We start from the raw sequence: 63746 nt of genomic DNA, 5'->3' as shown, positions 1-63746 counted from the left end.
TGCTGGGTACTTTATAGGTGTGAGGGGGGAAAACTATCCATGCTGGCAATTTCTGTAAAACAAAACAAAGCTGCACTTGAAAGAAGAGGTGTTAACATTCAGTTTTGTCTGTGAAGTGGGCATGGCTAACCTGTGGCCCTCCAGCGATTGTTGGACCCTAGTTCCCATCAACTCCAGCCAGCATGGCCAGTGGTCAGGGATGATGAAAACAGGGATCCAACAACATCCATAGATTCCCTACCTCTGTGGAAGTAAGTATATCCATTGGCTGGAAGGAGTGTGGGTGGGTATTTTGATGGTATGCCATGTGAATCATAGAATCATAGAGTTGGAAGAGACCACAAGGGCCATCGAGTCCAACCCCCTGCCAAGCAGGAAACACCATCAGAGCATTCCTGACATATGGTTGTCAAGCCTCTGCTTAAAGACCTCCAAAGAAGGAGACTCCATCACACTCCTTGGCAGCAAATTCCACTGTCGAACAGCTCTTACTGTCAGGAAGTTCTTCCTAATGTTTAGGTGGAATCTTCTTTCTTGTAGTTTGGATCCATTGCTCCGTGTCCGCTTCTCTGGAGCAGCAGAAAACAACCTTTCTCCCTCCTCTATGTGACATCCTTTTATATATTTGAACATGGCTATCATATCACCCCTTAACCTCCTCTTCTCCAGGCTAAACATGCCAGCTCCCTTAGCCATTCCTCATAAGGCATCGTTTCCAGGCCTTTGACCATTTTGGTTGCCCTCCTCTGGACGCGTTCCAGTTTGTCAGTGTCCTTCTTGAACTGTGGTGCCCAGAACTGGACACAGTACTCCAGGTGAGGTCTGACCAGAGCAGAATACAGTGGCACTATTACTTCCCTTGATCTAGATACTATACTCCTATTGATGCAGCCCAGAATTGCATTGGCTTTTTTAGCTGCCGCGTCACACTGTTGGCTCATGTCAAGTTAGTGGTCAACCAAGACTCCTAGATCCTTTTCACATGTACTGCTCTCAAGCCAGGTGTCACCCATCTTGTATTTGTGCCTCTCATTTTTTTTGCCCAAGTGCAATACTTTACATTTCTCCCTGTTAAAATTCATCTTGTTTGCTTTTGTCCAGTTCTCTAATCTGTCAAGGTCGTTTTGAAGTGTGATCCTGTCCTCTGGGGTGTTAGCCACCCCTCCCAGTTTGGTGTCATCTGCAAATTTGATCAGGATGCCCTTGAGTCCATCATCCAAGTCATTGATAAAGATGTTGAATAAGACCGGGCCCAAGACAGAACCCTGTGGCACCCCACTAGTCACTCTTCTCCAGGATGAAGAGGAACCATTGATGAGCACCCTTTGGGTTCGGTCAGTCAGCCAGTTACAAATCCACTGAGTGGTAGCATAGTCAAGACCACATTTTACCAGCTTCTTTACAAGAATATCATGGGGCACCTTGTCAAATGCCTTGCTGAAATCAAGGTAGCCTACATCCACTGCGCTCCCTTCATCTACCAGGCTTGTAATTCTGTCAAAAAACAAGATCAGGTTAGTCTGACATGACTTATTTTTCAGAAATCCATGCTGACTATTGGTGATCACAGCATTCCTTTCTAGGTGCTCACAGACTGTTTGCTTAATGATCTGCTCCAGAATCTTCCCTGGTATTGATGTCAGACTGACTGGGCGGTAATTATTTGCGTCCTCTCTTTCCCCCTTTTTTGAAAATAGGGACAACATTTGCCCTCCTCCAGTCTGCCGGGACTTCGCCTGTTCTCCAGGAATTCTCAAAGATGACTGTCAGTGGTTCTGAGATCACATCTGCCAGTTCTTTTAATACTCTTGGATGCAGTTCATCTGGCCCTGGAGACTTGAATACATCTAAACTAGCCAAGTATTCTTGTACTATCTCCTTAGTTATTCTGGGCTGTGTTTCCTCTGCTGAATCATTTGCTCCAAATTCTTCAGGTCGGGCATTGTTTTCTTTATCGGAGAAGACTGGGGCAAAGAAGGCATTGAGGAGTGCAGCCCTTTCTGTGTCCCCTGTTTGCATTTCACCATCTGCACCTCTGAGTGACCCCACTGTTTCTTTGTTCTTCCTTTTGCTACGAACATACCCATAAAAGCCTTTTTTGTTGCTTTTAACCTCTCTAGCATGTGATATTTTCAGATTTCATTGATCCTGTCATTTACTGATTATGCTAATTCTAAAAAATCCTACTCAAGACCTTGGAGAAGCAGGAGTAGAAAGTGCCAGTGAATACAGAAAAATACAAGGCAGAACTTCCAAGACATGGAATATCTCATTTTTGAAAGTGAAATGTCAGCACAGCTGCATAAAATGAGAAAAAAATCCACAGGAGACATATCAGGTCAAAAAAGCCATATAAAACATTAAAATGAGTCATATGTACTTGAACCATTGTTAATTTACTGGATGCAATAGTTGCTTCCAAAAAGAAAATCACAAGCTGATGTATATACGTCATCCTCACAGAGCTAAATGCCAAACTACTTGCATTTCCCCCATAGCAAATAGTGTCCCTGGGTGGTGGTGGTGGGTGCTCAATTCATTCAGGATTGGAAGTGGAGCAGGGGGGGGGGAATTAATCTTTAGCTGAGACCTTTGTCTCTCATGTTGCAGATGAGAGGCTCATATAAGAAGATGTGTTCCCTGAGACAGTGAGAACCCAAGGCACTTTGAGCTTTAAATAATAAGGTAAAGGTAAAGGTCCAGTCGCGGACGACTCTGGAGTTGTGTGCTCATCTCACTCTATAGGCCGAGGGAGCCAGTGTTTGTCTGCAGACAGCTTCCAGGTCATGTGGCCAGCATGACTAAGCTGCTTCTGGCGAACCAGAGCAACCCATGGAAACATCATTTACATTCCCAGTGGAGCGGTACCTATTTATCTACTTGCACTTGACTTGCTTTTGAACTGCTAGGTGGGCAGGAGCTGAGACCGAGCAACGGGAGCTCACCCCATTGTGGGGATTTGAATCACCGACCTTCTTTCTGATCGGCAAGCCCTAGGCTCTGTGGTTTAGACCACAGCGCCACCCACGTCCCTTTTAAATAATAACAACATATCAAATTTGGGCACCAAAACATATAACCAATCTATTTTGGAATAAACTGAACTAGTTTAGGTTTATGAGTCCAGTTCCAAGGCATGACTAGTTCAACCCCTCACTAATTTAGTCCTTAGGTGTTCTCTCAACTAGATATATTTTATTTTGCTTCGGGCAAAGCTTCTAAGAAGCAGAATTCTCAAGAATCCTCGAGAAAGCTGTTTTGCAAAGCACTGCTAATCAGTACCACAAGATGGTGCTGTGCGACACATTTTACAGCTGATAGGGACAAGCAGCGCATCCATAGTTTTATAAGCACATTGGGTCTAAAATGCTTTCGTGCTTCACAGCTCCCCCCATCCCGCCTCTCCAAATGTTGTGTTAACTTTGTATTCTTTTTTTATTTATGTAAGTGAATTCAGAAGTTAATATTTATCTAACAAGATTAAGATGCTGCCTGGTTATACTAAAAACCCAGAGCAGTTTGTAACTCTCCCAAGGCTACACTCTTCACTTTGTTACACAAATGTTTTTGCCAGGCTGGAATGCTTCCATGAACTCTTGCTTGTCTGAATGGAGAATAGAGAGGGGTGTGTGAGTGTATTTCAAAACTAGCCTAGTGTAGAAATGTGATGTTACATTTGCTGCTTCATACACTTTTGACCTTTCAAACCACAAGGAAGGATGGGGGAGGGGGTGTTTTGCAGTTCCTTGATAAAGACAAATCAGGTTTCATTTTCAGCTTCATTTTATTTATTTATGGCAGGCTTCCTCAAACTCAGCCCTCCAGGTGTTTTGAGACTACAATTCCCATCATCCCTGACCACTCGTCTTGCTAGCTAGGGATCATGGGAGTTGTAGGCCAAAAACATCTGGAGGGCCAAGTTTGAAGAAGCCTGATTTATGGCATTTAACAAGTCACTTTGTATAGGTCTAGTCAGAATGAAGTGCCAGGTAAGTGTAAATAGGGTTGCAACCTTAATCCCATATAGATAAGCCTAAAACTGGTGAATTGCTAAGAAATGCAACCAACTAGCAAACGTTGATTCACTACTAAGCAGATAATTAAAGGAATTATCTCCCCCCCTCGAGACAAGTTTCGCAAGTTTCTCTAAATCACACTTTCAATAAGTTTGCGGCCAATTTCTCTTCCTCCTTCGGTAGCCATGGCAGCCTTCCAAATCAGCAGCAAAAGGTTTCCTGTAAAAGAAAGGTTTTATTTATTTATGTGAGGATTTATGTTCCACTTTCCAGTTCAACAAATTGTTAAGTGTGAATTTCTGTTTAATTCTTACATGCTGGTATTTTGAGAGCTAATTTTATTGTGTGCTGTTATATTCTAATAGATTATTGAATATTACATTATTTTGTTTGTTTTAAAGTTATGTTTTTATTATGACTTTTTGTGTTGGATCAGATTGTTATAAGGTGCATGATCTTTGTTGTACATTTTGTTGTTTCTTCAGCTTGTAAACTGCATTGTGTATAGTCAGTGCTTTTTTTCTAAAAATGTTTAGGGGTACTCTCATTTTCCTACTCATATTGAAATACTGCCCCTCAATGAGGCCAAACTTAGATTCACAAAATGTATAGGGGTGTGCATACCCCTGCCCCCCCCAAAATGCACTGTGTATAGTTAAGATAGAAAGGTGGCATACAAATTAAAAGTTTAATGAAATGAAATGTTTATGCAGGCACTGAATGGCTTGAAGATACTGGTCCTGGACCATGCTGTTTGCTTGTTTGTTTGTTTGTTCATCCATAGCACTCAAGTATCTTCCCATCCTATTATATTTTGCTTTTGATCTGAGATGGAAGGCTTTGAGCTATCTATCAGGTAGGATTTTCAGGAACAGGACCTTGCAGATCAGAGTTCAAATCTCTCCTCGGCCATGACATTAACTAGGTTAGTCATCGTGTCTCAGCCTAATCTGCTTTACTCACTGAAGGAAAAGTGGATATGAGTGTAAAAATAAAATAAATATAAAAAGCAAAAAGTTGCTTTTTTCTCATTAATGCCACAAGATGGTGCCACGCAACGCCAATTTTATAGCTATCTGAACAGCTGTGTAGAGAAGTGGAGCAAAAGACCATTATAAAGCAGATAAAGCATGAAACCTCAGCTTGGTGAAATGCGTATTTCCCTCTGAAAATGAATCACCTCCTTTACAGGTTTCCCTTCTTCTGTGTCATTTATTTTTGGGAATACAATGAAGTTTATTTTTGGCTTCCAGTCCTGCCTGCCTTAATGGAGGCAGCCCCCACAACAGCGGGGGATTGTTGGCAAATGAAAAACAAGGATAACAGAGGATAAATCATCCTTGCAAATTCCCACCAGGGACAGGGGGAATGGACTTCACTCACAGTTCATCTCAGTACCTGGCTCTTGTTTGGGCATGGGAGGCAGGGAGGCGCTGAGTGCAAAAGCACCTCACCTGGTGAAAACCCTCCTACACCGCTATTAAGAAGCAGAGGTTCACTGTTTAACTAGATCTTTAATTGACTTTAAAGAACCGGTGTGTGATGGAAAAGGGTTGCAACAACATCTGCCAGACACTGAAGGCAGGAGGAAGAAACTGCACGCAGAAGAAAAACCGGAGGCAACCCTAGTATTTATGTTACATGAACATATACAACTGCGTGTATATGTGTGGTGCTGGGAAATAAATATTTTGATTCAACCTCAAAAATGGTAAGAGAAAGCTGGAGAGTCTTCATGGCTCATGAGGAGACCCTCCCTGGAGCCTGAAGAGGATGTTGGTGAAGGCAGAGACTGGAGGCGCAGCAAACTTTGTTTGGGCTGCTCAGCCTCCCTGCCTAACAGCTGATGTGTGGGGTAGTGCAGAAGCAGCTACCACTTTCCTCCAGCCTCCTACCGGCCCCAGAGCTTCAATTCTAGTTGTGCACTGTGTGGTTGTCCAAACACCTACCTGTTTTCTCATTGACTCTACTCAGAGCACCAAGTAGAAACAGCACTTTATTCTGCTCAGGTGTGAAGTCTGCAATGAAAGGGGCTTTCTCTCCTTCCAAAAGCATTCTTGGCGGTAAGCCAGTCTGCAAACGATTGGTGGTCTCCTGGTCTGTATGAAAATGTGTGGCTGCAATGAAATCAACAGTAGCCGCCCAGTCCTCCCCAAAATTGCTTTCAGGACCACTAAGGTATGGCAATCTGAAATATGAAGCAAGAAGAGGAAAGTGAGGTAATCAGTTTAAACTCCATTGTTGTTGTTGTTGTTGTTGTTGTTGTTGTTGTTGTTGTTGTTATACTGTATATTTTGGAAGCTGTTTGTACACTATGCAAGTGGACACTTCTTAAGATATTGTAACCAATTATCATAATGGTTCCTGAGATCAAGGAGTAGGCTTTTGTCCATGTTTGGATACAAGTGGGCATCATTTTGAATCAAGACGCAGGACTTTCAAAACTGCATTGATTTTAACCACTGATTTCAGAACAGCACTGTTGTTGTTTTAGCGTTCTGAGCAACGCCAGATATGAGGCTGCTGTTATTTGTTAATTTGCTGCTTCATAAAAAAAAATCTCAAACACCACAAAATACAAAAACAGCTAAAATCAATTAAAAACAAGGTAATGAAAAGAAAACCACAATACAGTGGTACCTTGGGTTAAGAACTTAATTCGTTCCGGAGGTCTGTTCTTAACCTGAAACTGTTCTTAACCTGAAGCACCACTTGAGCTAATGGGGCCTCCTGCTGCTGCTGCGCTGCCAGAGCACGATTTGTGTTCTCATCCTGAAGCAAAGTTATTAACTTGAAGCACTATTTCTGGGTCAGTGGAGTCTGTAACCTGAAGCGTATGTAACTTGAAGTGCATGTAACCCGAGGTACCACTGTATAGTAAACAAAATTCATTCAGTGCCAATTATTAATGCTAAAGAAAGGACAGATTGTAGCCCACCCCACTAAAATATTCATTCTGCTATCAACAGGTTAAATAGTTTCTAATGTGATCTAAGTAAGAATAGATTCTTGGATTTTGATTAATTAATTGCACATTACCAGGAGCTGCATCACTCTTTGACAACACATCGTCCTGTTGGAAGAACTTATTTATTTATTAAGAGACTTTTCTTCCCAAAGAGACACAGAATGCAAAAACGTTCAAGAATACATACACAATCAAACACAAATTAGAAACTTAGGGCAAATATACAGGATAAAATGTAGAACACAACAGCCAGCAGTCAGTCCTAGGTTGATGCACTCCTCAAGCTATATCCTGAATAAACAGAAATGTTTTAAATTGACCAGTGCTTTTCGTGATGATATTCACAGGTATGGAGTATTGGCACCTGTGGTTCCCCCCACTCCACCCATGGCAATTATTTTGTGCTGGCACCCACATCACCTATATCAAAATAAGATTACAGGTATCTTTCCTTCCTTCCAAAACAGCACTGCATATGACTGCTGGGAAACAAAGATTGTTTCTCACACCTGTAAGTGACCCGTGAGTGTACATCATAGGGAACCTGATAAAAACCTTTTGTACCTCTGGTAGTTTTCTCTTACCGGTTTTTAAACTTTCGCCTTCCATAAGCCAGGCTATGAACGTGAGCGTTCCACATGTAGTTCAGTGCTGCTTCTTGTGCTTCAGGCGCTTCAGAGCTCAGTGCAGTGGATGAGAGATACTAGAAGAGAAGATGCCATATACACATACGCACACACACACACACACACACACACTCCATTAGGATAATAAAATAATAATAATAAACTTATTATTTATTTATTTATACCATGCCCATCTGGCTGGGTTTCGCCAACCACTCTGGGCGACTCCCAGCAGAATACTAAAAACACAATAAAACATCAAACATTAAAAACTTCCCTAAACAGGGCTGCCCTCAGATGTCTTCTAAAAGTCAGGTATTTGCTTATTTCGTTGACATCTGATGGGAGGGTGTTTCACAGGGCAGGCGCCATTATCGAGAAGGCCCTCTTCCTGGTTCCCTGTAACCTCACTTCTTTTTTAAAAAATAATTTTTATTAAGTTTCATATTACCAAATTAAACACATCAAACCAATTAATCCAAATTATAACAATACAAATCATGTAATCCAAATTATTTTCCAAATTATAAATTTTTGTGGGGGGGTACCCATGCTTCTTGATCGGCAGGAGTCCAATCCTCGAATATTTGTTCTGCTTTCATATTAAGAATGATATTTCCAGTCCCTCTTCTCAATCCTTGTCGTTACTCATTTTCCTTTTCATTCACCTCCTAGTTGCTCCGCAAGTGGGTTGAAAAAAACAGTCTTATTTGTGTTTCTGTGTGGGCTTTGTACTGCTCTCTCGTAAATCACTCTGATACAATAGTCCAGGCATGTCCCCTCGAGCAAGCAATCGCCATTTTGTCGTTCCAATGAAATACAGTCTAAAAGCTCGCTCTTTAACTTTCCCGACCTGTTGCATCGTAAATTAGTCTTTTTCCTGGAGGGCTGCCCCTTCCAGTTCGCAATCTCAATGAAAATAATAAATCTTCGGCTCGCTCTCCCCAAGACCAAACCTCCTGCAACACAGGTCTCGTATCAAATTCTTACTGCGTCACAGAGAGAGCCCTTCTTCTTTCCAAATCCTTCACAGAGTAAAATATTTAAGTTCATATTAAGTTCATATTATTCCCACACAGTTCATTTTTAGTCCCATTTGCCAATTAATTGCTGTGACGGATCTTCTAAGAGGGAGGGTTATTAGTTAATCACATAGAGCAAAAGAAATAAAAAGTCATTTCCCCCCCCTTTCAGTTCCGTTGCATTCCATTCCACATACCATGTCTGTAGTACTTTGATGTAATCTTCTGTCTCAGTCTTCTTCATTTCAGTGGTAAAATTGTTAGCAGATAAAAACCTCCTGCCTCTCTTGAAGCATGTGCGTTATCTTTCACCAATTTTTTTCCTTTTAAGTAACGCAACTAGTTTCGCACCTGGAAGCAGCTTCGGAGGAGTTCCGAGGCCCGCCGAGGGTTGTGCACCCAGTGCCTCACCCCCTCCTTCTTCCGAACTCGGGGGTGATTTATGGCAACAGCGGGTGAAAATGAATCTCTCCCCCCTGGAGAGATGAGGGAGACTGATTTACTCCCCATAATCAGCCTCTAATTACCTCGTGCGAGCTGGATAGATGTTAATATCCGCCATCTTCCAAGGCGCCCCTAGCGGCCCCCCCTGTAACCTCACTTCTTGCAGTGAGAGAACCGCTAGAAGGCCTCGGTGCTGGACCTCAGTGTCCAGGCTGAATGATGGGGGTGGAGACGCTCCATCAGGTATACTGGGCCGAGGCTGTTTAGGGTTTAAAGGTCAGCACCAACACTTTGAATTGTGCTCGGAAATGTACTGGGAGCCAATGTAGGTCTTTCAGGACCGGTGTTAGATGGTCTTGGCAGCCGCTCCCAGTCACCAGTCTAGCTGCCGCATTCTGGATTAGTTGTAGTTTCTGAGTCACCTTCCAAAGTAGCCCCCAAAAAGTGAATGGGGGAGGGGATGGAACAGCATCTATTTTTTCATGCAGAAGGTCCCAGGTCAAATCCCTGGCATCACCAGATGGGGAGGGGATGCCCTGTGTTCAAAATCCTGGTGAACCACGGCCAGTCAATGGCAACAATACTGAGCTAGATGAAGGGTCTGACTATAAGGCGGGCTTCCTCAAACTCAGCCCTCCAGATATTTTGAGACTACAATTCCCATCGCCCCTGATCACTGGTCCTGCTAGCTAGGGATCATAGGAGTTGTAGGCCAAAAACATCTGGAGGGCCGAGTTTGAGGAAGCCTGCTATAAGGCATCTTCCTGCATCCTTAATTAAAAACTGATTGGTTTGTTCTGCTACAGATGTGTGTGAGCTTTCCCCTTATTCAGATTTCTTGGAAATGAAGTTTTTGTTTTTGTTTTTAAAAAGGGAAGTAACTGAAGATTGTAAATCTATCTCTCTTTTCCCAGCCCTTCCAAATTATAGCACTTGCATGACCATGTGGAGCTTTTGTTCATAAATACTGTATCATCCTTTACATTGCAATCTTATACCTGCCTCGCTGCCTTCAATAGGATTTACTCCCAGGTATAAGATTGTAGCCATAACTAGAATTCTCATTAGCTGAGCGGCTATTCTAAAATATCATGTCATTGATGGCAGTGCAATACCCACAGAATTGTGTCAGAAATGGATTGTCCCTGTTCCTTCAAAAATCTCCCAGAACATTTCATGTTCTTTTTCTTACTCACACTACAAATCATCCCAACATCTTGCAGTATTTTGCTGGTGGCATTAATTTAGACAGGTTCTGAAACATAATTATTTTCTTTAACCATTTAAAATGTCCTAAATTGTCTAATAAAGTAGGTGAGCAGAGATTATTTTGAAGTGGGAAAACAAGGAAACAATAACCTATTGTTGAAACTGAAAAACAGAAGGCGCTACTTGATTGCTATCTTTAAATATATGGTTCTGGTGCAAAAAAACCCACCCTACTATCCGTCTTGTCAGAAAAACAGCTACAGTACCTTGAAGAAATCTCTCCAGCCAGCCATGGCTTTTGGTGCCTGGGCATTGCATTCTGCAACACTGTGACAGAAGTCAGCTCTTTGGTCATCCGGTGGTAGTATTTCTACCTTGTCTGCCAAGTCTCCAAAAATGCCACTTTCCAGTGCTCCCAGAAAGGGTACAATTGCTAGGTAGTAATTCATACCTGCAGTAATGGACAGCAGCAATATTGGTTTAGCAGAACATCTGGTGATATGGGAAAACATTCAAATTATTGGAAGTTCTGGTAGATGGAAGGCACACTTCCATGCAGCATCAGGCAAAACTTACATCAATTACACGATTTAACAACTGGGTGAATGGCTTTTTAAAAAGTAAACTAGGCCACCTGAGCTTGCTATTTACATGACTGGGAGTCCCCCCCCCCCCCGAAATGCAATTAGCACGTCTCCCAATCTGGATTAGTAGCATAGCAGGCAGCAAAGACATAAAGCACATCTCCTCCCAGGACTGGCCTAGGGCATTTGGCTGCTTTAGACAAAGCAGAAAATGCCATCCCTCACTACCTCCTCTTCCACAGCGCCCCCTGCTGCTGCTACCTCTTCCTCTGCAGCCCCTCTTGCTAAAGTTGGCAGGGGAGTAAAAACGGGCAGTCGTGGTGGGGAGCAGCATGCTTTTCAGAGGCGGGATCTACCGTCTGTGGTGACTGTCTTACGTCACCTCATGGGCTTTGTCTACTCCTGTGCAAGGTTTTCAATCTGAATTGGGCCCTGACTTCTGCAGTATATTTAAAATAAGGAATTCATGCAGCCGCTACTTGTATGAATAGTCTCACATCTAGTTTGGCCTTGAGTCCCAATTTGTTCAATGGTCTAACTCCCAAATATGTGGTTCTGGGATTGCAGCCACAGGATTTCAGAGGCAGGAGGCCTCATTCACCCATGCAGTGCTTTTTTCTGGGGGGATGCAGGGGTACGCATACCCCTAAACATTTTGTGAATCTAAGTTTGGCCTCATTGAGGGGCAGTATTTCAATATGAGTAGGAAAATGAGAGTACCCCTAAACATTTTTTTTAGAAAAAAAAGCACTGGATAAATGTATGGGTAACACAGAGAGAATAAATACTAGAAGCAATAAAGGTCCAATCCATGCTCTGCACATTTAGGCCCTACAAATTACTGTGTGGGTAGGACTCTGGTATTATGAAAATCTTCATGGATGAAAATACCTACACGCCCACCAGCTGCGCTCTGATATGCACAGATTATCTCCATCTTTCTTGCCGCATCTTGTGATGTTGGTTGGATCTTCTAGTCTGCCTAGAAGAAAATCAATTACAGTATTACATTACATCTAATGATGTTTACATCCTATCACAAACATTTTAATGACTAGGTGAGTTGTGACGATTGCTATGAGGTAGGCAAAACCACCAGGCTGGAGCCAATTGGCCTGGTGGACAAATTCCTACCCGATCCCAAAAGATGGCAACCGCCACAACAAGGTTTTATATATGTCACCATTTCCCAGTTTGTTGCTCTCCAAGTATTCTTGAACAGCGACTCCATTCATCTCTAACCAGTGGCCATGTTGGCTGAGGCTGATGGGAGTTGGCCCAAAAGATATGGAAAGGCTTGCATAAGCCATTGTTACTGTAGCCAGCTGAAAATGAGGGCAGTGTAGAAGAGGGAAGTTCATCAGGTACAGCTTATCAACTGCAGCTGCTGAAATTCCCTGCTCAAGGCAACAGGAGTCATGTCCTCATTTCCACCCAGCCACCATATCGAAAGCCTACACAAAATCAATCATAATAACTTTTAACTTTTGCCACACCTAACAGTTCTCTGCAAATACACCTTACATTTCATATCTACTCAGAAATAAGTTTGGCTGAGTTCAGCCGGGTTTAGCCACAGGTAGGTGGTTATAAGATTGCAACTGTAGGCCCACTGTGAAATTTTTGAGATTTTTTGAGCAGGGTGTGTGTAATGACCATAGGAACATTTGCAAGGGAGATTCAACTGAGTTGGACAGGGTACCTCGGGTTACATACGCTTCAGGTTACAGGCTCCGCTAACCCAGAAATAGTCCCTCGGGTTAAGAACTTTGCTTCAGGATGAGAACAGAAATCGGCGGTGCGGCAGCAGCAGGAGGCCCCATTAGCTGAAGTGGTGCTTCAGGTTTAGAACAGTTTCAGGTTAAGAACAGACCTCCAGAATGAATTATGTACTTAACCCGAGGTACCACTGTACATGGAAAATACGAGAACAGGCAGTGTTTATTTCTAGTGACACTCAGTGATGCAGAGTACCCCACCCCCCTTTTTAAAGAGCCACATCACATACCCATCACTTTATGCAAGGACTTAGTGGAGCCTGCTACTGAATAAGCATGTGTAGCATTGTACTGTTAATACGGTGGTACCTCGAGTTAAGTACTTAATTTGTTTCAGAGGTCCGTACTTAACCTGAAACTGTTCTTAACCTGAAGCACCACTTTAGCTAATGGGGCCTCCTGCTACCGCCGTGCCCCCGGAGCACAATTTCTGTTCTCATCCTGAAGCAAAGTTCTTAACCTGAAGCACTATTTCTGGGTTAGCGGAGTCTGTAACTTGAAGCATATGTAACCTGAAGTGTATGTAACCTGTACATGTACTGTACATGTAAGGTGGAAATGGAAAGGAAGTATGTGCTACAGAAAAGATGTATTCCTTGCTTGGCTTCAGAACAAATTTTGTGGGGAAATTGTTAAGAAATGGGATGATAATAATGAGCAGGAAGTGGGCGGCAGTGCTGTGACTCTGAGATATGAGCAGCCTGCTTTGGTTATGCCTGTAGTTGGAGGATCTTTTTTCAACATTTTCTTTGGCTATCCTCAATAAAGTGAGGTGAGCTAAGCTAATTGGCCCTTTCGTCTGTATATATAGAAGGCACCCACTTCCCTATTGTGTCCATACGTACGATGTTTGAGCACTGGACCTCATTTTTTTACAAACAAAAAGCAGTGAGGCTAAGAAGAACGCCATTTTTGCATTGTAGAGCTTAGCAAAAAGCGCTGAAATACATTTTCAAAGTCACAAGCCTCAACCTATTTCTCCTGCCATTTGAAGCAAGAAGAGAGAGCACATTCCTAACAGTTTAGATTGTAAGGGAATTTGTTCATACCTGTAGAGTATTGCCAGCCATGCTGTAAGGCCAGTCCCCATAGGATATTTTTGTTCGAAATGTATTGCAAACCATGCTGCTGGGGCAATCTTCCTGGGACATTGTTGTCAGCATCATTTGGTCCAGGAGGAGTGAAAAAGTTAGATGTGGCTTTAAGCAGGATTTTGTATAGTCCTAATCTCTGCGGGTAGCTCCACGGGTTGATTAATATGTTGTTGCCATTTACTGGGTATTCATCTAAATTTCCAGGTGCAGAATGCCATAGCGGAGGAACAGCATCACTGTAGCTTTCTGGCTCTTCAGCTAATTTTTCTGTGAATTCTAGGCTGAGTGAAGAAGTAGCAAAAAGGAAGATGAAGAGATGCCAGAAAAATCTTCTCAGGAAAAGGCACCCCATGCTGGACAAAACCATTCTATTTCTTGGCTTCAGAATGCATGAAAGTTGTTTTAAAAAGGGAGGAGCAAGTTAGAATGTGAAACGTACACCCTATGTAAATCAGAAATAAGTCACTCCCCTGCCTCTCCTCTCTGCTTCCTCCTCCCCAATGTGCAGGACAAATATACATATTGCAGGGCATTACAATTTCATCTTGTTCACTTGGATATGTGCTCTGCTTAGCAAAAAAACAACTCCAGGAATGGTGGCAACCAGTTTAACCAGTCTGCTATTTAAGTGCAGATAATTGAAGTGCAGATGATTGTGGGAAGTGTATTCACACAACTCGGTTCTGGTTTCTTTTCTTTTTTTCTCTTTTAACAGACTCTTCTCATCTGTAACCCCCAGTTGCTGCCCCCTTATAGTAATTCACCCTGGGTGGGATCCTACCATGGTCCTTGTTCTACCAGCCCAACCAACCTCTGTAGCCAATCCAGAAGGCCTGAACAGAGAGAGATCTATCCAGACATCTTTGCCACTTCCTGACAGATGAACTCCATATGGACGAAACAAGTTCACATGCTCAAATCTGATCAGGGCTTAATTATTATTATTATTATTATTATTATTATTATTATTATTATTATTTCTACCCCGCCCATCTGATGAATTATCAAGCCACCCTGAGCAAGCACAAAAAGTTAACTTTTTGTGGCCACATCCACCTTCCAAGGGTTCTGAGCTCCCCTCCAATGGCAGTGCTGCAACCCCAATGACCAGGCAATGCACACCCTAGGGTGGCTACTGGTCCTTCTAAGAGGCAGTTATCATCCCTTTGTCCCATCAAACATGCATATGGAATCCCTTTATAACTAAAAAGAGGTTATAGTGGTATTATTTATATTCCTATATAACTAATAACAGAACATCCAAATTTATTTAGCACCTGCCCAGTCAACCTCTACCCCCTCTCCTTTGTGTAAATGTGTGGATTCAAAGTATTATGATAGGAAGGAGAATTTAAAAATGAAAAAAGTTTTCCCCTCAGATGTGATTTTTTAAAAAGGTTTGAAGCTGTATTCTTAAACATGCTTTAAAAACAGTTTGTTTTCAGCCCTCAGCCCAAGCCCGCCCACAACCTATGGTTTGTTTGGTGTTAGAGGTGGGTCTTAAGATCCTCAAAATAAAATCTGAACAAAATTGGTGAAGGAGCAAAGAGTTTATTGATTACAAAATGTTCTTGCAAGAGCTGGTGTCCAAAGTAGGCACACCCCAAATTGACAAAGCACAAGCTTATATTCCCTCCCTTGTCTCCCCATTAGCTGGGTACTACAAGGTTTACAGCCTATCATGACTGCCTAATTACCCAGCTAACATTCCCGCCCCTGTTTACATCTCCCATTACTCTGATTTCGACACCCACCCTTCTTGTTTATCCTATTCCCTATTTGATCTATGTTCCTATGTATTTACATACTGATGCAAGCAACATCCTGACCACTAGTTGTCCCAGTTACAGGTGTAAGCGAGTACTGTACCTGCTGAAGCCTATGAATAAACCATAATCCAGCCGCAAGCTGTCCTACTTATGAGCATCCTAACCACAAGCTGTTCTAACAATGTTGTTGTTGTTGTTTAGTCATTTAGTCGTGTCTGACTCTTCATGACCCCATGGACCAGAGCACCCCAGGCACTCCTGTCTTCCACTGCCTCCCGCAGTTTGGTCAGACTCATGCTGGTAGCTTCGAGAACACTGTCCAACCATCTCGTCCTCTGTCGTCCCCTTCTCCTTGTGCCCTCCATCTTTCCCAACATCAGGATCTTTTCCAGGGAGTCTTCTCTTCCCATGAAGTGCCGAAAGTATTGGAGCCTCAGCTTCAGGATCTGTCCTTCCAGGGAGCACTCAGGGCTGATTTCCTTCAGAATGGAGAGGTTTGATCTTCTTGCTGTCCATGGGACTCTCAAGAGTCTCCTCCAACACCATAATTCAAAAGCATCAATTCTTCGGCGATCAGCCGTCTAAGGTTGTCTAGCAATTGCAGGATTGTGGATTATGTGAAAAAGCAACATGATCATTTCTCACATTTGAGATTGCCTTTTTCTAGTTTTTTACTAAACTGTTAGCTTCATCAGTCATCACACATGTATAGAAGATGCTTGCTTAAATTAAAATTCCTGGCTTTTAATGCTGGTGACTGCTAGTTACTACACATGCATGTGTACTTCGGCCTAATTTATTTTCCTGACACGTTACTCAAAAGCCCTTTTTAAAATTCTTATTTTCTGAAAAACTAACCAACCTTGGCTCCTCTTTATTAACTGTGTGATTAAAGCAGTGTGGGGAAGTTATTTTGTTTACAAGGTCGTAAAGGAGAATTAAACAGAGACGAGGAAATAATCTCATTTTATACAGTTGCAACCTATTCTGTTTATGCCTTTAAAAATACAGGTGTGCCAACCTATTTTTGCTGTCAGAACTAGAGCTTCTCCAAGCAGTTTATGTGGACAAGACAAAGGAAAATATTTTTCATCGTCATTTTGCCCACAATGTTACCGAGGTAGCAAATAACTTCCCACAGAAAAATCATTCTACATAGGCCTTAGCAGTGAAGGCCTCAGACAAATTCTGTCTCTTCCAGCAGTAGAGATGATAGAGCAATGACCACTAAGAGAAATCATAAAGCTGCCATGCATTTTTAATATCCTAAAACCTATTACATAGTGGACAGAATATTATAATAGAGTAAAAGAGACCTAATGGAAGAAATTACCAATAAAGAAACATCACTAGGTAGAATTAGTGCATGGCTTAGTTCAAGGTGGATCAATGGATTTCATCGTGAGAGTAGGGTTTTAAATGAAATCTTCCTGCTCTCTGGAAAGACTGGCTTGGTGGCATCTGAGGAATTCTCACCCTATCGCCCTCAATGTTGTAAAATACAAAGCCCATTTAAGATAGCTTCCTTATGCAGGAGGGACTCTGTCCCACATTTTATCTTGTGAGTCGCCCTGCGATCTTTAGATGAAGGGCAGTATATAAATCTAATTAATAAAATAATAATAATTTAAACACACCAGATTTCAATCAGTTTTCAACCTAAGTAGGTCCATTAGGTGAAACTAAAACCTACAACACTGGTAGGAGACGTGGGCAGTGCTGTGGTCTAAACCACTGAGTCTCTTGGGCTTGCCAATCGGAAGGTCAGTGGTTCGAATCCCCGCAACGGAGTGAGCTCCCGTTGCTCTGTCCCAGCTTCTGCCAACCTAGCAGTTCAGAAGCAGACCAGTGCAAGTAGATAAAAAGGTACCACTCCGGCGGGAAGGTAAACGGCGTTTCCATGCACTCTGGTTTCTGTCACAGTGTCCCATTGCACCAGAAGCGGTTTAGTCTTGCTGGCCACATGACCTGGAAAGCTGTCTGCAGACAAACACCAGCTCCCTCGGCCTGAAAGTGAGATGAGTGCTGCAACCCCATAGTCACCTTTGACTGGACTTAACCATCCAGGGGTCCTTTACCTTTACCTTTGCCTTTAACTTACATCACTGGCAGTGGTGTTTCTTAATGTCATGTGTGAAAACAGTTCGAAATGAGAGATCTTAGTTCTAAATGATTTCTAGAGCTTTGGCTTTCTAAAATATTTTGAGGTGCATCCCCCTCCTCCGATTCATGTAGTTGACTGGGTACTGGGATTTTAGAGATTGGTGCTAGACCAATGCATCAAGATCTGGGATGGCTGAGAGTTCCTCTTCCTTAAATCGGTTATTGTTGCCAGTCTGATATACTGCAGTTATATAAAGTCCGTTTACATGGATCAGAAGTAGTGCCCAGAAGGAAAATACTAATTAGCTGATGAAATATTAATTCAGAGAGCATTTTGCAAGGTGAGTGCAACAAAATACTCAACTGATGTTTTGTTCCAGTGCTGTAAACACATTTGGGCAATTACTGTGACTACCTTTTGGCTTTTACACCAATACTGCTTTAAGGAGTTCGGGTGAAATGTATGGAAAAGGGATCCAATTTGCTATCCTCACAAGTACAATAGCTTCTCTTTTCTCTTTTTTTACACATGCACACACATTCTGGACTGCTTGGGAAGCAGTTTTTGTGTGAGTGAGTCTAGTTTCCATGGTTACCCTGGTAGCATGTCACTCCATCAACAAGCCCTAACGTCTTAAGGGGGGACGGGCTGCATGGCTTTCATTTTCTCCCTTATATTATGGAGGGAGGAGAGAGCAGCTGAGAAAAGGGAAGAGTATTCCCCCTTCCACCTTTTGTAGAAAGAGAGCTTCCTGCAATTACATGCTGCTATTCTTCAGTTTTACCTTCAGTTTGTTTATTTTTAAAGGAATGAACAGGGTACCCTCAAAAAGGCACAGAAGATTAATTCATTCCTGAATCTGTGATATGTTAATTTAATTTATTTCCATGCTTTGTTTTTACTGACAGTCTTTTTCAAGGTCGCTCTAAGCTATTGGCATGCAATTTTATTATGTGCTGTACAACATTTCCCTGATTTTCATTGCAAGCTGCTTCAAAACTGAAATGAAATTAGATAACAGCTTTTAAATCAATCAATTAATTGATACATTCCTCTGCTTCATACAGAATTATACTGATGGTCAACCCCATTTAATCATGGCCAGAATCAAGCATGAGAACAACTGCTTCACCCCCACCCTACAAACACCCTCACTAGTATTAATCTTGTCTGGAACATTTCCTGTGCAAGTCCCATTTGAATGAATGGGAAGACATATCTTGCTGAAGCTAAACCGGTCTGGGTCTGGTCAGTGCATTGATGGCTGACTGCCAGGAAGTCGCACAGATACCACCTTGAGCTCCATAATCAAAGAAAGACAGGATATAAAAGTAAGAAAATTAAAATTAACATGCTTAAATCTGTCAAGCATGAAACTCACCGAAACAGAAATAATTAGCCCATCTTTACCGATTCTGGGAATAATATACAAAGAGCCCAAATCTTTAGTGACTCATAAAGTGCAAAGTTAAGCACAGAAGCTTCTGAACCTTATATTTCTTGAGGTAAACTGAACACAGGTAGGGGAATTAGAATGCTGGAAGACATAAAAAAAATCATTCACAGATCACCCTTTGGAGTGGCATGCCAGCAAACAGTTCATTCCTGGCATTTAAAATTTAGCACATTACAGTATATAGCTGAAAAAGACAGTCCCATAACACAAGAAGGTACTGCAGGTGAAAAAGGAACGTTAGAAAATGGGACAGAATTAGTTTTGGCAAATTGCCTCCTTGAAAATATATCTCATAAACTAAAAGTATCTAAAGGACAGAACTCAAGTGACCTTTCTCTTTTTTGACCATGTGGCATGATTTTATTTCCTCTTTGAATATTGAAGCACAAGCATTGTCACCAGTATATGCAAACATCTGGCTCATCTAAGACTTTATAAGAACCTTTACTCTCAAAAATGCTGGAACTCACAGGTGGAAAATACTTTAATTGTTACATATCTTTGTTATTTCTAAAAGGAATCATTTTATGAGTCAATACTTTATTGCCTCGGTAGGTGCATTCTGTGACCCAGATTTGCAAATGATGAGACAGAAAGGTTGGGATGAAATCAGGCCAAATCTTTATTGACTGTGGCAGGTTGAGTATGGGTTGGCATGGCAGTGGGACCGGATCAGTTCATCATTCTACTCGCCACTCGCTGGTGGGGTTGGACAGTGCCAAACCTCTTCCAAGGGAGCTGCCTAGTGCTGAACCCTGTTGTGGTGCAAGCCAAGCTTCCAAGGCCTCACTGGGAGACTGGGATGAGGATTCCAGCCAAGATGGCATTATTATTTTTATATAATCTGATTTAGTTGATTTACCATAAGTATTTTCTACAAATCAAAGATTGGACCTACCAATTCATCATTTACTGCAGGGCCGAAACGAGGCTTTCTGTCACCTGGGGCAAAGACCCCATTTGTCACACACCCCATGCGTGTTTCTAGAGGCTTCACCCAGGGCTGAGACCCCAGCTAGCCCCTGTTAGCTATGGCCCTGTTAACAGCTCCATATATCAAGTACAGTGGTACCTCAGGTTACAGATGCTTCAGGTTACAGTCTCCACTAACACAGAAATAGTACCTCGGGTTAAGAACTTTGCTTCAGGATGAGAACAGAAATTGCGGGACGGTGGCAGCGGGAGGCCCCATTAGCTAAAGTAGTACCTCAGGTTAAGAACAGTTTCGGGTTAAGAACGGACCTCCAGAACGAATTAAGTTCTTAACCCGAGGTACCAGTGTACTCCAATAATTATTGGAAAACAGGCATAAACAAATTGTTAATCAAATGTGTAAGGTCAAAACCTCCATTCTTGCATGAACTGGCCCAAGGCTGGAGGTTCCATTCATACAAGTAAAAAGCGTAACACTATCCACGACTTAAACCCCTTAAACAAAATGCAAAAGCCCTTTCTCTTTTGTGTTCCTTTGTTCCATATGACCATCTACTACCCAAGCCAAAGATCACCCAAAGTGAAATTCCTCATCAGGTTGACAATCTTAACACCTACCAGTTTGATTCACCAGACAGAAGAAGAAGAAGAAGAAGAAGAAGAAGAAGAAGAGTTTGGATTTGATATCCCGCTTTATCACTACCCTAAGGAGTCTCAAAGCGGCTAACATTCTCCTTTCCCTTCCTCCCCCACAACAAACACTCTGTGAGGTGAGTGAGGCTGAGAGACTTCAGAGAAGTGTGACTAGCCCAAGGTCACCCAGCAGCTGCATGTGGAGGAGCGGAGACGCGAACCCGGTTCACCAGATTACAAGTCCTCCACTCTGAACCACTACACCACACTGACTCAGATTTTAGTCCTCTAATCCTAAACTATCAGGTACCTGCTTACATTTGTGTGAACTGGAGTTTACTGTCCACTGATGGCACTACACAAAAATAGACAAAACTTTATGCAGTGAAGTTTGGCCCAGCCACATTCAGCACTATTCTTCTTTCTTCTTTTCTTTTCTTTTCATTTCTTTTCTTTTCTTTTCTTTTCTTTTTTTTGAAGATGTATAAGGATTACACAATAGATAGAAGAAAATTGTGTTGTACAGAATATGCAGGATTTACTATTGGTAAATCAAGAGGCAAGAAACAGACAATCCATATTTTAGAGGATTTTATCAGCTTTAAAGAAAGAACTATCTCTGAACCATAACACGTGCATACATAGTTTTGAAACTACAAGAGAATTCAATGTAAATTTCCACCAAGTAATTAAAACCACGTTTGGTAAACGGTATTAGGCCTTTACTCGTGATAGTCACCCTTTTTAAGTTTTCACAAAAGAGAATCCAGAGTAAGTGAAGCCACAGGCAGCGGAGCAACATGGTTATAGTCTGTCTTTGTCTCCGATTCCTTGAGACTGACTGAAATGCAAGTCAAACAGCCACTGGAGCCAAAGAACAAAGGAGAGCCCAGTTGTCATTATGCTGATGCTGCTGCAACATCAAAAAGCGCCTGACATCACTGTGCACTCCGCACATCCGGACTTCAAAGAAGAATAAATATTTGATCAGAATCGACTGTTTCTCTGGACTGAATTGCGAAGGGAAACTTCCCATGTCTTTTGCCTCCTTCCTACTCGGAGAGCTGTAATCCAATTCTACCCCGTGCCGATAATACGAGGTGCAATGGAGCCCTGAGGCCTGCCCGGGCGTGGCTCTTCTCTTTTGATCTTTCCTCTCTCTCTCTCTCTCTCTCTCTCTCTCTCTCTCTCTCTCTCTCTCTCTCCCCTCCCTCCCTCCCTCCTTCCCTCCTCTCCCCACCCCCCACCCGCTCTCCCTTTCCGGGGCCCAATGAGGTCAGCTCATGAATATTGCTGCATTACCCCGAGCAGCTCTGGCTCCGCTTGGTACCTCGTGCATCCGTGGGCGTGTGCAGTTTAGCCAGCCTAAGAGGACACCAAGTGGGGGGTAAGTAACGCTGATGCCGGCGGGAGCCATTGTTCGCAAAGAAAAAGGGCAATCGCACAGCAGGGCAACTTAACAAAGACCTTGATCCTTTGTAGAGAGCGCGCGTGCAAACTCTCCGCCTGCTGAAACCTGGATAAAAGTTCAAAAAGAGCTTCGAAATCTCGACACACTGGAAATAGACCGTTGCTGGGGGGCGGCGGGGCGTGGAGATAAGTGAACAAATAGAGCCGCCTCTGAGCAGCTGGCTGTTTTCAAGGTAGTCTGTGCTAAATGGTGAAGTATGGAATTCCTTCTTTGTTTCTCTCTCTTCCTCTCCCCCCACCCCTTGCTTTAACATGGAAATCTGCAGAGGCGCAACATTCTGCCACCTCTCTGATAACCACGTGACGATGTCCCAGAGATCTAGGGTGGGGGGTGGGAGAGATTCTTGGTTTTGATTGTAACTTTATTTATTTTATTTTTAAAATGGGTTATGAAGTTTGTATAGAGAGGTTATCAACCGCTGCTGCAATTGAAGACTTGAAGGAGGTCAAAGGATGTCCTTGGTAAAAGTGATGACTCTGCTGCAATGCAACTTGGAGGTGGGAGGAGGTTGTTAATGTGAAGGACTGTAGGTGTTATATATATATATATATATATATATATATATATATATATCCCTATAGGTATATAGGTTATTGTGTAGTGTTTTGGCTTTTGCTTTGTTTTGAGAACCTGAAGTTTCATTCAGTAAAACCAATTTGAATTTCAGATTGAAGATGAAGTGTTTGAGAAACAGAGATTTCAAATAATTGCTAACATTTGGTAACCTGAAGACTTTAGGGTAATAGAATCTGGAGGTGACAATAGTAATAGATATATGTAAAACATTTACTAATTTAGGCTGCAATCCCATCTACACTTGGGAATTCTAGAATTCAAAAGGTGGTTATTTTATTTTATTCACACTAATAAAATGCGGGTGGTGGACTGATCTCCCATTTGATATATTGTAGTTGCCTGCATTATAATAAATTAATAATGTTTCACTTCTTTTAAGTACTTCATCTAAAATAAGAATCTGCAGCATTGGCACCTAAACAAATAATTAGATAGTGTTTTTCTGGCATATAACTTTATAGACTGCTAAAATCTGGCAACAGACCTTGTTTATTTCATCGTCTCATGTAAAACTTTCTTGGTCACCCTCTCTCTTCATGCACATATATATTATCCTCAGTTTGTCATAATTGTCATAAGGTGCTGAGATTAATATTGCATATTGAGGTTATACTTTTCTGGATTAAGAATAACTTTGAGATCTACCATTCTACTATATATTTTGCCCATTCTTTCCATTTAAAAATGTAGATTAGAAAAACAAAAGTGTCTGTATTTCAGCTAAAACACATCCTTTGTATAAAAATAGTCTTTAGCATTTGAATGGACAGAGCTGGAAGTCAGAAGGGAAGTTCAGCAATTCTAATAAAATTCCCTACACTTAGGGAACAAAAAAGAAATACAAAAGTGTTTGTTGGGTTGGATAGAGTGGCGGAGGAAGAAATTAAAGTGCTTTACTGAATAACTAGATTTGTTTTGCATGATTATAAGTATGTTTTAGTTGTAACTTGGAACATGTTTTCATTCTCACCTTGGAGATCCTGGTTTTGAGTTCCAAGTCCAGAGGTTCTCAATAATAATTATAGTATTATAATAATAATTATATCCCGCCCATCTGACTGGGTTGCCCCAGCCACTCTGGGCAGGTTCCAGCAAATTAAAGAACCACAGTAAAACATCAAACATTAGAAACTTCCCAATACAAAGCTGCCTTCAGATGTCTTCTAAAAGTCAAATAATGGTAGTTGTTTATTTCCTTGGTATCTGATGGAAGGGCGTTCCACAGGGTGGATGCAACTACTGTGAAGGCCCTATGCCTGGTTCCCTGTAACCTCGTTGGATCTCAGTGTTGAACAGCGGGCCGAACAATGGGAGGGGAGACACTCCTTCAGGTATACAGGGCTGAACTATTTCTTCTTTTGAAGAAGTCAAGAGTATATTTTGGATGGGTTGGCTCCCATGTACAGATTCAAACCTTGTGTGGCTTCAGCAGTAGTTCTGCATCTTATTGTTTCTGACTGTTCCCTTATTATTATTTACCATCAACGTACCTGGAGTAATACAGAAGCTACAAAGGAAGTGGCCTGCAATTTAAATTTGCAAGGAAGACAGTGAGGGAGGGGAGGAAGAGAGGGTTAGACAGGGATGAATGTGAACAAACATGCAGTGAAATCTGGTCCATGTCTTCTTCTTAGGCACGTGTGTATAGGATTGCAGCCATAGATACCCACATTTATTATTGGGGCTCAGGGTAAAGGGAATAGCAACTATAAAGTGAAATAATGGTGGGGTCTACAAGACCTGTTGTTCAGCATTGAATGGGCACACAAACTTGTGTCAGCCAATCAGAACAAGGCCAAAGCTCACCCAGTGAACGGCTTCCCCAGCTTGTTTGTATAGTTTGATAGTACACTAGTTACCTAGAACCTTTCATTACCCCTTTTGCAGAGTTGTGGGTTAACTAGCACAAAGAGCAGTAAAAGTAAGCATGGAATTTGGGATGGGAAAGGCTGGATGACCCATTTTAAAGCGGCTATATGGAACCAGCCCCACTGCTCTCTAGAAGTACTTAGGAGCAAGTGATTAAATGAACTAATTCTTTGAGGAATACTCCGGATGAGGTGATTTTGAGCGTTTGGAACCAGAAAATCAGCAGTAGAAAAGGCTCCCCTTCCCGGAATAGCAAATGTTTTTTCTGCAAAGCTGGAGTGCTCTCAAAGCAACCCCCCAGGTGGCGACTCTGCCTTGGAGGAGAGCGTGATACTTTTTGCGCCTGGGACTTTTCGCAAACCTCGTGGCGCCGCTTCCAACTCCGCCCTATTTCTTGGAGGCACACGGTTCCCATTGTGGCGAGCAGGCCGGCTTGGTGATGGGCTGCTGAGTCATTTACGAGCGCTCTGTGTGTGCCTCTTTCCCCAGCTCGAAGGGCAGCTAGGGAGGGACGATGACCCTTGCGGGGCCGGACCTTTCTGCGACGCCTGGGAGATAGCATCAGCCATGAGCCAGCCGCCTAGCGGAGGCGCTGCTGCTACCGCCTCTCCTCGCCTGCATCCAGAGGGGAGCAGCAGCCGAAACAAGCAGCAGCAGCAGCAGCAGCAGCAGCGGGCATCCTCTCCAGGCAGACCCAAGGATTCCCCCGTCCGCCAGCCCTCCCCGGCTGCTAGCTCACCCCGCTCCGCGACGGCTGCTGCAGTCGCTGCCTCCAAAGCAAGCTCCGCCCGGCAGCCGCCGCCGCCACCGCAGCAGCAGCCGCCGCCGCCCGGGCAGAAAGCGGGCCGGGCGAAGGGAGGCGGAGTGGGAGGGGACAAGACGTCCGCACAGCCTGCGCTAGCGAGGAGCGCGGCGCCGCTGGGAGCTGTCCAGGCCGGGGATGGTGCTGAAGTTCAAGCTGCCACGCCCCTGGTCCCGGCAGGAGGTTGCCCGAAGGCAGCGCCGAGGCCTGCGGCTGACAAGCGGGAGGCGCCTCCCAGAGACCCCGAGCTTGCCTCTCTCGGAGCTGGAGAGCAGCCGCAGACGCCGGCTGGAGAGGAGGGGGAGAGGGAGGGCCCCTTCGCGCTCTCACAGCCGCCACCCAAGAGCTGGAGCCGAGGCAAAGCGGGCAGGCCTCTACCGAAGGGCGGAGGGGACGCAGCCCCGGCTCCTCTGGCCTCTTGCGCGGCAGCAGCAAAGGGCGGCGGCTACTGGAAAGAAGGATGCCTGCAAAGTGAGCTCATCCAGTTCCACCTCAGGAAGGGGCTGGCAGCGGCCCAGATGCAAAGCAAAGGCAGCAGCCCGGGGAACGGCGAAAACGCGGCCGCCAAGCAGCCTCAGCCTGCCTCGTCGACCCCGTCGCCAATGGCGCTGGCTGGGGCGGAAGAGGGCAATGGGCGCAGCCGAGCCGCCGAAGGCGCCTTGAGCCTCAACCCTCAGCAGCAGCAGGAGCTGCAGGAAGAGATGGAGAAACTGCTGGAGGAGAATGAGACTCTCAAGGTGAGCAGAAAAGGGGGGGGGGGGAGTGTAGGCCAGCCCACAGTGGGGAATTCAACTGGAGAACCCCACTTGTAGAAGACAAAGCAATCAATCAATAGATGCTAAACCTTCTGGTTTCAAAATGGGGAGGAGACACAAAATGGGGAGGAGACATATTTTGACACAAATATGAGCAGCTGCTACATTCCACCCACTCCCATCAAAAAGGAAAATGTTTATATTCTGCTGCATTCCTGAGAGGGGAAGCTCTGGTTCTCCTCCTGTGCTACCCCTGATCAAACATTGGATAAATTCAGCTTTTTGGAATAGCAGTCAGAATATAGCAGTTTCCTAGCCAGACCCTACAAAGCATCTATGGCTGACATGCCAAACCATGAGCATCCATGTTCATTCTTCCCGTCTCATGTGTGAAGCAGTCCAAATTTTGCCATGTGCAAATGCATCTTCTTTACATGTCTTAAGGGAAATGTTTAAAGTAATTATTCTTTTCAGATCAGATGGCTCTTTCCTGCTACCATTTGTTTCACCTGTTAGGGAAGGGATTGCATGCTAGGTCTCCTTAAGATTACAGTTACACTTTACAGTTAGTAGATAAATATTCAGGAGTTACATACTATCATATCAGGAATGACTTTGTGGTGATAAGATGGGTAAGACCAACATGCCTCTTGCTTTGCCATTGTAGAGCTGATAAGTGCAAATAATGGGGAGATTATGGGTTGTAACCAATGTTAGTCATACTCAGAGTAAACCCATTGAAATGAATGGAATTGGCTATATTAGGGCCATTACTTTTTAGTAAGTCAACTGAGTATCTAGTGGTAGATACAGCTCTGTTTACTTCTGCCTACACTGGATAAGTACCATTTACTTATGATTTATTAATCATAAGTAATACATGTTGGCATATGAGAGCTATTATGGGGGCAGGCATAAGATAGCAATGGATACATCTGTCTAAAATATGCGTAGATTACCAGAAGGTGCTGTTTGTTATTGCTATTAATAATAGCACTAAAGGTTACTTTAATTTTTATTTATTTATTACTTTAATTTATGTGAACTAACCTTATATGGTGGATTTTTGTCTGTCCTGTCTGAATGGGTGTCAGAATGAGATAGACGAGCTAAGGACTGAGATGGATGAGATGAGGGACAGCTTCTTCGAAGAGGATGCCTGCCAACTGCAGGAAATGCGCCATGAATTGGAGAGGGCCAATAAAAATTGCAGGATCCTCCAGTATCGCCTTCGAAAAGCAGAGCGCAAGAGGCTCCGCTATGCACAAACTGGGGAGATTGATGGAGAACTTCTACGTAGCTTGGAGCAAGACCTAAAGGTACCATGGGGTCAGAAATTGGCAAATGGTGGAGGGAGCTGGTGAGGGGAAGAACACTTAGGCTGAGAAGTAGCTTTGTTGCATTGACAGTTGTTTCATTGACCTTTGTATAAAGCTACCCAAGGCTCCACAGAGGCCATTTGAATGGGCAAATGTGTCTTGAAGACAAAAGGGTCCAACCTTGTAGTTGATACACTACAATATATCTCACAAATATGTGATGCAAACCTTGATGATGCAATCAGATTTGATTTAAAGAAACTGCAACATAATATAATTACGTTAGAGGCCTAGATCTTTTCCTCCTACATTATGACTAGTTAGCCAAATTTGTATTCTCTTTCCATATTAAAATTTTCAGTGGTATGTTTTCTACCTTTTCTCATCCCTAGATTGAAAGACAGTCTGTATTCTAATTAACCGTATTTCATAGACAATTATGTTTCCCATAAGAACGAGTGAGTCATTCTCTCCTGCTGCTTTCTGGTAAATAGCAGGTTTCTGGGTTGTTTCCAGCCAATCATTTTTCCTTTGACTTGCTGTAACTAGGGGAAACTAAGATTAAAGCCACAATCTTATGTAGGCTTGTTTGGGGGAAAAGGCTATTGAAAGTGATCATTGCTTTTGAAAAGATATCAAACTGTAAATATAATAGCATGCTCAACAAAATGTTAAAAAGGCTAGTTGAATGTTAATAGATAGAGCTGTGTACCAACAGATGAAATTGAATCTTACAGATTTTTACTTTTAATGGTTGTTATACCAAGTCTACACCAAGATCTCTAATAGTTCCTTATCTGCTTGTTTTTACAATTTTAAAGCATCACATGTACTGTTTTGTAATATATTCAGTTTTTTGTCATATCTTCAGTTTTTTATCTTCATATCTGTTAACGTAACCTGATCTTTCAAGGTATGAAGATAAGATGTGAGTAAAATCCACGTAAATGTGTAAAGTGACAAAGCCTGTAAATTTGGAAAACAGATGAATTACAATTCTATGAAGAATCACTCATTGTTAGAAGTAAAAGGCTTCTTAAGTATTTTTCATTGAATTCACTTTTACAGTGGCATACAAAAGCCACACATCTTTAAAACAATTTGTGCCCTACTCAGACATACCAGTTAAATTTTTTTCTTGCCCAATTAAAATTTGTAACCTTGATTTCTAAAGCATTACTGGATTCATCAACCAAGGGGTACAGCCCCAGTTTTCATGTTAGTGTCAAGATTTTTCTACTGAGAAAATGTAACTAAGACTCCCAGGTTCAAATAAAGCTTTTGGTTGGGCTGTGTCTAGTCTTCTAATGGAGAGAGATGGTATTTGATGTGGGAGTTCCAGTCACTTCTTAGCCATGTAATAATCAGGAGTACATTGGACTGCATGAACTAAGCCCCAATTAGGCTCCTTGGTGGGGAGAGTAATTTATTCAACTTCTAATGGAATTGAACCTTGTGGTCCCTTCCAACTCTGCAATTCTATACTTCTATGTAACTAATAGAATTGGAAGAGAATCTAGAGGGAATGTGGTTGAACCCCAGACTCAATGCAGGATCTGCAGTGCAGGATGCAACTACAACAAACCTGACAGACAATTGCTCAGCCTCTGCTTAAATACTCAGGAGATCCCACCACCTGGTGATACAATTTGTTCCACTGTCATACAACTCTTACCATTAGAAATATTTAGTGGAAATATACCTCCTAACTGGTCAGAATGCTACTCTAGCTTCAGAATTATCTACACCAACTCAGTTTTTGTTGGCAGACTACTCATATAACATAGTTCTGCTATAAATTTCTGCTTATTTAAAGTTTTAAATACTGTTGCATTTAGGTTGCGAAGGATGTTTCAGTGAGACTTCACCATGAGCTGGAAAATGTGGAAGAAAAACGTACCACCACAGAAGATGAAAATGACAAGCTAAGACAGAAGCTAATCGAAGTAGAGATCGCTAAGCAGGCTCTGCAGAATGAATTTGACAAGATGAAAGAGGTCAGTACTCACCCCTTTCTTTGGGGAATTGGGGAATATGGCAAGTTTTTGCTCCACCCTGAATTTCGTAACTGTTTAAATAGCAGTCAGTGTGCTTAAAGGAAAGAGGCAACCTGCATACAGAGTACAGCTGCAGCCCAGTTTTGCTATCCTGCTTCTTTTGAATGTCCAATCTTTTCTAGTTCTTCATTTTGTGAGAGAGATGTCTGTCATGCAAGTGAACTCATTTCTGTTGGTTTAGTTGTTGAGCTACTGCATTTCATTCGAACTGCAATAAAATGTCCACAGTGTTTGAAACATGAAGAGGTTTCAAGCCGGTTTTGCATGTAGTTGCTGTTTTACTGAATAAGAAACCGCATGTTGCTTTCGCTGTGAGTCATGAAATCCAGCCTTTGAATAGCAGTTTGCCTCTTTAGATGTGGATCATACAGTAACGAATGACTGTAGTTGACTTGCTTCTGCCAGGATAAAACTCCTGAATATCTTTCTTGCATTATTTGCTTCAGCATTTGCTCTGACAATTCCCACATGGGATTCATATTTCACCAGAGATCTTTGGCTGTTATCTTTGTTATGGTGATTCAGTTATGTTTTGTGAAATTTAAGAGACAGGCTCAAACACTAAATTTCTCACCTGGAATAGTCAAGACATAAATGGGTGTTATGGGGAGGGGGAAAATTACTATCCTTGATGTATTTAAAAATCATGAATAGTATTGAGAATCCTGATTTGGGGGGATTTCAGTCTTCTCTTGATTGCTCATTAACTTGCCATTGAATCACAGTTGTTGGATTTTGATAATACCAACCAAATGGCAGAGTGTTTAGCTCTTTTTGCTTACCAGTTCATCTGCTTCAGTTAAGTTATTGGCACAAAACTGGTGAATAGTCAATGGATCTGTTTGCACCTCTCTTGATAGCAGTGTCAACAGGTAGCCTATGAGTGTTAACAGGTAAACAATGCTCGGACTACAACACACACAGAAAATTAAAATCAAAGTTTTACCTTGAGACTAGCAATACCCTGAGGGGGCGGGGGGGGGGGAGTAACTGAATTCTCGGTTTTTGTTTTTCTGTGACAGAATATGGAAAAAGTCATTTCCATAATATGTTTGGGTATGATGATGAAGTTGATGGCAGTAAGACCTACAGTTGACATGCCTTGCACACAGATGTTCCAAGTTTCTACCTCTGACATCTCCATATAGAGCTATGAAAACCCCCCTTTCTGAAATCTTGGGAGAGCCACTTCTCAGTAAAGACAATACTGAGCTAGATGAGCCAGCAGTCTGACTCTGAATAAAGCAGCTTCTTCATATATTCCTGTCATGTTTCAGTGAGAAACCAGCCATGGGCATCCTGGGTGGATTAGAAAGTGTGTGCAATGGATCTCAGCTTGGGTTTTGGAGAATGCTTAATATTGTAATACCGTTTTGGGGAACAAGGGATGTTGTTGCAGATAAGCTGCCCCCTTGGTGCTGGAGGAATCACCCTTGTTAACACCCTCATTCAGAACGACAGACCCCATGAGGTTCCATAATAAGAGGAAGAATATGACTTCATCTCTTGGGGTGTTATGCATTTGTTATACAGCTTTCTTACTCGTAGGTAACTTCATGGGACTTCCTTCTCAAGCATATGGGGGGTTAGAGGGAACATCTGAGTGGCATAACACCCAAGTAGTTGGTTTGACATTATTCTTTTCTCTTGTGATCAGGAGTGGAATAATTGTAAGGCTGGCCAACAGTGAGTTGTATCCAATGCTAGTCCCACTCAAGTAAAGGTAAAGGGACCCCTGGCCATTAGGTCCAGTCGCAGATGACTCTGGGGTTGTGGCGCCCATCTTGCTTTATTGGCCGAGGGAGCCGGTGTACAGCTTCCGGGTCATGTGGCCAGCATGACTAATCTGCTTCTGGCGTATCAGAGCAGCGTACAGAAACGCTGTTTACCTTCCTGCCGGAGCGGTACCTATTTATCTACTTGCACTTTGACGTGCTTCCAAACTGCTAGGTTGGCAGGAGCAGGGACCGAGCAACGGGAGCTCACCCCGTTGTGGGGATTTGAACCGCTGACCTTCTGATCGGCAAGCCCTAGGCTCTGTGGTTTAACTCACAGCACCACCTGTGTCCCTTAGTCCTACTCAAGTAGCCTCATTCAAATTAATGAACACCACAAACTTAGTCCCATTAGGTCTACCCTGAGTAAAACTTAGATGGATACAACCCATAATGATCAATTATTTAAGCGGGATCCAGAGATGTATGTTTTACCCTGTTTAAAATGTAGTATCCAAAATTCTATTTAATTGCTAAGAACTGCTCAAAATCATGAATAGTTTTCTGGTTTTTTCTGCTTGTATAGCTGCTAATGACATTGCAGGGTTTGTTTCTTTTAAAAAAAATCATTTCCATGGTATATGTGAGGGATGGGAGTCAGTGTGCAAAAGAATCCTGGCATCACAGATCCCTGCAAGACTTGCCAACATATTTCAGGGCCTTAGAAGAGAAGAAATACTTTTGTACATAGCTCAGCAATATATTGTATTCCTTGCACATGGAAGGGCCTAATTATATGTTTTATGGAAATGCACATAACAGGCTGTTTATGTGTTTTTAAGAAAAGCAGCATTGGGAGGGGTTTTGAAGTGAAAAGTGATGGTGGGGTGCTTAACTATTTCCCTGCTGGCTGCTGTGGCACTTCAAATTACCTCTCCTACCATTCTCTCTTTCCCATGTTCTATGCACATATTGTATTCTGTTTTATTATATATAAGATTTATAGCCTACCCCACATCATGTATGATCTTGGAGCAGGTTGCAACAAATAAGTATAAACAAATAAAATGAATACTTTTTATAGATTCTGGTTTTTTAAAATGTATTAGAGGCCTTCAATCTGGACATATTAATACCCAAAGGGCTGCAGGAGGTGGGGGAGTTTTCAGTTGTCACTGGAACTGAACAGATCAGGAGGCGACCAAAGTTGATGGGGCTAGAATTCCACATCTGCTAATGCAGAGAAGGCCCTGTCTGCAGAGTCATTGACTATTTTTCTTTCTCTGTCAATTGTGGTACCTTCAAAAGGTCCTCACCAACTGATCTCAAAGCCCAGCTGGATTGTTTGGAGAAATATAGGTACATATTCACCTAAACACCTCTAAACATGAGAGCAAAAGTGGAACACAAAGGGGTTGCATATACCTTCTCCTCTTCCTTCTTCTCCACAACAAACTGTGCTCTACCAAGCTGCTTTCCCCCGTTTTCCTTTCTTTCTGTTTCAGATATTTGCATATAATGTATCATTAGCCTGTTCAATCCCCAGCATCTTCATTTAAAGAATCTCAGATAATCAGATGAAACTGAAAAAAGATTATTTCAACAAGCAGGAACTTTTGAGCCTGCAGCATCTTCATGGCAGAGATACTCTGGGGCTGTGTTGAGATGATGAGTAGCCCTGATCACCTGTTCAGACAGATACACATAGGAAGGACAATACTGTGTTGCACCTAAGTATGGGTCAGTGTAAGAAAAAATACCCCCCCCCTTTCGGCCCTCCAAGTAGCAAGGCAATTTTTATGAGACTTCAACAAGTGCACAACAGGGAATAAATAAAAAGCTTGCAACAAAGGGACTTGCAAAGAAGATTAAAGTAAAAAAGGATATAATATCTCGTTGGTTTCACTTCCAGGGCTTGTTATCCTCAAGACTTGTTATCCCCAGTCTGCCTGCTTGTGAAACTTACACCTGGTTTTTCTAGGGGGTTGGCTTGAGTCTAGGCAGGTTGTGAGAGATCCCAGATGGTACCTTGTATTAAGCCATTTAACATAGAATCAAAGTCTCCAGAGGAAAACTCTTGTGTAACCAGTGAAGTGAGTATAGTGAACAATGTGAACTGTGCTGTTTTCTCATGGATGTGTTTTGAAAGACAATCTGTTTGACAGTGTTATCTGTGAGCCTGTGTCAGAGAAACATCAGTTCAGACTTGATCTTGCTGTGCAGGCTTGAATTCCTGAACTGCGATAGTAACCAGGGCTACATGCCCAAGAGGGGAGAGAGAGGAAGGCTGCTATAGAGACTGAGATGGGAAGAAAAGGTCATCATCATTCTCTGGCATTTCAGTGCTCTGCCTGCTTTTAGATTAAAATGTTGGGACTTAAACAGAGAAGGGAAATGAATTTTATTTCTAGGGACTTTGTCATGTTTATCCCTCCTTACTTTTTCCCCTTTTTTGATAATCCTGTTTTAGTAATATATATATTTATAATAAAAAGGCTAACACAAGGAAAATCACCCTTACTCTTTGCTAAAGCAGAGCTCTGTGTAGAGCCAGCACACTTTGATGTAAAAGCCTTCATGGCCTATGGGAGTTTGGAGGCTAGTAGCAATGCTCGATTTTATACCATATCCATGAACTACAAGCCCCTCCTTTGCAGGCTGAGCACTAGTTTTTGTGTCACAACCTAGCAAGAACATTTGGAAGGTCAATTTTCTTACTGATCATTATTATTTATGCAGCTACAATTTGTACAGCTGCAGCACCTGTAGCTGGGAAATTAATGGCATCTTTTTCCCAGAAGCAACATATTGCAGTTTAAAGCTTAGAAATGTTGAGATATCCCTAAAGCAAAAGTGCAGCCTTAGCAGGACACACATGGATCCTAACCAAGAAATAGGGACCAGCTGCACACCTGTTGCGCTATAAACTTACCATCTATGAAGTCCATTGACTTCACAAATCAAACTGAAATTTTCTCTGAGTTTATTAAGAGCTGAGGAGGTAATAATAATAATAATAATAATAATAATAATTTAACAATAATTTATTACTTATACCCCGCCCATCTTGTTGGGTCTCCCCAGCCACTCTGGGCGGCTTCCAACAGGAGATTAAAAATACATTAAAACATCAGTCATTAAAAACCTTCCCTAAACAGGGCTGCCTTCAGATGTCTTCTAAACATCAGATAGTTGTTTATTCCTTTGACATCTGGTGGGAGGGCATTCCACAGGGCGGGAGCCACTACCGAGAAGGCCCTCTGTCTGGTTCCCTGTAACCTCACTTCTCGCAGTGAGGGAACCGCCAGAAGGCCCTCAAAGCTGGACCTCAGTGTCCGGACTGAACAATGGGGGTGGACAACTTCCGGAGGTGGCGCCAACGGTAATGGCGGATTCCCTCTGATTCGGAGGGAACCCGCTCCACAGAAATAGGGTCGGATACCGCTTCGGCGCAGCGGGGACCCCTTAAATCACAGGCGGGTGAAGCCTGTGACCCTGGGACTTGGCGGGCACTGTCTGCGCCCCCCCAATCCGCGAAGGAACCCGGCAATGGGCTCCGGAACAGAGTGGGGAAGTGGCGCTGTGCTGTGAGTCGTCTGCTTCTTCTGTGGAGTGAAGCTGCATAGCTGTTGCCGGAGAGCGCTGCCTTTCTTCCTTGACAATTTGGCTTTGAAAACAACGATCCGTGAGTAGGATTACTGCGTAATTAAAGGAACTGTACAAAAATTGGAAGTAATTGGCCGAAGCGGAGAGGCATAAAAAGGAAGTCTGCCTCCAGCTCTTGTAGATAGAACAAAGCACTGAACTTGAAAGCGAAAGCTTTAAAAGACGCGCAAAAGGATTACAATCCGATCATCTAACCGGGATTCCCCCCCCCCCTCAATTTGGGGGAGGAGGGGGGGAAGCCTTGAACATTATTTCCCTAAGAAGAAGTGAGGAAGAGGAGATAAAAACCACCGCTCAAAACCCCTGGAACGGGTTCCCAGTGTCAGTAAAAAGCCTAAGAGAATGTACTGTCTTTGAACGTATTTTGACAGCTAGCTCTGCATCTGAAATACAATTTGGATACAATATTGCTGATAGGTATCTCCTGGTCTTAAAGTAACAGCCTAAGATAGATTGTTACCTTTCTGGTGAATTGGGGGACTAAAGGGAGAAGTAAATTACTTTAAGAACTTTATGACTGTTACAGTGTCCCCCTAGTGGAATTTGGAGGCGGAAATGACTGGCAGAATCCGTGACCAGGGAGAAGAGTTGGTGGAAGAAGATTGGAAGAAATTTAAAGATTATTTACAGAAATATTGCAAAATTAATGAATGCTAGAGTGATGTTGGATTGAAGTTAACTGGCTTCTAGCTGTACAGGCTTTAAAGTTATAAATATATCAAGATTAAGGATTAGGATTAAAAAGGTTAAAAGAATGGAAAAATTGGTTTTTAATAGGTAAAAACTTAAAGTTACAATATATTAAGATTAAGGATTGGGATTAAAAAGGAGGGAAAGAAATTGCTGGACTAACAAACTGAACTGGAATACAAAAGAGGGAGGTATGAGGAAGTCTGGGAAACAAGTAAATTTAAAAAAAAGTTATGAAAAGATGGAATTTTTTTTTATCTTTTTGTATTTTGTATTTTGTATTGTGTACTTTTTTTCTTTATTTTCAGATTTTTCTTTTTTATCAATGTGATTTTATTCTTTGTGAAACTTTAATAAATATTAATTAAAAAAACAAAACAATGGGGGTGGAGACGCTCCTTCAGGTATACTGGTCCGAGGCCGTTTAGGGCTTTAAAAGTCAGCGCCAACATTTTGAATTGTGCTCGGAAACGTACTGGGAGCCAATGTAGGTCTTTCAAGAAGGGTGTTATGTACCAAAGGTAAACTTTGGTAGACTCTCACTAATTTGTGAGTGAGTATGAGGGAAGATGCCATGCTTGGAAATTTGTTCTATTTTTTTGTTGGTTCTTCCAAATATATGAGAAGCCTACTATAGTTACACCTGGTAGGAGCATCAAACCTCTATCCTTTGGGAAACATTTACAGCTGATTCAAATGGTGCTGAAAAAGATCCAGGGTCTATGGTGGAATTAATGGCTGACCAAGTGTTTCTACAAGTACAGCTGTGCTTACCCACTGTTAATATGCACAAGCTGCAGATGTTTCACTGATCCCCTCATACGAAGCAGCTCTCTAGGAAATGTTGGCTGTATCTGCAATTGTGTGAGATCAGATATTACTTCTTCCATACAGCCTTAGCAAGCATGGCCAATGGATGATGGGAGCTGTAGTTCAGCAACATCTGGAGGGCCAGTGGTTCCCTGTACCAACCCTAGGTGGAACTATTTACTAACATCTGAACCACCCATTTAGATTTGAGAGTCTTTTTCCTCTTGTCTTGAATTATAATGAAATGCTAAATCCATGATAGTTGTCGTATAGAGAAGCCTGAGATATAATTTTAGTTGAAACTTGTCTCTAATGACTTCCCTGCTTTAGGTTTCAGATGGCTGGCCATAAAGCTTAGGAGGTATTCACTGAGCACATGCTGCCATTCTGCTTGCCTAGAATAAAGAGAGACTTAGGTTCATTTAAAGCCTGATTGATAGTGACTGTCCTGGAAGCTCAGTTACCAGAAAAATACCGTGCTAGAGGTTTGACTACACCTTTAATTTGAATAGATATCAGCAGTTTGCATCCTCGATAATATGACTCAGTGTAATAATTATAACCGTGTCAGTGCACCAGGGCCTCTTTTTGCACTGAAAATGTTAAGAGATGAGAATTCCTACCAGCTGGAAACTTGGACCTCTTGATAGTTTCATAGCGCTAAAGATCATGTCTTGAGAACATTTCCATTTGGAAGGAGCAGGGTGTGTAGGGGAGGATTTTAAAGAATACCTCATGCAGATTAATCTTATGCCTTTTAACATGGGTTAAGCATTCTCCATGCCCTGGTAATATCATAGTGATTAACTTAGCCTGGAAACATACAGCTCAAGAGAAAGAAAAACACACATTGCCCAGCAGATGTCAACCTGATAATAATAACAAAGGATTACTGCAGTGAATAGGAACAAGTGTGGCAGGGGGGTGGGTAAGAGAAAGAAGAATAGTCTTCTGCTTTTTGCTCTATCAAAATGTGCATTGGGTTAGATCCAGACTTAGTCATGCCTAGAGTATTCACTAAGTTGAGCTCTTATATTTCATTGGGTCTTTCGCCAGGCTGGATGTGTGTGGATTGCATGGAGGTGTCAGCACTGCTGACTGAACTGATCTCTCCTTTCTGCCCTCCCAACAGATAGGTGGCATTCCTGCCAGCAGAGCCCAGCGGGAAGTTCCCAAATGGCATATTCTGAAGTTGGGGAAGGGGGCATGGTTGAGCTGGCCTGGGATCCACAGGATCCTGAGCTAGTCTTGCTGCCATGATACCAATTGCCATCTCAGCCTGTGATTGGGTCCAGACCTCAGGGGTTGAGCCCAATCTTCTTGTACCCCCTGACCTTCCACCATGGCCACTCTGCAAAGCCCCATGAGTGGGGCGGGGGTTAGGATTGCAGACAAAGTGTAAACCTGAAGAGAAGGACTTTCCCCTCCTCACATTCTGCAAGGAACCCCACCCAATACTAGGATTGGGCACTGTTGGTCATTTGTTAGACTTCCAGATGAGTTCCTGACTGAGCCATCATCCAGAGTGCTGGCCCTGTTCCCAGAACTTGCAGTGTGACTGGATGTTCCCAGCAAGGATGAATATTTCCTTTGCTCCAGAATTGCCACAATGTGATAATGTAAAATGGATGATACCCCTAAGTTCATGTAAATGCAAGTACTATGGCTAAATTGAGTTGCAGATGGCCTTATTTTGTTGTGTTTTTCAGTAGCTACATGATACTAAAAGCAACTTAAACTGCATGCATTTGATTTTTAAAAAAGAAGATAGAGGAAAGTGGTAAATTGCTAGGTGTTCTACTGAAAGATTAGTATATTGCATACTAAAATAACTCCTAAGGTATTCTTCATATTCAAAGGAAGGATAAAAAAGGTTTTCATATTTGGTAACCTATGCATTAGACAGGTAAAAGAGGCTATTAACTTGTCATAAAATGTTTTTCACAAAGCTCTGGTCCCCAGTATTCATAAAGATGTAGGGCACGTTGGGAAAGTGTAAACAGCATTTGTCAACTCAGCGATGCAGAACTGCAGGGTATAGCAGCACCCTAACGTTGCCACGTCTACCTCTGGTGTGGTAAAAAAAGATATGAAAGCATGTAGATCTCTTTTAAACTACAAGATTTCTAAGTCGATTTTTAAGGGGAGGGGGTAGTTTTTTTTAAAAAAAATACATCATTTGTTTCTGATACTACTTTGACTATTTAATTTATTAAGAATAATAATTACAGAATGGGATTGTTTTGTATGGCATTATCCTGATATTATTCCAAGGCAAATGTCTCTGGATTGTGGAGCCACAAATATTATGAAAAAGATAGCTGGAAGTTTTGTCTGTTTCAAATGGTGCTTTAATGGATTTGCATTGTGTACACTTTTCATACATCTGTTGACTACATCTGACCTTTATGTATTGCCCCTGATCTTTCTTTTATAGCAGTCCATGAAAAGAAGGGGAAGCAAGGACCTGCAGAAATCAGAGAAGAAGTCACAGCAGACACCCACCGAGGTGAGCTCAAATGTACCTGCCTATTCTATGGTCTAGCTTATGGCTTTTCTACCCCACCTTTTCTCCCAGGAGCTCAAGCTGGCATATATACTTCTCTCCCTCCCCATTGTATCTTCACAATAACCTAGTGAGGTAGGTTAGGCTGAGAGCCAGTAGCTGGCACAAGGTCACCCAATGGGCTTCATGGCTGGTTGAGAATTTGAACCCCGGTCTCCCAGTCTTTCACTCCAACCAATACACCATACTGGGTATGGAATGCAAAGATCCATGAGTGCAAGTGTTTCCTTCGTCACGCATAGGAAATCTGCTGCTGTTTTTGTGATACTTGTTTGCTAGAACACGGCCCAAATATTAATTATAATTAATTCTCAGTATCTATACAGCTAAAGTGCAAAGCCTAGACTACTGTTGAATGGCTATAACAGTGATAAACATAGATCACTACTTATTTCACTAATTATATGACAATAAATGTCACAAACTATTCCTTGTAGGATAACATTTCCCTTCATTTTATAATGCCAGGAATAAGAATCCCTTGGTCAGAATCTCAGCTATTCCTCAGGGGCACTTAAACAGATCAACGTATTGTAGATAAACCCCTACACATAAAAAAATGTGTGAATGCATCGGACACAAATATTTTTATTTTTAATTGGTTTGGGAGATTTTAGCTATGCTTTATCTATGAATAAGGTTCCTGAATCTCCTTTAGATGTAGCATCAGATTTTGCTCTTATGGCACAGCACAGATGTTTTCGTAATTGAAATCTGGGTCAAATGGAGGCTTGCCTCTGTTGAAATGAATGTAGGGCGGGAAGACACCCACTATGTTCTTCGAGGGCCAGAGTTCTACTCTTCGGTGTTTTCTTTTGTTGAATTGCCAAGTGGTGTTTTGGCTTGCACGCATGAAGTAACTGTTGAATAACCTTTTCCTTTTGTAAGGAGGACAGTGAAGATCTGAAATGCCAGTTGCAGTTTGTCAAAGAGGAAGCAGCCCTGATGAGGAAGAAGCTGGCCAAAATAGACAAGGAAAAGGACAGGTTTGAACATGACCTGCAGAAGTATCGGTCGTTTTATGGTGACCTAGACAGTCCCTTACCCAAAGGGGAAGCAGGAGGCCCACCTACCACAAGAGAATCAGAACTCAAGCTCCGTCTGAGATTGGTAGAAGAAGAAGCCAATATTCTGGGAAGGAAAATAGTGGAGCTGGAAGTGGAAAACAGAGGGCTGAAAGCAGAGCTGGATGACTTAAGAGGGGATGATTTTTCAGGGGCAGCCAACCCCCTCATGGGGGAGCAGAACGAATCCCTCTCAGAATTACGTCAGCATCTTCAGCTAGTTGAGGACGAAACTGAATTGCTGAGGAGGAACTTGGCTGATGTAGAAGAACAAAACAAGCGCATCACGACAGAGCTGAACAAATACAAATACAAGAGTGGGGCTCACGACAGTTCAAGGCACTATGATAGTGTCAAGATGGATGTGCTGCAAGAAGAGCTCAAAGCTGCTCGCATGCAGATCAATGACCTCAGTGGTAAAGTCATGCAGCTCCAGTACGAGAACAGAGTCTTGATGTCCAACATGCAGCGCTATGATCTAGCCTCTCATCTGGGGATCCGGGGCAGCCCCAGAGACAGCGATGCTGAAAGTGACGCAGGGAAAAAAGAAAGTGATGATGACTCTCGGCCCCCACACCGCAAGCGTGAGGGGCCCATTGGTGGGGAAAGTGACTCGGAGGAGGTCCGCAACATACGTTGCCTGACCCCCACAAGAAGCTTCTACCCAACGCCAGCAGGGTGGCAGAAAAGCTTCACCGACCGGCAGCAAATGAAGGACATCCGCTGTGAGGCAGAACGCCTGGGCAAGACGATAGACCGCCTGATTTCAGACACAAGCACCATAATAACAGAGGCAAGAGTTTATGTGGCAAATGGGGACCTGTTTGGACTTATGGATGATGAAGATGATGGCAGTCGGATACGGGAGCATGAACTTCTTTACCGGATAAATGCCCAAATGAAGGCGTTCAGAAAAGAGCTCCAGACCTTTATTGACAGACTAGAAGTTCCAAAGTCTTCGGACGACCGAAGTACAGATGAACCTTTGTCAGTGAGTCAGGTAGATTTTTACCTATTAAGCCATCCAGGTAAAAAAAAATTCAGCCCAAGATGCCATGGATATTTGAGCCACATTTTCTTGAAATTCTTATATAATAGTCTTCTTTTTACATTTCTCTGGCTTAATTGTAAATTTGCCAGATTAATGTCTGCAACCCAATCACAGTACAGTGGAACCTCAGTTTTTGAGCGTCTCAGAAGCCAAACGTTTTGGTTTTTGAACACTGAAAACCCAGAAGTAATTGTTTCCACTTTTGAACGTGCCTCAGAAGTCGACCGGCTTCTGAGGCGCGTTTCTCAATTTTCTCAATTGACTCTTCCGACTGCCCATTGAGCCTCGGTTGTCGAACATTTTGGAAGTTGAACAGTCTTCCACAATGGATTACGTTCAACAACAGAGATTCCACTGTATTGGATTCTCAAGACTGTGTGGGGCTGGCATCAGCACTGGCAATCACATTGGACCCATTGCCAAACCCCCCCCCCATGGCTCCTCTGGCTTTCTTGCCTGGCCTTTCCCTCAGGCCCCAAAGGGGCAAGAGAATGGCTGCCACTACTTGCTTGCTTGCTGGCTGGCTGGCTGGCTTCTGCCCTGGCAAGCAATCATGTGGTATTGGCAAGGGGGAGCCAGCAGCACCATATTGCAGAAAGGAGAAGGTGGTCTCACAGTGAGAGTGCTGCTGCTGTTTCCTGTGCCCCCACAAAAAATTAACAAACCAACCTGGAGCCAGCACTAGTGCTACAAGAGCAAAATATTCAGCTTTACAAGACATGCCAAATCTATTGTAGAGGTTGGCAGAAGACTCTCCCCACATCCAGTAATCCAGGTGCAGGGAACATCCAGCTCATACTGTAGCTATGATCCCCTTCGGCCTCTCAGTCAAGCCCATGAGTTACTTTCCTCACTTGCCATGCCTCTCCTTACCCTGACCGCTCAGTGCAACAAATAGACTGCTTAAAACAAAAATCACAAGTACCACTGAAAGTCCTTTTTAAGCTTTCTGACTGTGCAGAGGGACTTTTTTTAAGGGGGGTGGGAGTCACAGTTGGGGAGAGAAGGTTAATCCCTTGCTCCCTATGTTTTCTCTCATCACAGATCAGTTGTGCTTGAGGGAAAAAAGCCCCCAATGGCTCCAATATGAGGGTTTTTTTAAAAAATCCTAATTGCTCCAGTTGCAACATTTTTAGGGAAGAGATTGCAAGTGAGCAGGATTAACTTTCTCTTCACCATGCACTTTTACCTCCTCCCCATTGCCTGAAAATCACTGCCTCCCCATGTGGCAATTTGGCCTTTAAAAAGCCTCACATTTGTGAAATAGCTGGAACTGCCTTGGAGTCTCTTGCAGAAGTCCATGCACTAGTTTCTGAAACCTACCCCTGCATCTTATAATTCATTGGAATGCAGGGTTAGTAATCTAAATCATGTATTGCAATGTTCCTCTGCTTTGTCAAAGCTGCAGGGTGCATTTCTGCATTAAGTGTGAAGGTTTTTAAAATTAGGGCTGGCCCAGGCTGTCATCAGCTGTAATGCGCTTGTATGTGGTGGGGCAATGCCTTCTTAAGATAAAAACTTTTGAGGTGAGAGACAAATGCATGTGTATATTTTCCCCTTCGGAGATGGTAAAAAAATCCATTAGAATTATGTGTCGGGGAGTACAGATGCATATGCATGCTCCTCTGGTCATATACTACATAATATACATGGTAGGAGGTTGCAAATTTAGACTCAGTGCACCCAAAAAATCAACAGTTTGCCAAGGTTTCAATTTGTCCTGACTTTCATGTTTAATGGATGGATGTGGTTTTAACCTTTCCTCTATCAGTAAATCATGGATGCAATGAATGTAGTGCTGCCCGTTGCAAGTGGATGGAAAAGAAAAGTGAAATAAACTTTCACAAACTGGCAAAAGGAAAAGCAAATAAAAGCATGGCAGCATTTTCATAAGACGATTTTGATGTAATCTCAGATCTAAGACAATATAGTCAACTTCAGAATACCGTTGATGAGAATTGGTTTCCAAGATAAAAGTGATCTTTTGAAAACTGATCTGCTAAAACTAGTCAGCCCAAGCATAGTGTCTTTGTAGGTCTAGGTTCCAGATTCTGATTTTTCACTCTCTGGAAATTTGTTGTTTATTGTTTCATTAATATAGCATTATCTTGTCTTTGTACCTTCCCAGATGTTCCAGCCTATCATTTTACTGATTCTCATCCTTGTATTATTTTCATCCCTTTCTTACACAACAATATTTAAGCTTGTCTTCCTTTTCACACTGTTCTTTGTGCTGTAGATCTTTTTTCATCATTTTACCATTCATTGTAGTATTATTTTCAGTTTGTTTTGTTTTGTCCATCCCTCCCAAGACAAGAAGTGCAAGAGCTATAAGTTTCTGTAGCCAACACTACTGTTGTAAAAACACTGAAGACTACTTATTTGAAAGAAGGCAAACCAGCCCTTAGGTGCCCAAATACAGTCACACAGGAAGCAACGACACACAGAGGACACCATTTCCACAACGGAATTGATCGTGGTCATAAAAAAAAAAGCTAGGTAAGCAGGTTAAAAACAGATCTTCATTCTTTTTATTTATCTATTTTATTTTTAGGGGGGAAATGGGAATGAGGCTGTAAACAGCTAATAGCTATTTCACAGTACATTTCGTAAACTATACAATAGTAGAAATGTTGCAGGTTTCCCCTCCATGCAATGCTTATATTGTACTCACTGCAGTTTGTGTTCTTCAGAACAGAGCTGTGAATTTAAAATTGATTTTACATGGAGTTTGCCTGACTTCCTGGCAGTTGATATATATGCAGAGCTTCTACCAGGATCCTTTGGGAACTGAATGTCTAGCTCCTAAGTCCAGGATTAATCCCCTGGAACACTGAATGACTTAACATCTTGTAGTGAATGTAGATTTGGTTTAGTTTAGAGTCTGATAATATCTGAGTGGTATAAAATGTCAGCGACAAATGTCAGAATAGCATGGATAATGATGTAGATCTGGCCTTTATTGACCAAAACCATGGTGAGATAGAAAAATGATGAAGGATTTCACTTCTTGTGTCAGCTCATCACTTATCAGATATTCTTCTGTATTCCTGAAGCCTCCTGGCCATATCTCAACTCTGCCTCTAGCCATTATTTTTCTTTACTGTAGCTTGCTGGGTTAAGGTCAAGGGAAAAACAAGACTAAATAAGCTGTGCATGTCGTTAAAGTACATCTAGAGAGCAGATCAATGTAGAAATTAAGCATGCCTTTCAGAGTAGACACAGAAATTGGTTTTTACAGTTTCTGTGTCTCCACAGAAAGCATACTCAATATGTGACCCTCCAAGAAGAACACAGCCCACTAGGCGAAGGCTGTAGTTTGCCAGCTTTCTTCCTGCCCACCCCCACAACAGTGAGGCCAGGCTCTAAGCAGACCGGACCAAAAAGAAGCTTATTGAATTTGCTTGCACATCAGTGAGCTATGTTCAGCTTGGCAGGTCACGGTTGCACAGGTCTACCCCACAGTGAGGTTGCAAGCATCTAATTCCATCTCATCCCCAAATATGCCATATTTTTGTTTGAGGGAGGTAATGAATTATATTAGGAAATCACCCCAGGTGTTCTGTTTCCATTAACATGAACACACACTTAAAAACATCCACTTTGGGGGAAACAGTGGAATGTTTGCCAATCTCATTGCCCTTTTGGAATAGCTCAGTTGGTAGAGCATGATATTCTTAATCTCAGGGTTGTGGGTTCAAGCCCCACATTGGGCAAAAGATTCGTGCATTGCAGGGGGTTGGACTAGAGAACCCTTGTGGTCCATTCCAGCTCTACAGTTCTGTGAAATTCTAGATATATGCTTTAGTGATGATGATCTGGTCCAACTCACTCTCCTTTTTTTGTGTGGACCCTATTTCTGCATTTTCTTAAGATACAACTAGTTGCCTTGGCATCAGACAGATCACTGAGTAAGAGAGTTCTTAAACATCCTTAAAAATCCCTTCCAGTAGCACCTTAGAGACCAACTAAGTTTGTCATTGGTATGAGCTTCCATGTGCATGCACACTTCTTCAGATACTGAAGAAGTATCTCTAAGGTGCTACTGGAAGGAATTTTTTTATTTTGTTTCGACTATGGCAGACCAGCACGGCTACCTACCTGTAACTTAAACATCCTGTCTCTCTCTCTTATTTTTATTTTTTCAGTAAGATTACTTGGCAATGTCCCTCTGCGGTCTGTGTTTCTGGCAATTTGCAATGCACCAGTTTCTTTCCTTCTTTCAAAAGAGTCCCGTCTAGACAAAACGTATCCCATAAATTCTCTGCACCAGAGAGGATTGTTGTTGTTTTTCTTTTTATCATTCCCTTGAGGGGGGGGGAGTCAGTTTAAGAGTCGATGACACAAACCCATTTTTTTTTTAAAGTTAATGACAGAAATGTGCTGATAATAAAATGGTAATTCTGTTTCCCCACCCCTCTTTAATAAATATGCCATTAAGCACTGAAGGGCGGGTTGTGCATTCACACCCAAGAAACGTCAGACTTTACTGTAACTGCTGCAGTTTTACAACAGGGCAAGATCACACTGAAACCCGATCATTACAGACCGTCCTGGGTGGTTTTAGGGCGAGACAACCAGAGCAATTGCACTAGGCCATGTACTACCCAATTTCTTGGGCTCTCATCAGCTTCACTTTGTATTTGGCAAAGCCCAGATTAGGAGAATTGAACCTTGGACCTTTTGCACACAAAGCATGTGTGTGACGGCTGATCTACAGCCCTTTCAAACTTACAAGTCTTCCTAGATGTCCCTGATAATGGGCTTATGCAAGCAGCCACCCTGTGCAGAATTTCACAGGTCTTAGGCAGAGTAACTTTGACTAGCTTGAAAATTAAGGAATGTGGGATGAGTCACACAGTTCTCCCTCCACCCACCCTAATTGCGCAAGCCATCTCTGCCACTCTCAAATTAAATGGTGGTTTGAAAGCTCTCTTTCAAGGAGATGGAGATTTCTTTCCTCTGAAAATATTTTGTGCCTGGAGCTCCTGGTCGCAGATATAATAAGACAAGGATCTGGTGACATGTGTCACCAACACTTGGAACCAGAGGGGAAGAAAGCAGGTGCCACTGTGAAGCAGAAATATACCCAGTCATTGGAATATAGAAATATTTGCCAGAAAGAGGGCCTGAATGTGTCATAACGAAAAGAAAGATGAACTGCTGATGACCTTCAGGAGTTGTTTACAACATGTGCAGGGCCTTAAGAACATCACACTCCAGTTCCTTTGCTAGGCTTGGAATAGACTGAATTAACTATGCTTCTGGAATGACAAGGGGAAATGCAGGAGAAAAACTTCTCAGTCTCATAATTTTAGAACTCAATGAAGCTGAATGTTGGAAGATTCAGGGCAGACAAAGGGAGGTACTCCTTCACACACAACACAGTTAAACTTCAGAATTGGCTCCCACAAGGTGTAACAAAAACCACCAACTTTAAAGAAGGATAGACAAATTCGTAGAAGACAAGGCTGCCAGTGGTTGCCAGTCATTGTGGCTATGATTTACATCCATTCTTGGAAGCAGTACATTGGTACCTTGGTTTACAAACTTAATCCGTCCCTGAAGTCCCTTGTTAAACCAAATCCATTCTTAAACTGAGGTGCGCTTTCCCTAATAAGGCCTCCCACTGCCCATCCACCGTTCAGCTTCCATTTGTAGACCAAGGTAAAGTTCGCAAACCAGAACACTACTTTCGGTTTTGCAGAGTTCGTAAACTGAATAGTTCATAAACAGGACTGTTTGTAAACTGAGGTACCACTGTATGCCTCTGAATACCAGTTGCAGGGAGTCACTAATGAGGAGACAGCTGTTGCACTCAGGTCCTACATACATGCTTCCCATAGGCATCTGGCTGGTTACTATGACAACAGGATGCTGGAACAGATGGGCCTTTGGCCTAATCCAGAAGGCCTCTTCTTTGGTACTTAAGGGTTTTACAGTGCGCCAGGGCTAGAATGTTCTTTTTATTTTCTCATAGCCTTCAGCCTCGTAACTCTATATGCATATTTCTTGAATGAGACTAGAACATTTCTTCCTGGTATCAATATATGTTCAGGGCTACAATATGTAGTGGAACAGTCCAGTAACAGAATTACTTCTTCACCTGCTGTTTGTGAGAAGTAGGCCTTAATGTGGAATTGTATTACTATGCTAGAACCTGAGAAATTACCATGTACCTCTTTCCTGTCATAATTGCATTGTTCTTGTTTTATCAGACTGAATGTACCAAAATATTTATGAGGAAGTGTATTTGGCCCATTTGCTAATATGCCACTTAATACCTTCTGCAGTCTATCTAAATCCTGGCAGTGCCTGGAGAAAGCTATTTTGACAGGTTGGAACTGAGGCAGATTATACCAAAGGAAGTGAACTATTTACTCACAAACCTTTCAGCATATTCCATTGGAGTTCCAGTCAGCATAAGCAATGTGATTGAGAAATGTGCTCTGCAATGAACAGCTACCACCAGAAGGGAGGGGAAAGAAAGGGCAAGACAATTGTCCACAATTGCACTTCTATGGCACCACCTTTAGTCATAGATTTTGCATGCACAGCATAGCATGATCTACCTAGGGGAGTGAATAAAGCCAGCATCCAAAGTTTGGCTCCAAATCCTCGCCTGGGATAACTTCTGCGAAGTCAGTGGGGGTGCTATTTAGGCAACAATGCACAATACAAAGATGCTGTGTGAGACAAGGTGAGATAGGCTGGGCAAGCAATATTTGTGCTTCAAGCCCCAAAACCCATCCCCCATGGAAATAAAGACACAGTGGAGACAGAATTTAGGTTAAATGTTAATGGGCAAATTTGGGCCACAACTTTATTAAAATACACAAATGTGACTGGTATTGGCTTAGGCATTGGTATCAAACTATATCTGGCTCCTGCCCCACCCTGCAGGAAGTCTGGAAGGGTAAACAACCAGCAGGGGGATCTCCGTCAGTGTATATTGACTGGTGCTCACCCCTGGGGTTCCCAGGGGTCCTGGCATGGCCCTAGCCCCTCTCCGGGCTTCGGACGAGATCCAGACCCCCAGATTCCTTTAACGGAATACCCTATTCATTGGAGGGGCAGGTGATGGCCGCACCTCCCCTCCCCACATTCCCCTAAACCAATGCTTAACCACCAGACCTTACAAAGTTGTGACGATTGCTAAGAGGTAGGCAAAAACCAAGTTGCCACAGCCAATCTGCCACATTGGAAAAAATTCCTACCTGGCCCCCATTCCAAAAACAGGTGACCAACCGAAGTCCAAAGCAAGGCCAAACACGACCTAATTAATGGGCGGGTGGGCGGGTGTTCGGCTGTGCGAAGCAAAAGGAGGTCCCTACGTCGCGCCGCCAAATAGATACCCCCAACCTTGCCACGCTGCTGATTGGCTAAAGGCCATTGGAATAACTGTGGCACCACCGGCTTGGAGCAGTGCAAGCCCCGCCCACAAGCCGGTTAGGGAAGAGTTTAGGGGCCGAGCACAACATGGACCCTCTGTTAGGAGGACCCAACTTATGAAAAGGAACAGCAACAAGCTGAACCGTGTTGGAAAAGTGGCCTCTATGCTCAGGCTTTGGCCTGTGATGTCATATTGATGTTCATGAAGCTCTTGTAGGTCTGTCTGCTCTTCCTTCGCTTTTTCCCTTTGCCTGGTACTCAGTGGTGGCACAAAAGCTGAAGGCCAGCCTTTTATCTCATAGGTCACTGATTATTTCTCACAAAGGGCCATCTGTAGGCCTAAATCCTGATAACAGTCAAGTCGGTTTTGCTAAGACACTGAACCAAAAGCTTAAGGTGACATTGTACAAATGTGCTCTTATGCTTGGTGCAAGGGGAAGTAGAGTTCATAGCAGAGCTGAATCATAAGCACATACTTATCAGGCTTAATACATCCTTCAGACACACTCTTCTGTGACCCTCAATATGGAATGAAACACACATTTTTAATCTGATGGAAGCAAATGGGTGTTTTTGCACTGCCAAGGACTACATGGTTGACAATGTGTCTTGAAACCTAATTGGTTGGGAGGGGGAGAGAATAACCATTTAAAAATGAGTCAACAATATAAGTATTTTGAGCCAATCATTTCCTGTGGGTTCCTGAATGCTGAAAAACATCTGCTACAAATACATTACATTTTTTTCCTTCAAATGGCTTTTGACCACCAGAGTGACTACTCTACCTCAGAGAAGATAACAATTTTAAATACAAAAATATATAATATATCGTGACATGCAGATTACAGTTATGCTACTAAAACATTGGTTTTCCTACTGTGGTTGAGGGAGCTGCAATGCTCAGGGATTCCACGGCAGATGAGCAGGAATCCATGGTAGATGCTGATGTGGAAAGGGTTCCATGGTCTGAAGGCAAGCAAGTTTTTCTTTCAAGTCTTCATACCCATCCTGGGCAGTATAATTCTTACTTAACAAAGATGCTACACAACACTTTCTGGAATGATACAGACTTGTATTGTGGTGGAGAGAAGGGGAGTTTGATCCTCAGAGCAGGCACTGAAAATGCCCTTCTGCTGTTTGACCAACGCATTTGTAATGGAAAACAGAACGTCTGGAGTAAACAATTGCGATGGAAATCAAGTAGGAGAAAATAAACAGCTTCACAGAAGCCAGTGAGACTGCTAATACAAGTACATACCACAGACTTATGAGATCTTCCTGTAGTCTGTATATTCCTATGAAGTATGTGTTTTTAAGCACTATAGGTCAGTGCTTGACTGTGTATGATAGGAGTGCATGTTCAAACCAAATTCTATAAAACGGCCATGAAGTATGCAGAGGTCACATTGTTTCATGCCTTATGAATCTAAACCAGCTCCTTAAATTGTGCTGATCTGCTTGGCAACAGGCAGCCAGTGGAGACTTGGAATATTGTTCTTCTCTGCTCCAAGTGACCCCTCCACCCACCATGAGGTGGGGTCATTGAATTCCACACCAGCTGCAGCTGTTGAATAGTCTTCAAAGGCAACCACACAGAGTTCACAGCACACAGGCATTAAGGAAGATTGTTAGGTTTGATTCTCGTTCTCATTTAAAGTTTTGTCTTTTTTGGCAGGGCACTGTGAGTTTGATAATATTTTTCAAACTGCTCTTCTCTATTGAAAGAAGGCTTTTTTAAAACAATAAAAGATTGAGCCACAGCTATTATTTTGAAGTAGGAGAAAATATGTAGATTTTTTAAAAAATGTGGTGGAACGTTGCTATCCTATCTGTGCATCTGAAAATTCTCCAGGGAAAGAATGCTTCTAAGAAAGAAAGAAAAAAAGATGACTGCCTTTCAATAAAAGAAATCTAAAACTGGCTATTGTCACAGCTCTAATATTTACACAGGCTGCTCTGGCAAGTTTTAAAAACTGGGCTCCACTATAAAACCTAAAAATGTCCTGGACACAAAGTTGTTTACATATAATATGAGAAGATATAAAGTTACAGGGCTGGGGATTGGAAGAGATTCTAAAACCATCCTCCGTGTGCTGACGTCACATGGAAACCAGCTGTTGGGATGATGCTAAACGGAACCGTTCTTCAGTTTGCAAAAAGTTGCAAAGTTGATCTAATAGAGTTCCAAGAGCTCTCCTGGTTGAGAAGCTGATTATTTTTCCTTTCTTTGAACAATTTCAGTATTTTCAGAACTGGAAGACTTTCACTGCTTTCACTACTACTTCACATTTGGACTGAAATACTTCTGAAAGGTTTTTTTCCCTCTATAAAAGGTAAGGTTTTTCTCCTACTTTAAACCTCATTGTTGTTTTATACTCATTTTTAGACTATGAGAATTTAAAAAAACATAAAATGAGAAGGGGCTCTAGCATTGTGTCCAACAGCTTATTTTGACATCTGTCTAGTTTTTCCTCTTGATGTGAATGTAGGTCAGTAATCATCTTACTAAGAAATGGATTATTTAAGGAAAGGCTGGGTGCACTTTTTGACAGAGGAAGTTTTTTTATTTATTTAATCATTTGGCTCTTGATTTTCACAGCCTGAGTCTTGGATGCGTGTGTTCAAGTGCACAGTAGCTGGCTGCAGTTGTGATCAAAAGTAACTGTTTTGTAGCATGTACCTAACTATCTAGCACAGCTGAATGGCTGTGTTGCTGATAAATCAAAAGACGGCTCTCCCAGAGAGCTGACTTGTGCAGCCACTTTTGTTCATCTCCGTTAAAACATAACACCTCCTTGGCTGATGTCACCATCTGTTATTTTTAGCTGCTGCCGTCCGTGCCCCAGAAGGGTATTTATTTCAAACTATTTGGACTTGTATGTGTGTTTGTATGCAGAGAGAGTGGGATAGAAGGAGAGTATAATGCTATACGGTTTTGCTTTGTTTTTTTAAAAAAGAAAAACTTGTTTGCTTGACATAGGAAACAACCAGTGGTGCAGATGTCATTGATTGTTGGCATACAGTTTACTGATGTATTGAGCTGCTGACCTTGTCTAGGACATGTTGAAAAGGATGGACGCCCTGCTGTTCCCCAAGGGAAACAAAAGCTGTGTCACACCCTGCATGTTAGCTATTTCTTTTAAAAGGAAAAGGCTTCCTATTTACATGGAGAATGAGCTTTGATGTAAATTATCTGCCATGATTCTTCAACCAAGCCTTTTTTTAATTTTTCCCTGACCACATGGGTACAAATAATACAGGAAAGGGAAATTTAATTCTGCTCTCCCAGGGAAGAAAGGATCATCTGAGGAGAATAAGAGATGGAGATAAGGGACAGTCCCCTAAGGAATTTATCCACCATAATACCAGCTTGAGAATTTGGTACAAAATTAAACAGTGACCCAGTTTTCCACATGTAAATGTCATGCTTGAGGGTCGGTATCCATGGGAGCAATTAGCAAGAAAATGTGGCAGATCCATAAGCAGCACTGGGAGCAAGTGAAGAGAACATGAATGAAAAGGGAGAAGATATATAAAAACGGGGCAGTATCCAGCATTGTGTGAGGAGGCCTCCCCTTACTCTCCACCCTCCTGCAGTTCCCCAACGCTCCGAAACAGTTTGGAGGGGGGTGCATATGAGGCTGCAGGGGGAGGGAGAGGAAGGAGGAGTTTTGTTGTGCAAGTGGAAGTCTGTTCTGCTAGCAGATGGGCACAGTTGGATATCACCCAAAGTGTTGCTTGGTTGGGCCATCTGGATGTGTTTCACTAAGTTGGCCTTCAAGGACAATGACCACTTTGCTCAATCCTTCTAGTACTATAACGTGATTAATTTGCAAAATGCTTCACAGCTTTTATTGCTGTTACCTTCACAGTAACCCTGCAAGTAGGGTAACTTTTGTTCCCGTTTTACAGAGGAGAAGCTGGAGGTCACAAAAGTGACTTGCCACAGAATGAATCTCAACTAGAAGAGGGACTTGGATCCAGGTTTTCTGAGTCCAAGGCAATTCTCTAACAAGGGGTCCATCTGACATGTGCTAATCTGCTGAGAGTGCTTGGGGTAAAGCGGGACCTGTCATAGGGCAAAAGTTTGAGTTATGTGACCTCCAGCTCCTTCCAACCATCCCATTCTATGTTACATGTAATGCAATGACTCCCGTGGTGCTCTTCCAGAACTTGATTGCATTTGGATGGTCTCCAGTGTGGTTTCAGAAATGTAGTTTGGTGGGAAACAGATTGTACACTGGAAGGATTGCTTTAAGCAACCAAGTAATAATTGCAGAAATGCTTTGTGCTCCCTTGTTCTACATCTACTGAGCTTCGCTGCAAAAGCATGCATTGCAAGAGTGCAATCAATACACATTAAGGTGAAATGCATTATATTTGTGCTTGTCCTGTAATGCATCTATACCTTAATGCTTCTCAAGATCATTGCTTTTTTCACATTGCCTTATTTTATTGCTTTGCACGGGAACCTGCAGATTGACCAGTCTTCATACAGTTGAAGTCAAAGTAATAAAAGTCTTGTAATTCATCTGAATAAGTCTGCTCAGAGGTAACTGTAGCACCCCTCCAAATACTGTGCAGCTTCATTTTGTTAGAAAACCAAACCTAGTGATTTTACATTATTGTAAACTTTTAAAAATATTGAAATGGCTGCACAAGCTCTATTTCAAATGACATTTAGACTGCAAATGAGCTTTCAGGGCAGTGGAAACTTTATGTAAGAATTTGTTTTTGAGCAACAGTCATTTCAGCCCCTGGCAGTCAGCTAGAACTTTGGCCTAAGAAATTGTGGAAGCTTTATCTGCTGACTGTTTCCTAGTTGAAGCCAAGACCTTTGCTTAAACAATCAGTCCCTCTTGGCCACTCCTCATTTTTTTATTAAGAATATTGTGTTGTATTTGAACAGCTCAGTTACCAGCAGTGACCCTCATTTGTAATAAAGCTGCCCTGAATTTTTTCCTGGCAGGTATAAACACAAAAGAATTTACTGGATCCAGAGTCAGCTTTGGAAAGTGAAGCAAAGAGAGGAGAAAAGAGCGAGCCCTTTGGAGCTTCAGAGTCCTGTGAAATGTCTGGGTGAGATCCAGAAAAAGAAGGGCTTAAATGTTTCATCACGCAGGTGAGAGACACTCAGTAGCATACATATGATTTTGAAGAGGAACAATAAGGAATTTGTCATCCCTTCTCACGCTGCAAATACATACTTGTCTAGGGCTACTTTCCTTCCCCAAGAAATATATTATTTATTTATTGGTTTCATTTATAGATCACTCATCATGTTGACGTAACCCCTGGGTGGTTTCCAACTTATAAAAATATGAAACTAAGAGGCAGGCAACAAAACACCAATCAAAAATATACTTATTTGTCACTGAGGTAGCAAGCCTGTGTCTAGGTTGTGTTGCTTAGGAATGTAAGGAGAACACAAGGGTCATCTAGTCCAACCTCCTGCAATGCAGAAATCTCAGGAGGGCAAAGGAGGCCTTTGGAAGTGACAGATGTTTCCTTCTGGTAGCTCTAAACTGCAGCAGAGGAAGCTGCTTGGGCTCCTGGGGTGGCATGCCCGGGTGCGGGGCGAGCCACCCATAGGGGCGGGGCACACCGTGGGGCCTCCAGAGTCTGCCTGCCTCCTCCCACTCAGCTGCCCTACACCTGGGGGGGAGGCAGCAGGTGGACCGTTTGGGCAGCACAGAGCCTGCGTGAGCCCAAGCCACCTCGTCTCTCCCAGGAGAGACGCATGGCTCAGGCACGCTGCAGGCCCCACAGTGAGTGCCGCCCGGCATTTTGTCACCCCCTTCAGTGGTGACACCCAGGGCGGACCGCACCCACCGCACCCCCCTTCCTCCACCCCTGGCTCTAGATATTGTTTGTGGCTGCCAAGCAAGACTGCTTTCCATAGTCTTGAGGGGGTGAGAGAATTTCCCTAAGCAACTTCCTTGACTTCTTGGCATGTACAGTGAAGGACACAAGGGGTGGGGTGAAAGGGGTGCCCCCTAAGCCCCAAACCACATTGTGAAATGAACTCAATCTCATCTATGATTTGCACACATATAGAGTCTGCTCAGAAGGACTACAGAGTGCACATAGGCCATGCAGGGTCAGTGCGTGTCATCCCAACCCTATAAATCTGTTTTACAAACAAACCAGGGCTTTGGTGAACCGTCGTTCAAAGAAATGTAGGGAGGAATTCAATATACGATATACGATATCTTTATTGTCATTGTCCCATGCAGAACAATGAAATTGAAAAACTACATAAAACTACATAAAAACTACATAAAACTACCACAAAACTACATAAAACTGCATAAAACTACATAAAACTACTACAAAACTACATAAAACTTTCAAAAACCCCTAAAAACTCTAAAACCCTATTTTAAAATACACTATACTATAGAGACTCCTTATGCTGCGTTTAGAACCAGAATTGCATTTGCGTAGAAACTGTTTTTCAGGCGGCTAGTCCTGGTCTTTATATCCCTATACCTATGCGGCGCTGTGGCAATTGTTCTGTCAGCACAAGCATTTTAGCTTGGCAGGCGAAACATTTTCCTTGTACGTTGTTCTGGGGGTCCTCCCCCTCCCAGAGCCAATTGGGGGGCACAGGAGAAGGAGATGGGGAGAAGCACTGTTGTGCTAGCACAAATTATTGTGTGGGATTCTGTTAGTGGACTTGTTAATTGAATCAAGCTTATATAATCTTTTTTTGTGTGTTTGGGGTTGGGACATCAGAAATATACAGTAGCATTTTTTTTTTAGCCCCCATAAGGAAGGCCTAAAACCTTATTATGGTCATCCTTTCTCCAGCCTTGACAATGTTGGTTTGAATTCAGAAAATAAAATCATAGTATGATTCTAAGCATGAAGAGCATCCTTATTGTGGGATGGAGATAGGTAGACTACAGGGAAGCAGTAGACCACTGACCAATAATCACCTGGTGACTGTTGGTTGCTGGGATATTGGTCTGATCCTGCAAGCTATCTCTTATATTCTTAAGCAGTAATGAATACTCAAAAACACTTAAGACGGATGAGCTCTGCACAGTTAATATACGTGGTTGGCTGTGGGGATTCTTGTGAAGCAAAAGTATAGATTCTGCAAGACTGAAGTCAGTCTACCATTGTCGTATAGATCGCCCCTCCGTGTGTCTGTGTGTGTGTGTATTTGTTTATTGGGAAGAGCAGGTGGAGAGACTGACTGCATCAGTTCCAAGTCATCTTCATTAGCAAACTTACTATCTTTAGATTCTTGGCTGCTTTGTCAACAGAGTGTGAGATAGTAGGACATGGACTGTGTCTTGGTCATTCCAGGCCTAGCAAGGTTGGAGGGTTTTGATTTCCACTGCTAGGCACCAGGGAGAACAGAGGTTGCTCAGCATTACCTTGCAAGACTGAGTATCACAATCCTGGACAGCTGCTCACGTTTGAATGTGTACTTTTTATTTTAATGAAAATAAAATTTAATTTAATTTCTTAATTTAGACAAATAGCGGATCTTTTGGTGATTATGCCACACATCTTTTTTTTGCATAGGTTTTAAAATTATTTGTATTTTGTAAAAATATGTTTAAAAGATAAAGACAAAGAAACTACTTTTCCAAATACAACATTGCAAATGCAAAAATGTAATACTTAAATAAGTCAATCAATTGTGCTTGTGTTCTGATAGACCAAATGCTTAATTTTATGGCATTGCTAATCTATAGACATGTATCTCTGTCTAGATTATTTTTCTTCCAACATAATGTATGTTTTCCATAAAGTTAATCAGAGTCATTCATAAAGTTAATCAGAGCTTTGGTGCTGAACCATGTCTTAATAATAGTAAGTAGTTTACCCATCATAACATTCCATATCTTTCTGCACCATGCTTCTACAATAAGCATTTTTGCACCTGCTAAGAAATTACTTACCAAGATCCTGTGCCTGCTTTTAATTAAATTGTGCAAATCATGTAAATGTCTGGCAAATATAGATTATGCAGCTCCTGTTTCATCTTTGAAACATCTTCCGAGAACCTTGTACGGTTTTGCAAAACCATTAGAAATATTTAAAAAATCAACATGTTCAGCATTGCATTTTTAGTAGTCTTGTGCATGTAAAATACCACTGGAGTAAAATAAAAATAAAAAGGCAGTTCCTGCATATGTTGAGATTACAGGAGTTGTCATGCATTTGCTCTTTCTCCACAGATTTTGAATTTTCTCCATTTCCATTTTGCCAGAGATTAAGAGCAGAATCCAAACTCACACCTACCCTTCCTGCCAGCTGCCATGCTGGATGATCAAGCCCAGTTCTTGCAGCAGTCCAATTCCATCATGTGATGACAGTGAGATTGGCTTGGAATCCAGTGGATCCCAGGCCAGCTGAGTCCTCCCATTGGAAGGCCCTGTTTCAGAGCTTTCTCTGGTCTCCACTAGTGAAAAATCCACCTGTGTATTGCTTGTTCAGCAGGAGGCCAGCTCAGGCAGGACAACTGAGCAGATTGCTCTGTTGTTGTATTGTGTGTATTTTAAAGCAAGAGGTATAGAATTATACTTTGCAACCAACCTTTAATGCAGCTTGGTTGATTTCCCTGTTTCTTTGCTCTTCTCCTTTGTGCTTGACCCAAAAGCTGGAGCCAGAGGCAAGTAAGGCTTGCTGTTCCGTAACTCCCACACATTCCAGGAAAGTCTTAGAAGAGATAAGAGGTGCACGGACATTCCTCTGTTTGGCCACTGCAGCTATGGACCTACGGACACAACTGGAGAGCACAACTGAGAGGAACTGGAATAAAGAGAAGATGGAGCTTCTGGAGCGCTTTGACAATGAAAGGAAAGAGTGGGAATGCCAGTGGAAGGTCATGCAGAAGAAAATAGAAGAGGTATTTTTGGGTTCTTTTCCATGTCAGCAACTAACATGATGATACTGTCTTAAGCAAAGTCCCAAAAACTTAAGATGATTTCACCAAAGAATCCACAGGGTTGGAATGAATCAGCCATTGTGTCTATGCCACTGTTCAGAAGCAGGGGGAGTTCTTCAGGCACCACTTATTGTATAAACATTGAAGCATGATGCCTTTTGGGACATTGCTGTAGAAAGCATGCTAATGCTAACATGATATTGATGCCAGAAAGGGTGTTGGAAGAATTTGCACTGTGCTTTTAAAACTAAAGGGGTCATGAGCATACCCTTGTATTATGGAACAGCAATCCATGCAAAAAAAAGATGCCACGAAGCAAGCTGTGGCCCTGCAAGTGCTGTTGGACTACAATTTCCATCATGCCTGGTCATGAAGTCCAACACACTCTGGGGTGCCACAGACTGCCCACCCCAAATCTAGGTGTGCCTTTTTGGACATTGCTTTCTGAGATTAACATTGACCAATCTTGTTTATTAGCATGTAAAGGAATGTCTTGAATTGGAATCCAGGGACACGAGAGCAGGACACATTTATTCTGGCTCAGCCCTGCTATATTTATTGATGGCATTCAGTAGCAAGAGAGTACAATAAACAACATACCACAGGCTAGACACAAACTGTATTTATACACCCTTTACTCATTCGTTCTCTGCCAGTCTTCGCACAGTTCTAACCCACGGGACGAGTTTAGTATAATTATTGCTGATGCTCCCTTGAGTTGCCATTTTAGCAGTGTATTTTGTTTACCAGGACATGGAATTTATTCCTGCTGGTGATTCTGTATCTGCTTTGTTGGTTTCCCACATTCACACTATGTGTCTGCATTGATTCATCTGCCTGGTGGTTTGCAGCTGAGGTGGCTGATACACCCCACTGGATCTCTGCCATTTTGTGCCTTCAGAGTGAAGTGTAGCTGTTTAACAAGCTCCCTGACCTCTTAGCTGTATTCCTTGTAATGAGGATGCCACTGCTTTGCCCATCAGATCTTTCGTTTGTCCATGGAAGAGCATCACCATTCCATATTATAGTTGTTGCCTTGCTAAATCTGTAAACTGATTTGAGATGAAAAGGTAGAATTTGAAGAGGGAGGTGAAATTGATATCTGTCAGTCACTGCAGAGGCAAAATGCAGAAGAGCCACCAGTTGTTATATCTGTCTGTTCCCCTTGCAAAGGAAGCCTAACAGGCTGTTGTGCAATCTGTGCCTATGGTGGTAGAGGTCACAGTTGAACTCATGCTTCCCATAGCAATTGGTCAGGAATCCTTAGGGATACTGCTTCCAAGTCTGAGAACGAATGGAAGAGCAGCTAGAACCATGCTGGATGAGGCCAAAGACCCATCTATTATTATATTATTTATTAAATTTATATACCACCTTTCATCCAAGGATCACAGGTCAGTTTACAATATAAGAACACAAAACTACATAACATAGTAACAAACTAAAACAGTAACCACACACACAGTCGAGTCCTGTGCTCATAGTGGATAACCTGGTGCCGATTGGAAGCCCACAAATAGGATCTGAGTGGCTCTTCTGCTCTGCTTCTCATATCATATGCCTTCTCTACATAGCCTTGTACCAATTATCATGTCCTATTGTGGTGCACCATGTCTTCGGCTTGGTTTTGATGTCCAAGAGTTGGCCCAGCTGGGAGATGCTTCATTTGAGAGTTAGTGTGGTACAATAGGAATCTTTTCAGACCTTGTTCCAGTATGCAACAGCCACATACTCATGTGCTTTATGTTTGAAACCGACACCATTTTTGGAAATTGCAGTACTTCCTTGTGAAAAGAAATGATGCTGTAGCAAAAAAAGTTCCAGATATTCCAGCCCACCAAGGAATTCAGACTTTGGAGTCTGATGGCACAAGCTCAACATGAAAACAGATATCATCCTTTGTTCATCAAGCTGGTAAGATCACTGTGGTCTAATAGATTTTTTGTTTCCTTTCCAGCTTTACCAGGAGGTAAAATTAAGGCGTGAGAGCAATATGAATGCCTCTGAGACTAAGGCCATTCATAGCAAGGCACAGACACGACCCATACATTCCTCCTCTTCAGTATGGAGTGACACACCAGGACTGAACTCTTGTTCAGCAGACAAAGAGAGTTTTCTCGTCAAGACAGAAAAGGAGAGCAAGGATGCAAAAAACAAGGGAAGAAACCATGCTTTTGCAAATGATACTCTGGCCTTTGAGAGTTACAAGGAATCTGAAGATTGCCCAGGCTTGAAAACAACCAAGAATTACACACAGGATCTCAATATTGTGAGTAAACCAGTAATGGGTATTTCAATTAGGGAAAGTGAAGGTAGCTCAGGCTTCAACCTCTTACATGTCAACACTTTTTTATAAGTGGCTGTTTAATGGATGGACTTGATGTGTTCAGCTCATCTGAGTCTATTCCGAGTCCACTGGAAGGTGACAAGATCAGATCAGCCTGTCCTGAGCTGAACTGAATATGTGTGAAAACATGCTAACTACAGATCTAAGAAAATGAATGTCACGCTGCCCTCTGTCCCCAAAATATATCTCCTGGGTGCTGAGGATTCCAGAACTTGTCAGTCAAGCCATGCAGACTCTTCTGTTTGCTGTTTTTTGTTTAAAATATTTGATAGCATAGCCTTTTTGCTGCAGTTTGTGGTCTGGTTTAGACATAACACTGATTTGCTGGGAACTGTCACTTGTAAGTAGGAAGTCAACCTCAAAAATAAGTGCCCTCTGCGATTCCTCCTTTCCCATGTGGTAGTTTCTCCCGGTTATTCCTTTTCTTGCTTTGCCATTACATATCAATTCAAGTGACGATTAGCATAAAAACAGATTCCTTCATACCTGTGATTTCCAGAAATTACAATTACAATTTCCAATTTGTAGGAGGACCTGGGCTGATGACCAAGTCTTGGGGAGAGGGGAAGATGCTTTGGAAAGGGAAGGAGGAGGAAGTGAGGCAAGGTTGTGGCCTGTTCATAAGGCTAACTCCTGATTCGGTAAACCATGGTGTGCAAGGTTTTTGCTTTATTTATTTGCCTTTTTACAAAAAGTACTCAAGGTGTCTTGCAGCAGAATAAAACATCAAAATCACAGACATAACAACACAATAATGTAAATAGCAGATAGGAGAAGTTATGGCACTACCAGGTCTGTATCTTTTGTGATGTGGCTCTTCTTTAATTACCTCTGAAATGGAAAACATAGGCTACAGCTGTGCTTACAGCTGTTCTAGAAATTTGATAAGAACCTGATCACACTAAAAGATTGCTATTTGCATTTCTAGGCTCTTAAAGAACTTGCCAAAGTAAGCGAAGACTTGTGCAGCTACCAAGAGGAAATCCGCAAGAAGTCCAACCACAAAAGGTATCACTACATTAGATGTTCTTACTTGGGCACATTGGAGACACAGGGCCACATACAAACAACTGGGAAATGTTGAATGTGAGCTGGAGAAATGTGCACAATACTTCAGTCTTTAATCGGGGTGGAGACTCTGTGGCCCTCCAAATGTTGGACTCCAACTCCCATCAGCCCCAGCCAGCATGGTCAAGGATGATGAGACCTGTAGTTCAGCCTCATCTGGGCAGGGAAGGCACAGGTCCCCCATCATCACTTTAAGTGTCCTTGGATCCTTGCCAAAAATATATACAAACATCACTCAGGTTAGCCAGTTCTTCTGGGGGATGCTGGTGGGCCCCTAGGATAGTTCTCTTAAGGGATCAAAGATGAGATTACAAGAACCTTGGGCAATGATGTGTTTTGTTATGTTGTGCTGCTGATTTGGTACCCTGGCATGTTGAAAAGAAAGAGATTTCAAGATATTTGCTGTGTAGAATGATCACACTCCTCATGGGCTTCATAAAGGTGTGGGCCTATTGATATAGGTAGGTAGGTAGGTAGGTAGGTAAACAAACAAACAAACAGAACATGGACTGAGTCCCCACTTCAAGTCCTACATTGACATTCTGAAACTGTTGCTGGACTGATTTGTGTAATGGAGAGAATAGTTAAATCACTGCTGATTAATATAAAATATTTTTCTTACATATGTAGAAAGAAGTTGTTTCCTTTCCTGGGAGAATCTGCCGAAACTGAAAATGCACTGATCACGCAAGAGATGAACCATGTGCGTAACCATGACCCACAAACAGTTTCAATTGCATTTGATACAGAAGAGCAAAACAACAAGAAGAACTTGATGGGCATTAGCAGGTGTTCAAAGGAGATGCCATCGAGCGCTCTTGCTGGAGTTGAGAAAACAGGCTTTTTTCCCTGGCAGAAAAGAGAAGCCCCTCCTGTTCCTCCAAGAAGCACTTCCCGGCACTTGGCCAGCTCTCTCGCACAGGTTTCTGAAGCATTAGCAAAAGAAACAGGGCACAAAAGCAGTTGCGAGACCCAGGAGGACCAGGAAGAAAGTGCATTGACTCGCCTGCCTTTTGCAAAGCAATGTGATGCTCCAATGCCACTGACAAATGAATGGAAATCTGTTAGTGGGCCTGCTATGGCTACCACGGTACCCACTGAGAAAAGGGATCAGTCCCTTGAATGCAAGCTGCCTGCAGGATTTTCTCATAACACTTGGTCTCATGATGCAAGTAAGGTTGGGAATAGTCCTAAAAAGGACTCTGCCTCACATTCTGTCCAGAAGAGCTGTTCTGACGGAAATATGGTGCCCCAGAAACAACAGCATCCTATATCGCAAAGCAGTGTGCATTATAGCAGTGACTTATATGCCCCTGTGTGCAACACCCTGGGTGATTCTGGCTATGGAACTGGAAAGACTCAACGAAATGAAACGCTGGAGGCAAAAATTGACGAGTTCAACAGAACAGTGTTTCACACAGATAAAGGCCACAAGTGTGTGGAACGGAACCCAGTGGTGCCAGTGCTGTCTGGAGACCCCAAACCCCGCCCCATAGTTCAGGACAGTGTGACCAGCAGGGTGCAAAAGGAAGAGCCAGCCTGTGCTCTTAATCCCATGCTCTCTTCAAAAATGGACGAGAAAGCCTCCAAGCCCAGCAAAAATGCCAAAGCCACAGGGCAGCAGAGGCAGCTCAATGGACTCCTAAGTGGTTACCAGCATATGCTCCATGAACACGACTGGAAGCCAAGCAATTTGTCCGGCCGGCCACGATCCGCAGACTCCAGATCCAACTATGGGGTCGTCGAGAAGCTTCTGAAGAACTATGAAAAGTCAACCGCTGCATGGAACTCAAAGCTCCACAAAGAGCGCTGGCTGCCGCCCAGTTCGGAATTGGCGGGTGGAAGCTGCGAGAAATTGGGCCACTATTTTGAAATGCTCCAGACAGATCAAGGGAAGCAGGAGCAACCGAAGAATTCAACCCGGCACGTTGGGCTTTATGCCAAGCATGGCAAAGAGAAGCAGAAATTTCCTGAGGTATGCCTTTATAATGAAAGTTGACCCATTTGTCACATTTCGACCCTACTCTTCCGTGAAGAAGCTTGAGGCGGCACATGTTGTCCAATATGGCCTTCCTTGAGTTTCTTAGTCCCTGGGCCTCTTGCACCCACACAACAGTGCTGTGAGGTAGGCTAGCCTGAGGGAGTGACTAGCCCAAGTCGCTTAGTAAGCTTCAGAGATGAGTGGGATGGCTGGGTTGGTTCCTTAACAAATCAAATATCGGATGCAGCATACACAGCTCTCTCAGGGTTCCATTTGCATTTTACACCATCTGTTATAGGAGAAATTTTAGACAGACCTCTCAAGGATGATTTATTACAATTCCCAATCTGACGCTGCCAGAAAGTGCTTCCCAATTGCTGCATGCTCAGTCCATTGTGGAACAGACTGTGTGAATTAGGAACAATGGTCTGCAGAGTGGGCTTTCCATCTGCTCATTGGAGCCCTGAGCCCATAAGACATCACAGAATTAGTGCAAGGATATGATAAGAACTCGTTGATGTAAAAGGATTCAAAAGGCATGAAAAATAATAGAAAATAAATGTACAAGCAAGGTGGATTGGCATTCATCATCTAATCAAATGTCTTTAAATATTACATGTTGAAAGCCAGAAATGATCGCTGGCTGGAGTAAGGTTGAATTGATTGTAAAGTTCCTGTAAAAATAGTCCCAAAATTGGCCAAAGTGGGGAAGAATATATGTTTCGTGCAACCCACAGATTGTTCATTTTCATCCCTGTTCCTGATATTCCATTGATTTTACTGGAACCATGCTAACATTTCATTTTATTATTCATTGCTTGTCTTCCTTAAAATATTTATAGGCTGCCCTTCTGAGCAAAACTCCTCCAGGGTCTAAAGACCTTGATGCACATAGAGAGAACAAAGAGGAGAAGCTTGCCATGTTCCTTTAAGAGTCTGCCTTTGTTTTAATAATTCCTCCACTTCCGAGGCAGCAAGAAAATATCTTAGCCATTCATTTTGT

General features: G+C 42.6%; 2 protein-coding genes across 6 annotated transcripts; one reads left to right on the top strand and one right to left on the bottom strand.

Moving 5' to 3' along the window:
• Positions 1-3765: 3765 nt before the first annotated feature.
• Positions 3766-14147, bottom strand: LOC308473869 (protein LEG1 homolog). The gene is made up of 6 exons (XM_080999747.1): positions 13697-14147; positions 11765-11851; positions 10552-10736; positions 7569-7687; positions 5966-6204; positions 3766-4235 (listed from the first exon to the last, which is right to left on the bottom strand). Exons 1-6 carry the CDS (start codon positions 14106-14108, stop codon positions 4147-4149), a joined length of 1131 nt encoding a protein of 376 aa, XP_080855873.1. The 5' UTR covers positions 14109-14147; the 3' UTR covers positions 3766-4146.
• Positions 14148-21910: 7763 nt separating this feature from the next.
• MTCL3 (MTCL family member 3) lies at positions 21911-57127 on the top strand. Of its 5 annotated transcripts, none has more exons than XM_080999573.1 (10): positions 21911-22023; positions 25042-26091; positions 27204-27428; positions 29267-29425; positions 38807-38875; positions 39821-40996; positions 43176-43546; positions 50681-50772; positions 53409-53561; positions 57060-57127. In XM_080999573.1, exons 2-7 carry the CDS (start codon positions 25120-25122, stop codon positions 43284-43286), a joined length of 2712 nt encoding a protein of 903 aa, XP_080855699.1. In that variant the 5' UTR covers positions 21911-22023; positions 25042-25119; the 3' UTR covers positions 43287-43546; positions 50681-50772; positions 53409-53561; positions 57060-57127. The 5 variants fall into 5 exon arrangements, with proteins under 5 accessions (XP_080855699.1, XP_080855702.1, XP_080855700.1 ...); XM_080999576.1 differs by having other exon boundaries at positions 21913-22023; positions 38804-38875; positions 39821-40987; positions 43360-43546; XM_080999574.1 differs by having other exon boundaries at positions 21913-22023; positions 38804-38875; positions 39821-40987.
• The last annotated feature ends 6619 nt before the right edge of the window (positions 57128-63746 follow it).

This window comes from Podarcis pityusensis, assembly GCF_964106645.2.
Source record: "Podarcis pityusensis genome assembly, chromosome: 3".
NCBI classification, from domain to species: Eukaryota; Metazoa; Chordata; class Lepidosauria; order Squamata; family Lacertidae; genus Podarcis; species Podarcis pityusensis.
This window is presented reverse-complemented; position numbering and strand designations above follow the sequence as displayed.

Coding starts and splice junctions, on each gene's coding strand:
- MTCL3 (XM_080999572.1), top strand. CDS start 25,120: ATGAGCCAGCCGCCTAGCGGAGGCGCTGCTGCTACCGCCTCTCCTCGC. Junction 27,429..29,266: donor GCTTGGAGCAAGACCTAAAG/GTACCATGGGGT, acceptor TGTTGCATTTAG/GTTGCGAAGGATGTTTCAGT. Junction 38,876..39,820: donor CACAGCAGACACCCACCGAG/GTGAGCTCAAAT, acceptor TCCTTTTGTAAG/GAGGACAGTGAAGATCTGAA.
- LOC308473869 (XM_080999747.1), bottom strand. CDS start 14,108: ATGGTTTTGTCCAGCATGGGGTGCCTTTTCCTGAGAAGATTTTTCTGG. Junction 6,205..7,568: donor AGGCGAAAGTTTAAAAACCG/GTAAGAGAAAAC, acceptor TTCATATTTCAG/ATTGCCATACCTTAGTGGTC. Junction 4,236..5,965: donor TAGAGTCAATGAGAAAACAG/GTAGGTGTTTGG, acceptor TTTCTTTTACAG/GAAACCTTTTGCTGCTGATT.